General features: G+C 40.1%; 2 protein-coding genes across 3 annotated transcripts; one reads left to right on the top strand and one right to left on the bottom strand.

Moving 5' to 3' along the window:
* Positions 1-1188: 1188 nt before the first annotated feature.
* Positions 1189-8226, bottom strand: DLL1 (delta like canonical Notch ligand 1; the record flags this gene model as incomplete). Its single annotated transcript, XM_084284413.1, has 11 exons — positions 1189-1194; positions 1577-1694; positions 1807-2599; positions 3325-3541; positions 3675-3844; positions 3998-4128; positions 4615-4675; positions 7066-7323; positions 7488-7548; positions 7682-7993; positions 8167-8226. The coding sequence occupies 11 exons, from the start codon at positions 8224-8226 to the stop codon at positions 1189-1191; spliced, it is 2187 nt and encodes a 728-aa protein (XP_084140539.1).
* Positions 8227-15327: 7101 nt separating this feature from the next.
* FAM120B (family with sequence similarity 120 member B) lies at positions 15328-69743 on the top strand. Of its 2 annotated transcripts, XM_084284001.1 has the most exons (12): positions 15328-15354; positions 16425-16707; positions 18289-19334; positions 22569-22749; positions 28220-28315; positions 33983-34155; positions 38223-38315; positions 55307-55513; positions 59521-59629; positions 61344-61457; positions 64527-64584; positions 67977-69743. In XM_084284001.1, the coding sequence occupies exons 3-12, from the start codon at positions 18315-18317 to the stop codon at positions 67987-67989; spliced, it is 2064 nt and encodes a 687-aa protein (XP_084140127.1). In that variant the 5' UTR covers positions 15328-15354; positions 16425-16707; positions 18289-18314; the 3' UTR covers positions 67990-69743. The 2 variants fall into 2 exon arrangements, with proteins under 2 accessions (XP_084140127.1, XP_084140128.1); XM_084284002.1 differs by lacking the exon at positions 16425-16707 and having other exon boundaries at positions 15339-15354.
* The last annotated feature ends 2165 nt before the right edge of the window (positions 69744-71908 follow it).

Below are 71908 nucleotides of genomic sequence, written 5' to 3'. Positions count from 1 at the left end.
GCCCTAGGTTGGTGTGACTGGGGGAGCTCAAATCCCATGGGTGGGCACCAGGGGCCTCAATGGGCATGCCCTGGGTGTCCCAAACTCCCCTGGACTCCAGACAAGTGTTTGAGGTTGCACGAAATGAAGAACAGAGTCAGGACAAGCCCCATGCCTGTGCTGCAGAAGAGTGCATCTGCATGGCTCTTCCTTGGGAAGTGGGGCCATATGTGTTTATATATACACAACCCAACAGGACTGAGCAAACATTACCCAAGGTTTTGACAGACATTTGCCTTTGGGATAAGGGTGAGCATGACAATGGGGTCAACAATTCATTAAGTCAGGAGGGGAAAGAGGGGTTTACAAAGAGCAAGTTGTTCCCCAGGCTTTGTGATAGGTATCGATCCTGCCCTGTCTCCCCGTGAGTCCTCAGAAACCTGTCAGGTATCTGTCGCAAGGTTCAGTCCAGTTCATCATCAGTTATGAAATAAACATAGGACTTCAGTTATCATTAATAATATTTATTTTGGAAAAATATTTTAAAAATGAATTTCTTCATTAACAAAACAGTAAAAAAAAAACTCAAATAACATTTGCACAATATTCCATAAATACATTTATATACAAAAAAATATAGTCACATAGACCCGAAGTGCCTTTGTACATATTTACCAAAAAATTTAAATTATAAAAAAATGGACATCACAAAATACTCAAGCTTTACAATTATCATGAAAATATTTTTACAGATTCAAAAAAATAACACACTTTTTCTCACCTAGTAAAAACACATTTTAGTATCAAAAAAGACAATAAAGGCAGTGTTTGTGTCTCTAATTCAAGAAAAGACTGGCTCATAAGAATCCAAAATATACACTTCAGGCAGTGCATGCTTCTTATGTAGTAATTAAGTCCATTCATTTAAATATATATAGAAAAGCAACTGACCATAGTGCAATGATAAAATTCATAAAAGGCAGTGCAACAGTAATCCTTGAACACAGACCCTTGCCTGGTGTCCATCTTGTTTCTTTATTTTGCAGTCACTTTGCTAACTTCAGTAGAGAACCAGCTCAAGCCTGAATTTAGTTTCTCAGCAGCAGTCAGTGAAGGAATCTATCTCCCATTCCTCTTTCAGCAGCATTCATTGGGGCACGTCTCCTTTGAAATTGTTCTGAACAACATCTTTGCCATATCATGTCTGTTTTACACCTGTTGGGAGAAAACACAGAGACCAGAAGAGGTTAATAAACAGTAAGAAGAGGACAGTAAGGCTGAAGAGGTTCAGGACTTCACCTTCATTCCAAGCAAGAACAGGCTCTGCATGAAGGATACGAAGGGGTGAGTCAGTAGACCACAACCACACTGTAGCTGTCCCCTTGCCTGAAAAAGTCACCGTCCTCTAACACCCGCTGGGGCTTATCTTAATCCAGTGCAAGTTTTTGCAACATCTGCAGTACTATAAACTCAAGGCAGCCAGATTTCAACAGGTTCAAATCACAGTGGCCGCACAGAGAACAGTTTGGCTGCCCCAACATGCATTGGAAGGAGATCGCACACCAACTCTTGTCCAACTGCCAGGTGGGATACTAACCTCAGTTGCTATGATGCACTCATCTTTCTCTTCTGATATGACGTACACCGACTGGTACTTTGTGTCCTTTGAAGTGGAATATACTGAATCTGGCCGTTTTCTTTCAGAAGTGTCACTACTGAAGACAAAGACAGACAACATAGGTGAGATGGCTGTTGCTTAACGCTACCTCTAAGACACGCACACCCTTCAGAATAAAGCCACCCCCAGCACTCAAGTATGAATGATACCTTTTTAGCTGTACTGCACTTTTCTCCTCTGCCTCTGAATCATACGTTTCACACTTGGCTTCGCATTTGCCATGCTCCTCTTTAACAGAGTCCTCATTCTTGAGTTCATGCACCAAATTGTAATCCACGGATGGGTATCTAACTTTGTAGCCGTTTTTATCAGAGTTATCACTGTGAAAGTCTACTTTCTTATTTGTGTTTTTAATCTGAGTGGCACCAATGACACTTATGGAAATGTCCTTCTCACGCTGGCAGTTCGCCAGGTTGTTCATGGTCTCTGTTTCGCTCCTGCAGGCGTCTGGCTGGTGGTGCCTCTTCTGCACCTTAAGCCTGACGCAGACGACCACGGCGGAGCACCCCAGCAGCAGCATGAGGACCAGAATAATCCCGGCACACACCGCGATCCAGGGGAACTGGCCGTTCTGGCCCTCCGTGTACTTCTCAGTGAAGTCAACGATCACTGGTCCCTGAGGAGGCTCGGGGAGCAAGAACTGGCAGTTGAGCCCACCGTAGCCCCGAGCACACTCACACACGTAGCGGTTGCTTCTCTCGTGGCAGGTGGCCCCGTTGTGGCAGGGGTTGTGCTCGCATCTGCTCACTGGGGTGCTGCAGTTCTTCCCATTGTATCCGGGGGGGCAGGTGCAGGAATAGTCATTCACCCCGTCCTGGCAGGTCCCTCCGTTGACGCAGGGGAAGGAGGCGCAGTCGTCCACGTTGTCATCACAGTGTCTCCCAGTGAAGCCAGCCTGGCACTGGCATATGTACGAGTTCCCCAGATCAACGCACTGGGCTCCTGCAAGGCATTAAGGGCACGAAGGCTGAGAGGGCTGTAGTCACACCCTCCCTGAAGTGTGCCCTGAGTGCTGCTCTCAGGGTCATCGTGACAAACCACAGCTGAGGAAAACTTCCCTTTTGAGAGGTTAGCCCAATCTTTGCCAAGTATGAGCCACCATAAAAGTATGTGTTTTTTTTTAAAGGAAGGTATTTCTTAATCGGATCTATTTTTTATTCACCATTCTATTCCCTTTTTGACATTTCACTTAGCTGGGACAATGAAGCTAGTCCAGATCAGGTTCACACCACAATCTCACATTACAGAGGTAAAGTGGCACTGAATAAGAAGGACTGCATTTAAGGAAATCTTCACTACATTAGTCAAAGGAAGAAGATTACTATTGTTGGATTATAAGTAATAATAATACTTAGTATTAGTATGGCATTTCATATCCATAGATGCCAGAGAGTGCTATCCATCATTTAGAAGTATAATCCTCCACAGTTTAATGCATGAAGCTTCAGGCAAAGTTACCCCGCCACAGTGACCCCTTAAGAAAACATTATCTGTAGCAGTGACCCATGCCACACCATTACTTTTAAGCACACTTCCTCCACCAAGTCAACCATTGATATGACATAGCCCGTGGTTTATCACTGGGCCTTATTATTCACTCCAGACCAGTAGCCAAAGCAACTGGATGATCTCTTTTCAGAAGGTCACTGTATTATATTTGGCCTTACCATTAGCACAAGGGCTGGAACTGCAGTAATCAATTTTCTTTTCACAGTTGAACCCAGAATAACCCAGCGGGCAGCGGCAGCTGTATCCCCCGTCGGGGTTGTCAGTGCATCGCCCACCGTTGAAGCACGGTCCATCAGCACAGGTCATGGCACTCAGCTCGCAGTTTTTACCATAGAAGCCCGGTGGGCAGGTACAAGAATAGCTGTTCTCGAGATCCTGGGGAAAAGACACAAGAAACGTTCAAAATATTTACCTGAACTTGCTCTGAGATCCAGAAATGGATTCTGAAAATCAGAAGAACTGCCATTAACTCGCCCCTTGGGGTTTCATACAAGTGACTGAGACTTACAGTGCAGCTTCCACCGTTCTTGCAAGGGTTGGCATCACATTCATTGATTTCAATCTCGCAGTTGGAGCCTGTGTACCCAGGCCGGCAAGAACAAGTGTAGCTCCCCTGACCAGTGTTCGTGCACGTGGCACCATTCTTGCACGGCTTGTGGTGGGTGCAGTAGTTCAGGTCTGTAAAACATTGGGGAAAAAAAAAAAAAAAGAGAGAGAAATCTGTCAAGATACTTGCTCCTTTGCAAGGTTAGGCTAGCACAGATGAGCTGGAAATAGCAGCCTGCTTTCTGCATTTTAAGACAGGTCCTCAGGCAAGGACTGAGAACTTACCCTGGTTGCAGAAAAGGCCACCCCAGCCTTCCTGGCAGTTGCACTGCCACGGCTGCTGACAGGTACCATGAAGGCAGCCTGGGTATCGGATGCACTCATCACAATATCGCCCCTGCCAACCCACTCTGCATCTGAAAAAAAAAAAAAAAAAAAAAGTTGACAACAAAGTCTCATCAGATTTAGACTTCTCACATTTGGAAACCCTATATCAAACTCTGCAAACACACTGATGCCAAGGATCAAGTTTCCTAAAAGCCTTCAGTGATCCTTCATCTGAGAAAGTCACCGAGTCCAACCATAGCATCAGCTTTCATCAGTCCCAGCTATTTCTTCCACTTCCTTAGACAGAGCCCCAGTTGCAGGTAGTTAATTTGTTTACTCTAATAACAAACAGCTAAACCTTACACACAGCACTGTAAACTTGTTAGGTTAATATAAATGGCACTGATGTTTGACTTGTGGATTAATACTTTGATCTGGCATCACCTGGATTTCTCGAATTACCATCTAATATGAAGAAAGGCATTTAAACTGCCCCTCGAAGGACCGGTGGCTTGTTTAGCACCAGAGCATTGAAGTTAAAGACAAAGGGGGGGGGGGGGTAGTGGAAAACTTACTTGCATTCCCCAGGTTTGTCGCAAAAGCCATGCTGCTCGTCACATCCAGGCAAACAAATCGCTGTAAACAGACCAAGAAGGAAGAGGCATAAGCTCCAGGGCCGAACGCCTCCCTTTTCAAAGTCCCCTCCTGAGAGCACCTTGTGGGTGGGGAGCCAGCCCTTTTTGCTAGGTCCGGGCAGTTAATAGCAGCTGAGTTAATCTCTGGAGCCTGCAGGAGTATTGATCTCGCCTGGTAGCTGGGCACTTTACTTATCGCCAGGGATGAGCATTCTTCTTAATACAGTTGCACACAGACAAAAGAGGGCTCACAATTGCTGCCTTCCCCGCAGCCCCTCGCCCCCCTTCCCTTCCCAGCGAGGGTCAGAAGTCCTTTTTTCCAATTCTATGCACACAGCTCCACCTCTTAATATCCCCCGAAAGTGTGTGTGCAGATAAGAGTGGACAGCTGGTGTGCAGGGTGCCAGTGCAAGACAGCTGCTCTATTGTCTATTCTCTCCCAGCAGCTGCCCCACTGCAACAATACCCCCGGCCCCGGAGCCAATGGGGCCGGTGCCGGCGGCCGGGCAGCCTATCCCTGCCCACAGCTAATCTATGGCACGCGCGTGATTTCGCTGCAAAAACTTTTTTTCTTATTCAAATAAATAAGTCTAAAGTTCTTCCTCCCTCCTCCCCCCCTCCCCGCCCCGCTCGGAGCAGGGGCGGGTGGGTCCGGGCATGGTAAAGAGGTAAGCGGGCCAGCGGGAGGGAGGATGAGGGGAGGGGAAAAGGGACTTCTGCTCATTACTTCGCCTGGTTATGGAACTCATTAAGCAGGCACTGCAAAGTTTTAATTCAACAAAGCCAGCCGGAGACAATGGCATGCGAGGGGAAGGGGGGTGGAGGGGAGAAAGAATCAGTGCTGATAATCGGATCGCCTCAAAGTTGGAAAGAATGGAGCCGAGGGCAAGTAGACGGGAAGCAATCTGCCACTGGGAGCTCGGCTTGCTAACAGGAAAACATTCTTTTCGCATGCACACATAAACACAGCTCCAGCGCCTAGCGGGTTTGCGCTGCTGCTGTGCTGTGTTTTCTGAGACGGAAAGCAGAGCAGCACGCACAGCACAACGAGTCGAGAAAGATGGACAGCGTTCTGCTTTGCTGGGGGAAGAGCGGCAGTGCACAGGCATCCGAAAGTGCTGACAGCCCCGAAAGAGCTCATTATCAAAATGCTTCCTTTTTCCCCACCCCTTGACATAACCGGGATAGGCACTTTTGATCATGGGAAAGGTTGTAGATCCTATTTAAAATGCTATCAAAGGAAATGCAAGCCCCTTTGCCTGCTGTTTGTTGTGCAACATCGTGCCATGAACTGCTAAAAGCATCTCAGCAGCCACTGACGGTGTGAATAACCAATCTGAGATCATTCGATAGCAGCTCAGCTGAGACCACAGTGTAGGTGGGCTTTAAAAAAAAAAAAAAATACAGAAAACAGAGAGGCTGCTTTACAGACTATAGCTGCTTTCTCTCAGCCCACCTGGCCCTCTGATGGCTGCAGGGGAGCACTCAGTGCATCATCTGCCAGTGTACTTCAGACATATGTGTGCACACAAACAGAGAATGCCATCACACACCGCAGCAGGAGCTCTGTGTCTGTATGTTTGCCTGTATGCTGCTATGTGTCTACGAAGGGGGGTAACCTCATAAAAACCGGTGGTACCTGACATTTCTGGCTATCTGTCCTCTCTGTCATCTACTTACTAGCCCAGCTTTTCCTGCTGTATCAGTACACTGCATTCCTGAACAGTTTCAGGATCAGGCTCACTTTAAAACTCGTGTCCCTTGTCCTGTTCTGTCAGTAGCAATGAACATGGCAATGTCACAGGAGAGCCATGGGGAGGAAGCTGACCTGTGGCTCCAGGTGAAAAGCCTCTGTCAGTGGCAGTGTGTGAGTATCCCAAATGAGAAATCCTACAGGCCACAGGGCATATCTCGGCCCTCCCACTACTTTTTTCAATGCAAGGTGGCAAGACAGCAGACAGCAACAAGCCTACCATTAGGCCTGCCACACGGATGTTGCTGAGGCCTAGCTTCCTTTCCTGGAGCCCTGTACCCCATAATGATGGTATCAGTGTACCGAGGTTGAAGGGGTGGCTAGGTGTAAAAGGGACTCCTGATGCATTTAAACACATCCTCAAGCAACTGCTGAGCATTCTGCCTCCAGATTTGACAACTACAGTGAATGAGCAAGAGTGTGATGTTGGCACTGACATTTTATGAGCTCAAGGTGGAGCTGCCTGAGCTAACTTTCTGTGGTAAGCCTGAGGACCCCCTGTCCCCCACACCAGTAAAGCCTGCACACAGCACCGGCCCTCCATGCGCTCCAGCCCGGTTCCCCCTCTCCCACGGGGCCTGATGTCAGGGAAACACCTCCCAGAGAGCTCACGGGGAGACACGAAGGTGGACACTCACGCTCAGTGCAGTACTGGCCCTTCCAGCCCGGGTTGCAGACTTTCTCGCCACGCTCTCCGCAAGTGAAGTGACCGAAGGCATCGTCCCGGGGGCGGCAGAAGACGGAGCAGCCTTCCCCGTAGTAGTGCTCGTCGCAGACGAAGCGATACGAGTACTTGAGGTCGGTGCGGCCGCTGCTGTGCAGGTCCTGGGACCACTCCTCGCCCACCGCCAAGTGCCTCTGGGTGGCCAGGCGGCTGATGAGGCGCTCGGGGTTTTCTGCGGGGAGACGAGAAGCGTGATCAGGGTGCCCAGAGTGGGCAGGGGGATGCTCACAGGGGGGTGTCTGGTGGGATGGGGACTGCGGAGACAGGGCGAGGGGGGTTGCGTGCCTCCCTGGCGAGGGGGTGGCCCTGGGGAGGGGTCCGTGGGGGACAAGGTACCTGTGGTGAGGTCGTCGGGCGAGTCCGTGTGGAGAGCCTCGATGATGAGCGAGAAGGTGCCCTGCAGAGACAAGGGGCAGAGACAACCCGCCGCGACGGCGTGAGCACAGCCGGTGCCGTGGGTGGGCAGCACCGCCAGCCCCCACCCCGGGGTCGCCCTCCTTGCCACCCCCCCTTCGCCTCCCCTCACTTACGGGCCAGGTGAAGCCGAAGGGGAAGCGGATGGGGTTGCTGAAGGCGGGGTCGGCGCCGCCCGCCCCGTCGGGGACGCTGAAGGAGTTGGCGCCGAGCACGGGGGTGATGGCGCTGCCGTAGGTGCAGGGCGGCTCGGGGGACACGCTGGCCTGGTAGTGCTTGAGGCAGACGCGGAAGAAGGTCTTGCAGTCGCACTGCTGCAGCCCGGCGCCGCCGGGGCCGCCCCCCCGGCAGCAGTTGCGGTTGCTGAGGAGCCCCTTCTTGTTGACGAACTCCTGCAGCTTCAGCTCGAACACCCCGGAGCCGGACACCTGGCGGGGACGGGGACGGGGACGGGGACAGGGGCCGTCAGTCCCCGGAGCGGCCCCGTGCCCCGACGGCTGCCCCCTGCCCGCTGCCTCCCCCCCCCCCAGCCGCCGTGGGAACCCCCCGAGGGGGGCGTCCGGGTCCCCGTCCCCCCGTCCCCTCGTCCCCCCACACGTACCTGGCGGCGGCAGGGCAGCACCGAGAGGAGGGCGAGCGCCAGCAGGAACCGGCCTCCCATGGTGGAGGGGCAGCTCTGGTGCCCTCGCGTTCCTCCCCCTTGTCTTGTCTGCGGGGGGGGGAAAGGGGAAAGTGTCTCTCGGGGGAAATCAAAAAAATAATAATAAGCACGAAGCGGCCAAAGCCGCTCGCCCCAGCGGAGCTGGAAGAGTTACTGTCACGGTCTCCTTCTTTCAGGAGCGGCTCTGACTTTTTTTTTTTTCTCCCTCTGCTGACACCTCTGGGTGTAGCCTGTCGCCGACTGACAGCTCTTTCGGATGGCAAAAATAGAAAAAAAAATAAGAAGGAAAAAAAAAGTTTACGATTGATCTGCTAAACTCTCTTTCTTTCCCAATCCACGGTGCTCCTCCTTTTCGCCAGGAAAAAAAAAAATTAAAAAAAAAAAATGAAAAGCAACTTAATTCCCAACTGAGGCAGAGAAAAGGCTTGCCGAGGAAGATTTAAAAACAAACAAAAAAAAAAAAAAACAGACAAAAAAAAAAAAAAAAAGAGTCGGCGCTGTGGAAATCCCTGCCGAGGCGGCAGCGCGGTAGTTCCCGGTGCGGCGCGGTGCGGGAGCGGCTCTGGCTCTGCGCGGCTGCGCTCGCCCTGCGCACGTCGGGGCTGGGAGGCGGCGAGCGGCGGCTTGCGGGTCACGTCGGAGCCTTGATCCCCCCCCTTTCTTTTTTTTTTTTTTATTATTATTATTCTTTTTTTTTTTTTTTTTTGCGAAAGAAGCGAAGCTCTCGTTCGTCGTCGTGGGCTTCCTTTTGTGTTTTAGAGGAATCCCGGCCAACTACAACAAGCTCGTGTCTCGACGGAGGCGGCGGCAGCAGCAGCAGTGTCCGGGGGTGCTCCTGCGGGGGGGCAGGGGGTGCCTGCTCTGCGCCGCGGCTCGGCGGCTCTCTCCGAGGGTGAAGCGCTAAGGATCTGCCTCTCCTTGGGCGCCTGCCTCCCTTATATCCCGCCGGCCGCCTGCATGCCTAATGAGATGCAAATGAGCAGCCCCCCAATCTGGCTAGAGCTGTCACAAAGGAGCCACTTTTCCAAACCCTCCTCTCAATGGATCGCCAAATGGTCAGTGAGCTGTAAAATGTGCAACCCTCCTCCCCCTCTCCCCTCCGCGCTCACAAAACGTGCTCATTTACATTCCTGCAAATTTGGTAACCGCGAGAATCCCCCTCCTGCTCCGGGCAGAGGGCAGCACCCCCTCCGCACCGGGAGAACGAGCCCCCGGGGCCGCGGGCAGCGCCGCCGTGCCCCCCGAAAGTCGCCCGGCGACCGTGCTCCCTTCCGAGGGGCTTTAAAGGGAACGGGGGAGGCGGGCGGCAGCGAGGGAAATCCGATCCCTTTAAACTCACACCGCATTGCCCCCGGTATAAGCGGGATAATTGGGAGCGGAGGGGGGGGGGGATGCGAGCGAACCCAGCCCCGGCTCGCCCTGCCCCGGGCTCCGCTCGCAGCACCCGTCCCGCCCGCACGGGCACGGGGGGCTCGGAGGGTCCGGGGGGCTTCAGGGGTCCGGGGGGCTCGGAGGAGCCGGGGGGCTCGGGGGAGCCGAGGGGCTCGGGGGAACCGGCTGCCCGCCGCCCCCGGGGGGGTCCCGGGAGCGGGGCGCTGCGGGTCCCGTCCCCACGACCACCGCTGGCGGAAAGAGCTCCCCGCTCCTGCCGGGTCCTACACCCCTGTATGATTATTATCATCATCACCAGCAACCTCTCTCCCTCTCTCTCTCTCTCTCTCTTTTTTTTTTTTTTTTTTTTTCCTGCTTCAGCTTAGTAAAAAGTGAGTTTGGTGTGTGTCGTTCGCGTGGCTGTCATTAAGGCCGTTTGTTATTGTGTGAGGGCTGAATCAGTTAGCTCTTTGTGCTCTCAGCTGTATGGTAATGTAGACAGCACCTGCTCCCTGCACAATGCGAGGGAGAGAAAGAGCTCCCCTCGGCGCACGCTACTGCCTCTACAACAATGTCCGCACATTTTTTAAAGAAATCCCTTCCAGCACTTCCCCCCTCCGTAAAAAAAAAAAAAAAAAAAAAAAAAAAAAAGACTTTACACACCAACCGTCACCTTATTATTTTTTTACATATCCATCAGACACTAGAACTTTTGTTTTGACCTTAAAAACATCGAAAAGGAGTTTACTGGGGCGGTGAAAGAGGAGCAGGGATGATTACCCTTTGAGCAGCTTCTTAATGACGGATGGGAGCGGGGGATAAAAGTTTGAGGGCGACTCTGGCATGTCACTCGAAGCGGGGTTTTCCACTTTGTTGGGGCCCTCTGTTAAACACCTTCGGTAGGCGCAGGCGGATTCATTAGGATGCAAGGTGTAACTGTCTCTGTAAATGTCATTTTAATTGTAACAGATCATTTCAGCACAGATTAAGCTTGTGTGCGAAAGGAGAGGATTTGGCTACAATAACCTCACTGTAGGTATGCCGTGCTAAAAGCCTTATTATGGCGACTTTATTGGGTTGAAACGTGCATTTGCATGGCAAAATGTGACTTTCATTGAAGCAGATGTCTTGATCACAAATTATCTTACAATGCGCTAGGAAAAAAAAAAAAAATCTTAAAGACTTCTTAAAGTAAAAGCACTGGGTAATACCAATTAAAAGAAAATCACTAATGAGTTCATTCAGCCCAGCTCTTCTCGACTGCTCCAGGACTGCGGCTGCCCACATTCATCTGCGGGGTGTTTGCGGCACCCACCCCAAACCTAGGCAGGTACTTTATCAAGCAGCCAGCCCCTCTACCTCCCTTAAACCCAGTCGGGGCCCACGAAGCGCTCTGTACACAGGTAGAGGAGGAGAAGGCTCTTCGCCCCCCTCCCTGCCCCCGACCCTCCAGAGAAAGCTGAAATGTGCAGGAATGTTTGCTTTTCCCCCGCACCCGCGGCCGGGCAGCGCCGTGCCGAGGCTCTGGGCAGGCAGAAGCGAGGATGTTCTCGCCCGGGGACGGGGGGCGAAACGGGGAAAGCGACCCCCGAAGCGGGCAGGGGGCAGCGGGCAGCGGGCGGGCGCCGCGCACCCGGCAGCCCCGGCGGCACGAACCGTAAATTACTTTTGCCACCTAGCGACAACATCTTTTCGAGTGGCTTCGCCGCTGCTTCGCGAACTTGGCTGCAGGGTTATCCCCAGGAAAGGGAGAGAGTGGGGAGGGAAAAAAAGAAAAAAAAGAAAAAAAAAGGATCGCCCCACTAAGCAAGTGGATTGGGGGGTGGGGGAATATCTCTTGAAATTTGGAGGTGACACGTCGGTGAGACGCGGTGTATCACCAGGGATCTTTTAATCAACGAGAGGTAGAAAGTTGGTCCAGTAGCATCCCCTTGCTTAAAAAAGTGGAAATAAAAAGTTACACGCGCGAGGGCTTTAACCTAGCGAAAAAAAAAAAAAAAAGCCCCGAAAAAAAAAAAAAAACTTGCCCCCAAATCCTTAACAACCCCCCTTCGGTACCGGGTATTTGTTAAATTGACGTGGCACAGATTTCTCGATTACCGCTGCTGAGCGTGACTGAAAGGCGCCGTGAGAGCCGGCAGGATCCTGCCCACGGCGCTCATTCTTCTCCGGCTTAATTTATGCCACGCGATTCTGTATTGGGGAAATCAAGCAGAAAGCTCCTTTTTCTGCTTTTTTCCCCCCTCTCCCTCTCTCTTTCAGATGCTGGGCTAACGGGGAGACTGTTTAACTTAAGTGTTTCTATAGGAGGCTGTTGTAGTTTAACTCCTGCCCACCAGTAGCTGAGGCGAACAAAGGAGGGACTCGAGGTCTAACTATTCATCCATTCTCTGCACTTTAATTTTCATTGATTTTGAAGACAAGGGGAGCCCTTAGGGATTCTCGCTGAAGGGGGATGACACGCCTTTAGACGCGATCAGCCCCCTAGCCAGCCATCTGCTCCTAACCAAATGGCGCTTTTTCGCTCCCAACCGCGTGTCTCCGCACCGCGCTCCCCCCGCGATGCTGCCCGCCTCCACCGGCCCGGCTCGGTTTGGCCCGGCCCGGCTCGGTTTGGCCCGGCTCGGTTTGGCCCAGCTCGGTTTGGCCTGGCTCTGCCCTCGGGGAGCGGCTCCCACGCCGGGGGTCCCGCTCGATGCCCCCGCTCCCCGGCGAGGCTTTGCAAGCCGAGAGCATCCCATCGGCCGCTATTTCCAAACAAGCCAGATTATGGGAAAAGTCACTTCCAAAAGGGGGGGGGGGGGGGTGGCGGGGGGGCTGCTAATGAGGGCGAGGCGCTGAATTCACCGCCCTGCGAGCCTCCCTCGCCCGGGCCGGGGGGCTGCGGGCATATGGCGAACGGTGCGCCGCCGTTCCGTGTGGAGCTATGTGTAGCCGAGTGTGCATAATATTTTAATTAGCCCCCTAGCCCCTCCGGAGGCATGCGGGAGCCCCTCCGCCGCAGCCCCCCGTCAGGTGTCCCCGGGGCCGGCGGGGGAACCGGGAGCCGCGTCCCCGGCGGCCGGGGCTCGGCGCGGTGCCCGCCGTGCTGCCCGTGTCCCCCCTACCCCCCCTCACCCCCTCCCCGGGGGCGCCGAGCCCCCCGCCCCCGGTCCCCGACCCCCGCCCGCGGTCCCCCGGGGGCGCCGGGCCGCGCTTGCCGTGTGCGGGGAGGGGGATTACCAAGTTGCGCATGTAGGTTAGCCCAAAGTTGCAAAGGCATGTGCTGATTAGAATAAGAAAGGGCAGTCGCGTGGCTCAGCTGGCACACAGAGAGGCCAGATGATAGATAAGCAGCTCCGGGCCTTCCCTCCCTTCCCCCCCCCCCCCAGCCCCCTTTTTTCAAATCGCAAATCATCTGCTCCAGCCCTATCCTAGCCCCTCATTTTCATGACAATGGCTGTGTGTTTACCTGTGATCCTAGGACCGGCGGGGCATTCCTTTGTCTCCCGATGAGATTACCGCAGCCAGCTGCTCTCCAACCCTTCCCCGGGCAAATCCCAAAGTGGCCCCTATATGTGTTTTTCTGATGGCACACGAGGAGAAAGCGAGCCCCCCCCCCCCCCGCCGCCCCCGCTCCCCTGCGCTACTTGTTTGTTTGGGTTTTCTCCCTGGCTCGTTTCCGACGCGATTTTGCTTGTGGGAAACTGCGAGGGATAAAATTGGCCACTCGTGTGTGTGCGAGCACACTCCCAAAAGGGGAAGGGTTGCGGTGGGCTGCACATCCCTGCTGCAGGCTGGCCGTGAGAGAGGCTCCCCCACTCCTTGCCCCCTGCCATCCTCCAGGCCCTTGGGCTCACCCCAACCAGGGAAGGCGCCTTCCCCTGGCTGTCCCTAGGCTGGATGAAGGCCCGCTCACTCCCTTGACCTCCAATCTGTTGAAACTGCCCAAACCTTCCACCCTGTTTCTTTACCTCAGCAGCAGAAGAGGTGTGGTACTTAAGTTACCGCACCTTCCGTGCCCTGTTTGGGTGCAGCTCAGCCCTACAGCTACAGAAGTTTGCCCCTTTTAACCCCAGGCTTGCGACCTTAAGCATCCTAGAAACCACAGTTCCTGTGCTGACCACCAACCAACCCAAATCACTCTGCGATCCCAAGCACACCACCTGCCCCATCAGGCAAGGCCAGTGTAGGCCCCTGCGGAGCCGTGGCATGGCATGCATCAGTGTCAGTGTCCTGGAGCAGGGGGGACAGGCCATGAGCTGGCTCAAATCATGCACACAGGGGAAAAAAAAAAAAAAATGTTATAGCACTTCTCAGAAAAATGTGTTGCACTTTGGCAATGAGATTTCATGGGATGGCTGGAAATATTCCCCTCTGCTACCAACCTCAGTAGCAATATTCACCGCGTTCACCATTTCTCATGGGGAACCCCCCTCTTCTTTTTCCCCTGGCTTTATTTATCATCGTCTTAAGCCAGAACTCCAAAGAGTATCTGCAAACTGCTACTCCAAGGAGCTCCTTGCCTGTGACAGTCAGCACAGCGTGCCGCTGTACTGTACCGCGTTTCATGCATGAAGGGGTTTTCTGCTCCCCTGTGGCCCGCAACCCCCCTTGCACGGTGCGCACATCTTGTGTATTGTGTGCTGGCTGCAGCGCAAAACCTGCTGCTAATAAACTTTGGGGGGTGGCAGCAGTCTGGTCGTATGTTTTCAGGGCTTTCCGAGCCACTTCCAATTTGCGTTATTTCCATTTCTTTCCGCATCTCTCTGCGGCTTCGTATGCGCGGGGAGGGGGGCAGAAACTGCTCCGCAGAAGGTGATTACGAGGCAGAGGATGGGTATGGATGGGGCGGGCCCGTGCTTTTGGAAATGCTCTCCCCTTTTCTGAGAGCATCTGCCCGGAGACGAACAGATGTGGGCACCTGCGGTGACAGGCCACATATGCTCCGTCCTATTCACAGGCATTCAGACACGGCCACAATGGCGAGGCTTTGTGCGCGCGGAGTCACCAAATATATTAATCTGTGCTCCCCAGAGCACCGCTCTGTTTAATTTTTCACCGGCAGCAACATCTGATCTCAGCCCTCCATCGGCTCCCCGGCCCCCTCCTTCCCCCCTGAAAACATGTGGAGTTATCCAGGCCCCCACCTGTTGCCTGCAGGGCGGAGGTGGGCCTGCCGCAGGGCTCCCTGCTCACCACAAAGCCCAGGAGACCCAATCTGGCCCCCCAATTTTGCCCTCGACCCCCCCAGATTTTGTCCTCGAGGTCCCAGGGGCCGCTTTGTTGACCAAATCCCACTGTTTTTCCCCCAATGTGTCAGTCAATAGGTTGCGCGGCCAAAAGGTGACATAAACCTTGGATGGGTGGCTTGGGGTTCTGTGTTTTTTGTTGTAGTTTTGTTCGTGTTTTTTTGTTTTTTTAAACTGCTTCAGGGGGTGTTTTGTTGGCATTTTTAAATTTTCAAACCGCCTCAGTGGGTGTTTTGTTGAATTTTTTTTTATTATTATTATTTTTTACACTGATTCACTGCGCGTGCCTCTTCCACATCCCCCTCCCTGGTTCTGCCCGGGTTCGTTCCGGGCCACACCGAGCCCCTCAGCCCCACGGTACCCGCACGATGCCGGGGGGCACCGAGCCGCGGGCGGCCCCGTTCTCCCACACCACCCCCACCGGCCGCCATGGCGCTGCCCGCGGCCCCTCAGCGCGGCCCGGCCCGGCCCGTCCGCTGCGCGCATGCGCAGCCCCGCCCGCGGGGAAGCGGAAGCGCAGGCTCGGGTCAGTGCCGGGGGTGCCGTTTAACGGCCGAGGCGGGTGGGCGGGGGGGTGTGAGGGGAGCCCCGCTCGCAGCATGGCCCCGGGGGGGGCTCGGCCCCTTGAGGCCGGGAAGGGAGCGGGGGGACCTTGCCCCTTGTCCCTCCTCGGCCCCAGGGTGTTCTGCGAGGGCGGCTGGGGGTGCCGGCAGCAGCGCTGCGCCTCGCGGGGGGACGATAAAATCGCTGGGGGGACGATAAAATCCCTGTGGTGGTGTGGGGGGGGTGCTGGCGACATAAAGTCAGCGGTGTGCGGCCTGCCGAAAGTTCCTGGGGTGTCCCCTGGATCCTGGTGCTTGTGTAAACATCGGAAGGAAGGAAGACACCCCTGATTGCTGGGGTGGTGGAGGATTTTCTTTCCTTTTTATTTTATTTATTTTTTTCTTTTTCCTGCAGATTGTATTTTCTGAGAATAAAGAACGTTTTTTAGCCTTGCAGCTGAGATCCCGTGTAAACCTGAGGTCTCAGTTTCACAAAAAAAATAAGTATCCGGCTTTAAACAGTTCATCTGTTGCACAAAGCTCACAGGTTTGCCACTCTTATGAAACAATGTTCCAACATCCAGCACTTCAGTCCTTTTTCTACCATTATTGACCTTCTTCTCAAGGCAGTAGATCTTGTTACGTTTTCTGATACCGTGGTGAAACCCACCACAGTATCAGAATATATACGAAGAGGGTTTCCCATTACATTGAGGCTCCTGGATGAAAAAAAAAGAAAAACAGGATGGGTGAAAGAATGTACAATCTTTTTATTAATATTATGTTTTCTGCAGATGTTTGTGATAATGTTAAAATGGTAACACCACCGACGAGTCTTGCCTACGTGCTTGGCTGTTAACTTTCTGTTGATTAGGCCAAGCTGGTACTGGTCATGGAGATTTTTCTGATAACGTCAGTGTCACAGACTTGCATAAACTGTTATGCAAGAGGAATGCTTCAGATATAAGAGTCTGAAGGTGAAGGGAAAAGACACTTTGAACTTAATATAACATGGTACAGCTAGTAAGTTGTTCTACCTCACTTTTTGCTCTAGGTGTGCAGCCACTAAGGCCAGAATCTGTACTGAATTATAAGTAACGCTTGGGCACAGCACGTTTCTGCAGCAGTAAGACCTGCAATGACACACTGCATCCGTGTAGTGAACTCCTATCATTTAGTCTGAGAGCACACGTTAGAGCCTGAAAGGTGAAGATCTTCACACTCACTGCTAGATCTCCATGGAAAGTGATAGGTAACCTGCCAGCGCTCAAACTGTTTGCAATCAGAGGTGGAGCTGTCCTGGAAAAGCAAATGGCTGGAGTGTTAAAGGCACCCAGGTATCACTGGAAGTAATGCTTTTGAGAACACAATGCCCTACCTTGCGTACCTGTGCCTTACATTCGTGTATTTCATATTGTATTAAAGAGGATGGTATTCAGAAACTGTATCTGAAGGGTATTAAATATTTAAAACTCCAAGGAAGAAGAACTGAAATACCTTTAAAAGTTGTCAATTCGCAGTATTTGTTTGAATTCAACTTTTTTTTTGTATATATCAGAAGCATGTTTATTGTAACACCCCTGGGACAGTCTGTAACTGAAATGTCAGAAACCAGCAGTGTGAGAAACAACAACAAAAAAATGTACCTGATTAATTAAAACATGAGTGTCTTCACTGTGTAACTGAGAAAGGATTTGACTTTCAAATAAAGTAAAAATAAAAGCAAAACAGATTTTCTGAGAATAAAGATCAAAAGAAAGTGATGAGAAAGTCAGCGTTGTCACTTCCAGTTTTCATTGGAAGGTCCCTTGAAATGGTGGTGTGGTAATGGAAATTGGTGTTGTCATAGAGGAAAGAGCACACATCTAATGTCAAAGCTTTGCCAAACTAATTTGCATTGAGATTTCTAGAAACAAAAACAGAGGTCATCTAAGGTTTTAATTTTATCCCATGACTCTCTTTTTGTGGAACACATATATTGGTTCATTCAGGATGCCAAATAAAGTTCTGCCACAGAATTTGGAGGCTATGCTTCAATTTTTTGGTGTTCGTAAACAAAAAAACAGACATTTGATTTTTAATTTTTTATTTTCTAGCTAAGGTTGGCATGTATGTCTTTTAAAATAGATTTGTTCAAAATTGCTGTGCATGTTAGAAATCCCACCTAATAAAGTAACTTCACTATTAATGATAGTCAAATTTGTAGATTTATCAAGTATAGGTAAGCCTGTAATCCTTTAAACATGTCTTGAAACGTAACTATGTCTTCAAATGCCAGCATGGTAAAGTGGATTCAGTTTCTGATTCAGAGCAAACTGACAGTGCCAATAATGTTGGGGAAGTCGGTCTTGCATGTGAGTGGTACCACACTGATGGAGTGCTGCCTGTAAACTGTGGCGGCAGCTGAGCGATTTGAACACTCAAGGTACAAGACCAGTTTCCAAAGTTACTCAGAACAGTATTTTTTTCATCTAAATACAAGATGTTCATACACCTCTAGTGTGAAAAGCAAGCCATTAATTCCTGTGTTGCACATTGTCAGCTGAGATGATATAAAGCTTTTAATTACACCTGTATTTGTTTTTCTAGCAATGTATACTTTTTAATACTTTGTCGGAAATGTTTCAAGTCAGACAGATGAAAATGTTTTGATTATTACAGTTTTCACTGATACAAAAAACAGAGATGGAAAGCAAAGCAAATGGGCTTTATGTCCAGTTTGATGATGGGATGAAAACTGGGTCAGACAGCGTAAAGGCCAAGATTAATAATAAAATAAAAGCAATTAGCAAAAGCAGAGAAATACCAGTTCAGTTTCTAAATGTTCTTTTGTTTATTTTTCTGTTTAACAAACTAGCAATTTATTATATTTCTTAGTACTGCATTTTGGAATTCTGTTTTTATGTTTCTTCTTTCAGGCTGCTGTGAGTTTCAGAGGTCAACCATGGGCATTAAAGGCTTGCAGGGGTTTGTGACAAGAGTTTGCCCTGACGCCTGCAGAACGGTAGATCTGAAAGAGGTGGCGGAAAAGCATCGCATCGATCACCCAGATATCCCACCTGTTATCGTAGTAGATGCCATGAGTTGCGTTAGGCACTGGTACACGCCGGAATCCTGGGTGTGCGGTGGCCAGTGGCGGGAGTACCTGGCCAATTTAGAGGCTTTCATTAAAGCTTTTACAGCAGCCGGTATCACGCTGGTGTTTTACTTCGATGGAGTGGTAGAAGAGAAGAAGAGAGATGAGTGGATCAAACGGAGGTGGCAGAATTACAAGGAAATAGCTGCGCTGTTTCAGTTTGTCAAGACTCACAGGAAGCAACCAGGGAGAGGAATGTTTGTTCTTCCCTCAGCGTTGCCTACTTTTACACGGTACGCCCTGAAGTCACTCGGTCAAAAAACAGTGTGCACGTTGAAGGAGGCAGACTTTGAGGTGGCTGCGTACGGTTTGCAGCATAAGTGCATAGGAATTCTTGGGCAAGACAGTGACTACCTCATCTATAATACATCTCCCTATTTTTCCATTGAGAAGCTCTGCTTGGACAAGCTTGTCACTGTTACGTACTGCAGAGAAGCTCTTTGCCGTGCATTGGGTCTTAGTTTGACACACCTCCCTCTCTTTGCTTGCTTGCTTGGCAATGATGTTGTTCCAGAAAGCTTGTTGGAAGGCTTTTGGAGTAAATGTTTAGCCACCTGTCCACCCAGGAACAAGAGCTACAACAGAAGAACAAATGTACTTCTGGCTGTAGCAAACTACATCTCGAGAGTTCCGTGCTCGTACAGCAGCCTGAAACACTTGGAAGAGATGTTGCCTTTGGGATCAGACAAGACATTACTTCTCAGAGGAATGGAGTCCTATCTTTTGCCTGGGCAGCAGTCTCCATGGATTCCTCCCACTGCAGAACATCTCAAAACGTTCTCAGGTGTAGAAGAAACAGCCATGTGTCAAGATAAGGAAATCTTTCAGGTACCTTGTCTTCTAAAGCTCAGTGGTCTCTTTATTGTCATGACTACGTAGTGAAAGTTGGTAATGAGTACACTGCACCTATTTATTTAAATTTGCTTGAACAAAATCTTTTGCTTGCTAAGAGCAGTTGTGATTAGGGGTATTATATGCATCATGCTAAGGGCAGATACAGCACATTTTAGTTAACTTCTTCATGAAGTGTCAGGTCAAATAACAGGGAGCAGCACGTGTCCGGGCTGGTAGCTGGGCACAGAGATTGCTTTCCTTGTATTGCACCATGGAATAACTTGCTTTTTGCTTTGAGAGCCCACAAGTCGGATGCAGCTGGTTAGTGGTCTGCTGGGCTGTGCTGGCACGTGTAGTCAAGGTACCAAAGGGGAGCTGTGCTAAGAACACAGGAGTTAAAATTGCTGTTGTGGAGGAGACAGGAAAGCTTCCAATAAATCTACATTTCAAGCTTTTAGGACTTACCATTCAGACGCACTGTCCTTGAATGAACAGTGCAGTGGCCTGTTAATCCTTAAAGGGCAGGGCTGCACTAAGGTTTCACATGTGGCTTCCCACGGGGGCAGAGATTCACTGCCAATGGGGTGAGAAGCTGCACAGTCAGACTGGCTCGCTCTAGCAGATTGAATGTGTTAGCTCAGGTAGCCTGCCTGGCTAATAGAAAACTCTGCTGCCAAGACATGGACTGACCTTTATACCAACTGAGCTGCCTTGCATTGGAGTTCATACAACAGCAGTAAGCCTAGAGCTGAACTCTGTAAATTCATGGCAATTCAGAGAATATATTGAGCTTTAATTGGAAAAAAAAAAAAAAAAAAAAAAAAAAAAGGCTACAGGAGGTAGTGGCTTTTGTACCCTGTATTAGTCATCTACTACTCCCTATTTTGTCTGTCTCTTACTTATCCTGCATCTTTGCTTTAAGACTATTTTTGTTTCCTCATTATATTGCTCTGATTATATAATTTACATTTTCCTTTTCAAAAAGACTGAAACATTTAAAATTAAAATTAAATTAAAACCTATGCAATGCTCATTTCAGCTAAACTGCAGACGTCTTTGGGTTTGATGTTAACCACATGTAGATACAATACATGTAATTTTTGACTGTACGAGCTAAATAAAGGACATCATTAGAAAAACAACAACACTACATCCTAATGAAGTGTTGAAAAATACTGTTTATGCTTGAAGTGCAAGGAAAAATTAGGCAGAATGTAATTATCTAGGTTGGATTACAGCCAGGACAATAGTATTAATATCCTTACTCTTTAAGAGAATGTACCATGTGGTCTTTATGACAAGTGGTCATTATTTCTTGGTTTAATCTTTCATTTATAGTGTTGCAGTTCTCCAGCATCATGCTGAGCTACTGCTGTACAGAAATAATAACGTTTAGAAGCTCCATTCAAGAAAGCCTCACTCTCACTGCATAAATCCCACGTTAAGCTCATACCTGAGCCAAGGAAATTACAGTCAAAGTTGAAAACATGTTGTCTTCTGCTTTTCTGTTATGGGTGTTTAAATATTTATATATGGTATGTGTGTGCTTTGTTTCATATTTTGAAATCCACAATGTAATTCTACTTGCCTTGCACATTATCTAAAATGCACATAAGTGGCATACACAGCTCAGTTCCAACCTCAGGGACGTAGCCTCATGTTCCTGATTCCTTCAGGAAAGAACATACCTTTATAGCTGTCTGCATGTGTAAATTAGAAATATTTTTCAAGATACAGCATTGAAAACAACTTTACTATTAAAATCATCGTGGGTTTTTTTTGCTTTTTTTTCTAGTACATTAGGATGTGTATGCTATTTGCAAATGACAAGAAACTAGCATTTTCAAATGATCTCATATTTGTGAAAGTTTGTCTGAAATAGTTCTGTGATGCTTCATTCAAATCATGCTCAGAAAACCCTTTGGTTTTGTTTTATACAAAAGTGGATTTGGGAGATTCTTTCAGTACATGAAGTATTTCTTCCCAGGCAACCAGTAATTTATTGCTATAAGAAAATGCTCCGTTGATTGGCAATCTATACAGAAGCCTATCATTCACTGTATGCTCATGTGAGCAGTTATTTGGAAAGTATGATCTTTCTGTAGAATTAGTTTTGATCAGTAATGGCCAGTGTTTGATTGCAGCTTTGAACTCCTGAGTCCCTAGGCTTGTAGGTACCAAGATCCTGCAGAGATGATGAGTTTCTTTGGCCAGTGGTCTGGTAATTCCCTGCAAAAAGGACTGGGGTAGCTGTGTAGATGGCACAATCCAAATAATATGGATAGCGTGACACATGCAGGGAATGCTAAGCAGAGAAACTTCTCTGCGTATGTGCCATAAAGCATGGGTCCAGGAAAATTACACCCCTGTAGTTTGGGTTTTAAGTTTTTAAGTAGAAATTATGGCTGGCTCTGGACTTGGCCAGTCCTGGTTAGTTAGTGTGCGGTGCCTGAGAGCAGCTTTGTTTGTAAGATGGTCCAGACCAGCTGTCCCCGTAGGTACCCAGGCTGCCTGTAGGCATTTGATGTTCCTGAATCTGGTGGTGGCCAACCTGCAGCCTGATGCTGCGATTCTGCTTTTCAGCAAGGCTGGAGACCTTGTTTCCTCACTGGAGTAGACTGTATTTCTTTCCTTGGGGGAAAAAAACTATCACAAAGTAAAAGTGTGATGAAGTTTCAGTATTCTAATTTCATCACTATGTAAACTACACAAATTCAGCTACTCTCAGGAAAGAAAAGGGGATGTCTTGTATAGCTTGTCTTACAATAAAATGAAAGGTTTGGGTTTTGTCATGCCTTCACTCAAGTGTTGTACTTTTTGTGTTTTTTTTTGATGTGTATATACACTTTTTAGAAAGGGAAGAACTCTTTAAGAAGAGTGGCTAATGGAGGACAGCTCATTTTTTCATGTCTGAATTCGGAACTCATTCTAAAAATGATTACTCTCTAAAAAGGTGTTGTGAAAAAAAAACCTTCAAGATTTAAGAATTCAAGGAGCAATTAAGAGAAGGGCAATGATGGGAAGTTTCCTGGGAATTCCTGTCTATAAAAAGATAGGTGTCTGAAAACATAGTATACTCCTGTTTTGTTTTTTTTTTTTTGAAAAAGTGCTTGTTCCTTTCCTGACCGCTCTGTCCACTTGTACCGATTCCTCTAACAATGGATAGGTTTTGTTACTTTTTCATCATTCTTAATTTTGGAGATAACACCTTCTTCTTTCTTTGAACAGTTAGCTAAGGAACAGCACATCCAATCTGAAAATTATGTAGTCTTCAATATCCTGTGTAATGGAGTGATTGAGTGCAGCAACTCTTTGGAAGATGATCGTGATACAGAGATTCCTGGACAAGCACTCATCTTTCGCCCTGTTCGTCAGCATGTTTATTCTGTCTTGTTGGAATCTGGAAAAGGTAAGGGTGAGGCTACTTACACCATTATTCAAGTGTACTTTAAATTCTGAAATGGGAAATCTTGAATTTGTTGTTTCAGTGGCTACTTCTACATGGCATTTAGGATAAAAACTGTGGGCAACTGAAATGTATTTTGTAAGGAATCAAAAGAAAGCTTGACAATTAAATTGTAGTTTTGAAAGCTGTTAATCATCAAAAGATTGAGCAAAACTAAGACATTTAGAATATTTTAAGAGTTTGAGAGGATATAAAGCCTTGTTTTGTTTTACTAAGTATCTCCCGATGAATTAATGTCAGCTATAATACACTTCTACAAAACAGTTACCATTTTACCCTCTGTTGATTTTAAGTCTATGATTTTAAGAACATCTGATAGGCAAATACAGTTATTGCAGTAATACACAAGCAGTCATGCCAGTGATTATTAATTCTTTCATCAAGGTGGAAGAAGGTAAAATTTCTTTATCCAGTTGTATAAACAGATACTGCAGTAGGTATGTGTCTGTGCTTCTATTCTACTTTAAGACACAAAATTTATGTGCATCCTTGTACAAATTTTGCACTCTTAAAAGTTTACTTAAATGTTATTTTTAGCTATGGTGGCTTTTATTTCATGCTCCCAGTGGCTTTTAGGCAGTGACTTGAAAAAATGCACCTTTATTCTTTTTAATATGCTGTTTTCTCTTTGTCAATCACTTTACATTTGTATTGCTGAAAGTGCCCCACCATCAACTTAGTATTCAAACTATGTGCTTAGAAAGGCCATATAAATGAAGTACCTGACTTCCTTCACCAACTAGAGATCGAAGTCATACCATAATAGGAAAAAAAAGGAGGAAAAAATGAATCAGAGTTTACATAGTCCTTTAGAGAGAATTACAAAAAGCTCAGCAGTAGTCATGCACATCTGTCATCTTTCATTTTTCAGCCTATTGCCTCTAAATTTTGTAGACAATTATAACTTCATTGGGTTTTGTTTGTTCCTCTACACAGCAGGATATTCACTGATGTTTTCAGAAACACCCGGTACCAAAACTTCTAATTAACAATTGTTAATGGATGGCAGGGTAGTAGGCAGATTTGCGATTGTGTTAGTGTTTGTATTGGTCAGATGAAGAAGATTAGAATTGAAATACAGAAACAATAATTTAGAATTGTAATAAAAACGAAATTTGGACTTGAAAGAGATCTTCTTTTAAGAAAGTCATTTTATAATAAAACCATGGATAACATGTTTTACTTGCTCTCAGTTCATGGTTCAAATCCAGAAACAGTTTTTTAAAGTAAATCTTGTTGAACACCCCCAATCTTTAACCTTTCCAAAAAGGTAGGTAGAGCTTGTCTGCGTGGCTACTGTAATAAATCTGCATTTTTATTGCTTGTATCTACCTCTATCTGCTTTAACTGTGTCACTTCCTAGTCGTTCATGGGTTGGTTGGTTGGTATTTACTCCAGTGTATAGTTGCTTTCAGGTCAAGAGTGTAGACCATTAACAAGATTCTGCATGGAAATTTGTAAGTGAATGTCAGCATTATTTTTTAATGAATTTCCTTGTAGAGCTACAAGGCAATAGTGTTCTCTTCAAAGTAAGTAGAATCCTTTACCAGTTTCATTTGGATAAAGTCTGACTTTTTTGTAGTTCAGTGAGGGGTAGTAAGGAGAGATGTAAACAACACTGTATGTAGATTGTCATATAATGTAGAATTACTTTGGATTAGCATTAAAAAGAAGAGCTTACTGGAAGGAGGCAACCAATTAAATTAGTCTGGAGCCTGCTGCCGTGGAGAAACAATTGCCAGTGTAGCTCTTGTAAAATCAAGTTGGCTAACTACACAATGTTCCAGTTTGCAGTGGAGACGTATGTATACCCGCTTTTATTCCTTAAGATCCCTCAATTATAAGATTCCTGGTTTGGATACTAACCTCTTTGCAGTTTGCAAATCTTCTCATTTACTGTTAAATAAGGATAACAAAACAGCCAACATTTTGTAAAAGCAGTGATTGCAGTTTTAGTTAAGAACATGTTAAAAATAACATAAACAGCTCCATCAACCCTGAAACAAGAACCTCTTGGGCTTTGTTTATTTAGGTTAAGATTTTCAGATGCCAAAGATACTCAAGAATCAATAGGAGCTGGATGTCATCATATCCTTTGAAATCACCTGCATAGACCAAGCCACTTCACCAGCATTTATTTTGCTGCCACTGCCGGTACAATTTTCTTGCACAGCCATTCCTTTCAGTCCCTGTGCAACCTCTCAGTTGTGCTGGTGCAGCTGTTTGAGCAGCTTCACGGTGACCTATATTGAGAAATTGAAAATAGCCCCTTTCTCTTTTCCCTGACTTTCTTGCAGTCAGGTAACTAACCTGGTTCTGTTTCCCCATCTGACTCTTTGTAGTCACAAACAGTTGTGGTGAAACAACCTGAGGGAACAGCAGGGAGTGGGAGTGAGCAAATCAATGGTCATGAAGCTGTCTCTTTGGCTGTAATTTGATGTATGGTAAGCACGTGCATACCTTTACTTACCAAAGTATTACTAGAATCAGAGACTTATTTTCACCCCACCAAAAAAAAAAAGGGGGGGGGGGAGGCAGATGATCTTGATCATACAGCACTTGTTGCTTGTGTTTTTAAAAAATATAATTCTTATTACCAGAGGTTCTTCTGAGCAGTACTAGTTGGAATATTGCTTTATAGTGATACATAAGTTGTCAACTTTTAGCATTGTTCCTAGAACAACTGTACTGTTAGAAAAAAATTGAGGAGGAGGGAAAAATAACAGTAAATAGTGCAGGCTGAGATGCCAGCCAAGCTCTTTCTTTTGTACACAAAGAGTTCAGAACAAAGCCGACAGGTTTTGGCACTAACTCAGGCCATGGAAATACCTGCACCAGTTGCAAGGTTATGTAATGTGGCCTAAACACGTGGCCAGCTCCTGGAAGTCCTGGCATCACTCCCAGTTCTAAGATTAGCAGCCCAGGCTGACCATGCTTTTGACACTGTCAAAAACAGGCCATTAGTAGAATTTTTGCCAGTTATCACCAGTGACCGACCACTCAGTAGGGTTGGCGTTGGTGCAGGTGCAGAGGAGCACACCGTTTCCAGCAGTCTCTTAGTTCAGTGTTTTGCACATAGCTGAAATTTTCCTTCAGCTGCTAGGCAATGCTCTCACAGGTTGTACAGGGTCTATTTTAGCAAAGGAACTGGTGTTTTTGAATTTCACTGTTGATATTCTTTACGTGTATTGGGGGGAAAAAATGTTTCAAAAATTAGGCTACCTTTTTTCCCCAGAGATAATTCCCTGCCAGGGGACTTGGCTTTTAGTAATCACCTTTCAATTCAGCTCTTGCTAGGTTAATGTGCTGTGAATTTGCAGGACCTTCTGCAATATATTGTGTTCTCAAGTATGTCCCCTCTTGTTTGTTGCTCTACCCAAATCCCATGTATTTTTTTTATTTTTTATTTTTTACTCAACTCTGTGTCTTCCATAGCTATTGGTTTATTGCTTGGCCATCCAGTGCATTCAGATAGAGCAGGTAACTTGACTTTCCTGCCTTTCTTTCAGTTGGTGCCCTAATAGGATCTGTCAGCTGAGTCACCAGTTTCGTGCAATGTTTTGCTGTTTCATACAGCTGAAATCTTTTGTGCTCTTTCAGATTTAGTTGAAAAAGAGCAGTGGGTCCAACAATTAGTTAAAAGACAGACATCCTAATTATATAAGCCTTGCTTCCTTAAGAAGCCAGGCTAAAATTTAGGAGGTTGAATGGATTGAATAAAGCAGTCATTTACGTAATGGCTTCAAACAGTGCTAAAACATGAAAATGCTTTCTGAAAGTGACTTTGGGTTATTAAATTAGAAGGTTTTCTTAATGGAAAAACATTATCATTGGCAATGATTTATAATGAAGAATTGAGACTCTTCAGCTACTGGAATGTGCAGTTGAATGTGTTTTTTTGTTTGTTTTTCCTCAGCCTAGGCATTTTTCATTTTATTCTTCACATCAACAGCTTTCAAAGAACAAAGCATGGCAAGCACAGGTGTAGTGCTATTCCTTGCAGTCCAGTTACTGACTCTTCAGTCCCTCGCCTGTATTTGGGAGTTTGTGCTGCGGGTCCATGCTTAAAGAAGGTAGAAGAAGCAGGACAGTAAAACAGATTTTGTCGTGTTCTTTTCCCCTTCTCTTATCGCTGAACTAGCAGCCCATCTGAGGTGTTTCTTCCCCTGCACCATGGCATGCTATTGCTCATTCAAGCCAGCAGCCATTTTCTGCACTGAACTATGGACAAGGACAGGAAACTAATGACCAAACTAATGACCAAAGTTCTTGAGATGGCGGAGACAAGAGGAGGAGAGTGTTGGAGAGTTGGTTGTTGTTTGTGTGTCTTTGATGTTTTATGCAAGGTAAAGATTTTTTGGGGGCTCAGATTGCAGCATTAGAAATCTATGTGCATTAAAATGCACAGTGATGGGAATTAATGACAAAAGGCAGGCATTTGTTGTTAGTACCACTGAAACCCCTGTGACTCAAAAACAGTGAGTGAGAGATGAATGGATTTAGAGATGCAATTCTGTGAATGTGGTAACTGACCTTGGTTAGGTCAGCTTTGTACAACAGAAATCAAAACTGGTAGGTGACTGTTCTGTCCTCCTCACCCCAGCACTCCTACGGCAGATATGTTCTGAGTGATGCAGAGAAGTAAGGTACCAGCTTCCCTTGGATTTTAATGTGAGCTCAGCTTTAAAGCCAGTATGGAGTGGGAAGTGTGTGGCTCAAGTAGTGAAACTTTTAAGTTAAGAGACGCCTTAATCTGTACATGGAGCAGGGGTGCAGTTGGGGTTTGGAGGGCTAGGAAGCCACTTGAGCTATTAGGCATAAACAATCCCTTTATACCGGATAAAAGATCTGGAACAATGGTCTCTAAAAGCTCTGCATCTGACTGGGGTGACTCCATTGCTGTCAGCTTTCAATAGATAGCCATCAAGGCCTCCTGTAACGATTTTGTTGTAAGCCCTGATACAGGAATTGTCAGGGCAAGCTGGCAGGAGGACCATATTAAGGACTGTCTGCGTTTGTGGCCCCAGGAGGCTGAGGTAGTTCATGCAGGTCCCTAAACTACACCAGATGCCTCAACCCTGCCTGAACTGCCTTGGAATGGGAGGGCCTAAAATTGGCTGAAAGATGCTTTCGAATGCTGTCCACAGACTTTTGTACTTATATTTTTGGCTGCAATTCCCAACTCTAAACTCATGTTTATGGTACATAATTCAAACTCTCTTCACTTTTTCTGATGATTTGTCATAAAGATCCTAAAACTAATCTTCTGTGCTTTTATTTCAAAGAAGTTGAGCAAACAAGTTGTTATGAAGTACTTCCTATTACTTAGAACCCTGACCACCACTGCTTCCAACTTTTATGCAAGCGTCAATGCTTGTACTCAACTTACTCACCCAGTTCTGTCTTTGTTTAGGTGGAGCCTGTCCTTCTGTGAAAGAGTGGTTTGTCTATTTTGGAAATCCTCTGCAGCAGCCAGAGGTGATACAACCTGTCCAGCCTCCTCTTCCAGGTAGAATAAAAATGTGTTTAAATCTCAAATAATGACATCACTAAAATCAGGTTGGAAAATATATCATCAGACATTTGATATGGTATCCAAAATGATTGTGGAGAACAAGGAGCTAAATTAGAAATGCTGCATGCCTGTAATTGCTTTTAATTGCCCTATGTAATTATACTAGGATTCCGCTTTGAGCTACATTTTATTACTGTGTCTTGTTAAACCCGGTGCTAATTCAAACATCCATTCTAAAATGCAAACAATTCCTTAAAGGTTCTAAATGCTGCTCTGAGGCCAGTATAAGTGGTGTGTAGGGCCCTATGAAAATACTTCTATTGAGCTGTTTGAGAGAATGTGTTAATGAGGTTGGTGGAGAATATAAAAAAGGGTCATTTTAGATCACTTGAGACAACCCAGAAGAGAGAATCCAGTTTCAAATTTAAAAAAAAAAAAAAAAGTAGTTATTTGTTATCAACTGTTTCTGTGTAGTGTCTTTTACTGTCTTAAACATCAAGTGTTTTGTGTGTTCATATTTTTTTTCCTTTTTTTTCCTTTGATTATGTACAGATTCTTGAACACTCTGTGAAATCAGTATTATTAGGAATGTATTTATGAGGAAGTACACAGCAGTTAAAAGATTGGGCTTGGTGTATGTCACTTACCTTGTTATCACTAAATGGTATGATGCTGTACAAGTTCAGCATAGGAAATAAACAGTAGTGTATTATTTTTGTTATTTTAGAAGGAAAATTGTTCTAATTGTTAATTTGATAATGCTGTTGTACTTGTAACCCCTCTACCTTTATTCTCACAGCTGTCTCTCTCTATTCAACCACTAGCATGTGGATCAGAAGCTGGGAGATTTTTAGTTTTTATATGAAATATATTAGTTCCACTGATATATCACTGATACCTTGTTGAGGAAAATGCCTTCACTTCTTTGTAGTGAACATAAACATCAAGCTGGAGCATTCTCTTTTTTTTTTTTTTCTTTTGGGGGGGGGGGAGCTTTAGAAACTACCGGTTTTTAATTTTCTGCAGTTACAGTAAACTGTCTCAAAGTATCCTAAGATGGTATGTTTATCTTCATGATTAAAAGTTGTAATATTTAATACGAGTCTTCAAATTCAAGGATGAAGGAAAACCAGCTGATCTTAGATAGCAGCCTTATCAAAATCCTTTTGAAAAAAAATGTTTGGAAAGAATTGAGTTATATAGACAAAGTACAAACAAACCTTCATTTGATATACAGTAGTTTCACTGTCCAGTAGCACTGATATGCTATTAGAAGAGTGATTATCTAATTGACTTGATGATAGCATGAAATTGCTGTGAAATTTTCCAAATGGATATGAATATGCACAGTAAAAGTTGATTTGTCTGTCCTGTAGAACTGTTTTATTTCAGCATGTAATGGTGTGGGAGCATGCATTTTTAAAAACAAACAAAAACTCAACAAAGTATAAATGATACCTATGTCGTTACATTTCTGTTTGCATGGCAGATATACTGTATTCATTGTTGTGAAATTTTCTTTCCCAGATAGTATAGTGCCTTCCTCCTTTCTTGGAGAGGAAAGTGCTCTGTTTCGACTGCCCTGCAACATACTACACGCAGAATCCACTTTCATGTTGACAGTAAATAGGATTTCAAATTACTGTGTTTGTGTGCAACAACTGCATATCAGGAGTTTGTAAAAACAGCATCTTCGGAGACATAATCTTTACTAAATCAGCAATGAAAGACTGTTCTAGCAAACTATTAAAAAAGGGGAGGAGGACTTCTGGTGTTTATTTTTAGTGCTCTGTTGTCATTCCTTCAGCGAACAAATATTTTTCTAAAATTTTTGCAGTCCATATTTGTATGCCTTACATTCGCTCATGCATCTTTTATTTTCCACAGCATGACTTTCTAATTCACCAAATAAGGTTCTCAACAGCGCATCACATTTTTCAGACAGGGACCGTATTTAGAGCGCACTTAAAGAAGTTAAAAGAAGTTGGAGTTCAAAGCTGTCAATCAAGATCAGGTTACTCAAAAAAAAAAAAAAAAAAAAAAGGAAAGAAACCTTAATAGAAACTATTCGAAAAATTACAGGTGCAGTCAAAGTGGGAAAGTTCCTTGTTTCATCTTTTTGAGAAAAAACAATAGCCTCATCATCACAAGTACTTCAGTAGTTCATTGTTTAATAATATGCTGAGAATATATGTGAAATCTTGACTCTGTCGTGTTTGATTTAGATTAAAAAGTCTGAACAAGTATTATTTGATATTAATTTTGAACTATAATGTATATCACTAAGTATAAATTTCATATTGGTCTTAAAGAAATTCCCACGATAAATATGTTTTTTTTTGTTTATAAAACAGCAGAACTGTTAACTGAACATCTAAAAAGCTTGCAGGTAATGTATCACATGTAAGAATGTAAGGTTTTTTAATGAAACATTGAATCCTAAAGGCTGTAAGCTGGCAGTTTAAAATATGTTTAAAGTACAGTGTTTATTATGTGTATGTATTTCTCTAGAGAGATAATCCTCTGAATTATCATCTGCGCTTGTTCATATCCTCTGTCTATCTCCCTTCTGGAATGTTTCCTTTCATTTGAGTAAATGTGGTTGTGATGTTTCCCACACATTGACAAAACACTACTTAAATTGATAAAACAAAAACAAAATTTGTCTCTGAGAAATGAATTTTATTAGAAGGTCAGAGATCTAAGACATTACTGTTTAACATCCATATCTTGTGAATGTAGCTGATCTATTCGATGTGTGTTCAGTTTGTTATGGAACAGGAGATTTAAAAATCTTTGCTGGGAAAGTATGAATTCTGCATTCCATTTTATTTTTGAAAACGTAGGATATTTTAGCTGGTTGTGCATGTAGACTACTTTATACTTCAGGAGTCTGGATATACTTTCAGTCTTCTAATCATTACATCTTAAAGGAGTATGTCATGAGTATGCTCAAGTTCCAATTACTGTCTTCTGAATGTTTTAATATTCTGAATGTTTCAATAATTTCAATAGTTATTACTTCAAACAGACTTGAACAGTAAATAATATACATTTATATCCATATACAGAATGATGACATAAGTTGGTATGAATGTGAGGAGTCACCTCTGTATAAGCCCGAAGTCCAATGATACCATATTGTTAATGCCTTCCACAACTTTCACGTGCACATAGCACCTTATGGTTCCTATGACCCAAATAGGATAGATAATTTTCTCCTGACTAATCTTTACTGTAAAGATGTATCTGTTATACTTTTAAGCATGGTTTGTTCTGCTTCACTCCCTTTTGATTTTCAGGTTTGTTGTTATTGTCATTTTTTAAGTTAATTTAGTAAATATTTAGATGTGTTCAGTAAGCAAAATATTTCTCATTCCTTTACAAGTAAATTTATCTCTTTCAGAAATGTTTTCTAATTGCTGTAAAGTATGTAGTGAGGTTGTAACTAGAGCAGAAGACTGTTTTGGAGGGTCTGCTGTGTATGAATTTAGGTCTGTTGTTGGCTGTACATTTGGTCATGGGAAAGTCATTAAACTTCAAAATATTTGTTCATTTTTACTGATCTTTCATCTAACGGTTAATAAATGTCTCTCTCTTTCTCTTGGTTATGACATGGATTTAATTATTTCTTGAATGCATTGAGACCCCTTCATAAAAATAATGTTTTTGGCAGGTATGTTCCAAAAGGAGGTAGTGTCAAGTTTTCTTCCCCAGAGTAAATAACTCATAATTCATCAGTACCTCTTTTTCCCAGGCGCAAGTTGATGTCACTTCTGAAAGTATAACGAACTGTTTATGGAAAAGATGTCTTGAATTTTTTGTTGAGCTCTCTCAATATAGATATGTAGCCTTGATTATTGATGTAGTTCATGGTTTTACTCTGAAGGAAGAAAAATTTCTATTATTAGGTATACCCTTGGATGCAATTCATTTTTTAAAAGTACAGATGGAAAGAGTACTTTACTTTAACTGATTCTTAGAGTCTTTCTCCATATGTGGCTGAATGTGAACCTTTGGGAAAGCAGAAGCCATCGAAACTCTTTGAGTTTACCTACCTAAAAATTATCTCGCTCCTTACAGTTGGTTAGCCTTGATTGGGAAAGTTGGCTTTGTTTTAGTTTTATGCATGTTATCATTGCACATCTACTTCTTCTTGAAGCCACTGTGCTGTTCTTTATTATGATTATTGTTGTTGTTGTTGTTATTATTATTATTTTATCTTTTCTTTCTCAATGCAACAATTATCACTATCAAAAACAGCAGTCTGAGTCTCTGATGGTGCTGTCTATACTGGTCCTGTCGCTGACAGTGTTTGTGATACTGCATTTCTAACCCAAATCAAGCTGTTGGTATTTTTTATGTAATACATATGTTTACAAGTAAAGTTAGAAACTTATGGATTGTGCAATGATAGCTCTTTACATAAGTTAAAACTTTTGAACAGAAAGTTGGTCTTAAAAATAGTACGACAAACATACACCGGGGAGATGAAGAAAGAAAATACCGAGAACTTTCTAGTTTCACCCTCTCTGAAGAATTAATGCCATTTGGTTAATGAGTTTTCTTGGCTAAATAAACAGCATCTATGTAAGATTCAGCACCTTGTCACTTTAACCATTTATTATCACCAAGTGTTCCTAACTGGACTACAGCTGCTGCATGTCCCCCCAAAAAAAAAAAAAAAAAGGTGTTACCAAATGCAGCTTAATTGGTCCACATTTAAAATTCACACCTTTTTATTTAACTACAGAAGCAGCAACAGTGTTTTATGGTAGGGCTCTGTCTTTAATTGGGATTCTTAGGCATAACCAGTTAGCTGGTCTGTTATTTCACATGCGTTGGTGTTTATTTTGATAATGGACTAAATGTAATTTAAATGGGGAGCAAATTTTACATTAGTTCACACGTCACAAGTTGGGAGATGGCAACATGGAATAAATATTAAGCATTTAGACACTGTAGTGAATGGTACTATAGAAAAGCCTGAAAACATATACATAAATGATGACTGCTCTTTTGCATGTGTTTGTTGTCATGTTTCATACAGTAGACTAGAGAGCATAAGGTGCCAGATAGCCTTGATTTTTTTTTCTTCCCCAAACTTTCTAGTGAACCTAGTGCAGAAGAATCGTGCCACCAGCGTTATGTGGAGAGTGCATGCCAGCAAATGGTGTAGGTGGCCAGTTTGTTCCTTAAAGCAGGTGGCTGTGAGAAAAGCAATTCTAGCACCCTGAGGGGATCTGATGCACTGTTGCTAGGAGAGAGAAGAAAGATGTGGTTGTATCCTATGAATCATTTCATTGTGAAACTTACCTCATTTAAAGCTCTGGGTCACCAAGGAAAAGCACACCCTTCCAGGGAAACATTGTTCTTGCAAACGCTAAATGTCTGTTGTCTGGAGGTTGTATGTGTTGTTGTAACAGTTGAATTCAGCCCACTCTGCTTACATGTTGCTGTATTTGATACAATTTGTTTAAATTAGAGGCCTTAATATTTTGTGTTTCTTTCAAATGCCAAGTTGTGTCAAATTCATTTTACTGTCGCTCTGTGGTCCTTGCAAGTGCCAAGAGCAGATCAGTTGTTTCCTTTCAAATTTTACTTAGGAAGGCATGTTTTATCTTGATGCTGCCAAGATAAAATAATGGATTTCTTTTGTAGGTGGAACACCTAATTTGAAAACACTGTGGTTTGCCAAGGGACCTGAAGTGGAAAAGCAACGGTACAGTACATTTCTGGCATGCTTTCATCTTCAGGATTTGATGGAAGAGCTCCAAGCTCTAGAAGCACCTGTTGCAGGATTCTGCTGCTTGCTGGCCTATCTAATGCTGCAGGTAACTGGGACAGTTACTCTTTCTTCAGCTGTCATCCCTTATAGGTGTGATTGACTGGTAAACTCTTTTTTGTTGGCCTGCAGTCAATTTTTCTCATAATCTTTACTGTAGGCATAGTTGGTCAAATATAATAGTACTGCATTACAGTATTTTAATTACTTCATTTAACATGCATCATCCTGTTTAAGAAACACTTTTTTTTTTTAGTAGTTCATAATAACTCTCACATGCCCATGACAAAACCCCTTGGGCAGTTTAACAGACAGAGTGTAAACTGAGGGATTTCCCACCCTTTCGGGGACCCGTTTGCAAATTAGAGCTTTTCTTAGTGTTTGCTTAGTGTCATCAAAAGGAGACATCCCCTCAGGTGACTATGCAGGCTGGGCAAACAGGCAGTATAAATATTCAGTCAGCTCTCACTATTTTTTCACACTACTTTGTCAATCTATTCCATTTCAAACCAGAATTGAGGACATGGTTCTTCTCATTAAAGTCTGAGTAATAGGGGGTCATTAGGTAGTAGTTTTGCTATAATTCCAAATGCTTGGCAGCCTGCAGACTACCTTAATTGTAATGAAAAGGAATGCAAGATTAAATGCAATAACACTTTATTATTTATATTTCTCCTAGGTATTTAATATGTTGCCTGTACTTGCCACCCTTCAAATGGTGATCTCACAAGTAGATTTTCCTCTCTGAGGATGAGAAAATTAGAATGTCTTTATCTAATCTGATAAGCTTTGTTGCACTTTTACTTACACTGAACTGTGTTTCGTCTCTTGTTTTGCTTTTTCATACTTCACTTGCCTCAATGACAATTATAGTGTTGTATGATGCATGAAAACAGAATCTCCATGGCTTTTCTGTTCTTTTTCCTTCATATATGTTTGCTTAAACTTAGATGACGCATTGAGGCAGTATGTATGGGAATTATACAAATGATCCATATAGCTCCTTTTTTCTTTAATCTTTGCGTAGCAAAATATTAATGGAAAGTTTTTTGAAGATCAAAGTCAAGAAACAACATTTCATGCCTTACAGTTTCAATTCAACAAGATAAGAATTGTATACTTAGCTTTAAAAACATACTTTACGTGTTTTTTTTGTATTTGGATATGTTTTCACTGTTGCATTCATTTATCATGCTACTCTATGTACCCCTTTGTAGCATGATTACCAAATTATTTGAGAAAGGTTTCTTTAGTGGCATTAAGAAGTTGAGTAACATGATGTTACTCAACATCCTACAGATGTATGGATTAATCACAGCATATTAATAAAATGGAAAAAAAAAAAAAACTGTTTAGGAATATGATCTTCAGAATTTATTATCCAGTGGCTAACATTGAAAACAAAGAGGAAAAGCAGCTTTGCAGCTTGTAATTTCAGCAAGAAGACTAGCTGAGAGATCATGTTAAAAGGGCTTAGCTTGATGGAAGGTTTTTCATGGCAGTACCAGTTTCTCAACACCTGTTCCATTTTCCTGATTCTCTTCTGCCCTCAGAGAAGCATAAATACAATCTACCCTGTGAACCAGACTAGCAAATTGATTTGGATCAAAATGTTTTTCATTGCTTAGTTGTTTTTAACTCTTTTTTTTGTTGTTGTTGTTATTGTTCTCTGATGTTGTCCATTTGTTTTCATGGTGTGTTTGAAAGGAAGAGCAAGAGTAAGTGTCAGAAGCCATGCTTTGAGCTGACAATGCTGCCTCCATTTGTTTTTGTAGCTGAGAAAACAATGCTTGTCTAGCTGTGGCCTAATTCTTGTCTTTACACTTCATTCTTGAATTTTTATTAAAGAGTTAAAGGAGATTGTTAACTCCAAGGGATTTAAGTTAATATTAGGCTTCCATTTGAGGTACGCTACCATCATTTCTGTTAAGTCATATGAGGGAGAAATTTCCCAACTTTTTGTCTCAAGGGAGAAACTTCTCAACGATTTTGTTAGATATCATTTAAACCAACCTGAAACTTTTTTTTTTTTTTTTTTTTTTTGAGGAACCAGCATACTGACCAACCAGGCTTCCTCAAAGTGTGTGCCATAACAGCATATAAAGCATGATTTAAAGTGTAATTTTTTCAACGAGGGTACTTTTCAAATATACTCTAATTGAAAAGAAAAATAGTGAAAAAATGACAATAAAAAAGACATTTAAATGTCTTTAAAAATGGCGAAAGGAGTGAATCACTTCAGAGATAAAACTGTAGAGCCACCAAAGAAAGGGGAGATAGAAACAACATTTTAAGCTCCTACATTTTTTGAAGAAATCTGACAATGCAAGCATGATAACTGACTGAGTTGGGATACTGAATGAAGTATTTCTCTAAAGAAATGCTTTGACATTGGTAAACATTTTTATTGGCCTACTCTCCTGGGGACATTTTTTTTTCCTGTTGTATTTGCAAAAAGACTTTGACTTACTTTTCTTAAGACAAAATTGTGCAAGTATTGAGAATTGCTCTGTAAATATAAATCACTTTTTCTGTTGCTGCAATGGATAAAATTTGCAGATGTGTTGCCATCTACACAAAGATGACAACTGACTTGAAATACAGGGTGAAGTAGGGCCATTATCAGATCTCAGCAGCCAGGTGGAGTTAATGAATACCAAGGAGCAATTGGAAACTAAAAATTTCTAAGACAATTCCTTACACTATGCAAGTTTTAATAACTTCATAGAGAGGAAAGTATTTTACTATGGGATAAGCAACAAGGCCTGATGAGAAAAGCAAAATACAACAACTCTCAATAGTGGCTGAGTAATTTATATCTTGAAGACTACTCTTAAGCAAATAAATGAATGAAGTAATCATAGATGGCTTCTTAGTATTGTTTTGTGTTTGTTTGTTGTTTGTTTTTTTCCTGTTCATTTACATCAATATTTGTATTTTCTCTCCTTCATTCTTTTTTTTTTTTCCTTACTTCATAATTAATGATAGCCTTAATAGAAGCTCATAAGAGATTGAAGTAGGATATGCACAACATTCCCTGAAAATCAAGCTGTTAAAAGACAGACAAAGCAGAGTTGTAGGCAGCCTTTTAGCTGTACTGTAATTACACATTACACACTTCGTCACTTTTGCAAGAGATACCTTCCCTCAAGTTCCAGTTGATACTGAACTTCAATGCCTTGTGGATCTCACTTAGTCCTCTTTGTAGTCTCAACACTTGTATTTTGTCTTGTTGCACAAGTATAATTTACCGTTCTTACAGAGGAAGCAGATGATCAGAATTAGACAGCCAGCTGCTCTAGAGGCACTGTCTTTCCTCTGAGGTTGACCATGTGCATCTACAAAATCCCAGAATACTTCACATCAGTAAATGTACCATATTCTCCCTTTTCTGGTAGAATTTGAGTGAACTGTTACAATAATTTAGAATTTTCCTTCATGTTTTCTCACTTAAGCATTTTAGATGCATTTTTCTTAGAGTTTTGAGTTTTTCTCACATCACTATGTAACCTAGTGAAAGAATCCAGGTATGTTTTTTAAAAAACTTGAAATTTAACTTAAAAAGGTAATTAAAATAATTTAGATTTTTTTTTTTTTAAGTTTTCAACAGGTAACTATGTAAGCATTTAAAATAAATCCTAATGGTCATCAGATCTGTGGCTTATTGAGGTGGTTTTTATTTTGAGACTTGGTTATAGAGTAATTTTTGTTGCTATTATTGTTTTGTTTATTTGTTTTTGTTTGATTGTTTTTTACTATGTTCAGCATTATGGCTATGAAGAAAATTCCTGTTATTAAGGAACTTCAGGGGAATAGGAGAAGGGAACATGTAAAGGGTGTGCATTTTGTTTGATGTGTGGAAATCATGTATATACGCTATACATGGGTATGGTTAGCTATGCATTTCATTCAAATTGTGAAAGTTTTTTGTTCTATGTGAATGTCTTTTCCTAGACAGTACATTCAGGATTGTCATAACTCCATGAAGTCATTGATTTAAATCAATGTCTTGATGTGCTTGAGAAATGTTTGACATGTTTGAGAAAAAGAGGGGCCAATTTTAGCAGTTTCTCTTCAGAGCCTTCAAATAACATGTTACTTTCATCTCTGTTTTAGGTCCATAGCCTATCTCTGGAAGACTTAAATGCATTTGTGGCACTCGTTCTCTGCCTCAGAGGAAAGTCAGCATCTCAGCTGGAACGTTTGCAGGTATTGATTGGAATAACTGAGTAACATGAAATGTTCATTGTAACTCAGGAATAAATACTGGGGGAGAATTCTGCTTTATTTTATTTTTTTTTTAATCCGGGAATTGAGCATTGCAGAAAATAGTAGGCTTTTAATGTCGTACAGCTAATTTGAATATTTATATTTGTTAATCATGTAGAAAAAACGATAGAAGGGACATTCTCTAGTGGTTGGGATGCTAGGGTGAGTGAATTAGTCTCAGTTTTCTTCCTGACTTGGTTTCTGGATTTCTAGCTGATGGAAATTTTTTAATGGTCAATCCCATCTTGATACATTGCTTCATTCCTTTTTCCTGAGGAGGACAGTGTTTCAGGACATCTGTTGTTTGAAAATCACTACATTTAATAAAGCTTGGCACTACTTTGTGTGGCTGAACATAAATACAGCTAGAAAAAATGCCTTCTTACCTAATGTGGCCCACTATAGTGAAGACCTATTGAATCACTCTGTAGAATATTGGATTGCAGAGAGAGCTATTCTGTGTTTTGCTTGCTTGTTTGTTTGTTTGTTTGTTTCCCATGTTGGTGTGGTCTAGTCTAATCACTTGGATCTTCTGATTTGTGGATCAAACTTTTCCAGTGCAGTCTTACAGTAGGATAATGTATTTATTTATTACTTCTTTTTTATTAATGTGTAGCAGGGAATTGAAAGTTAAGACCGCAGAAACCATATGAATTATGTAATCATGGTTGCTTATGAAATCAGCTAGAGAGGTAGAGACTTTATACATGTATATGAGCGGTCAATTAAGTAAAGATCTTCTTGTGATACGTTAGTAATAGTGCTGTATTGATAAAGGCAGAAAGAGAAGATTACCTAATATTTACAAGGGCTTCTAGAATCTGCTTTTAGATCTGGGACCAAGCTGTAGTAAGTTTTGAAAATAAGTTTGAAGATACTGACAGTGGTTAAGGAAATCTACTTTGTACCAGTGTTTTTCTGTACAGTGATTGTAGAGGATCAGCGTGTTCTCTTCCATGAGCTGTGTAGTCATGAGACTTGAGGGATGCAGGTAGGAAATCTCAGTTAAGATCTAAATTTCATGACTGTCAATTATTCAAGAGTTCTTTTAAAAAAATTATACACTTTGCAAATTTGTTTTCTCCCTTTCCTATTTTCATAAATTCACATGTGGAAAAGCAGGTTCTTAGATAGTTATTGAAATGGAGTCATCTAACTAGTTTTTCTTGTATACCTGATTATGCAAGAGGATTTTCAAAGTCATAACTTCAGATTGCATGTGAATTATTAGCAGTGTACAAAACAGACTGCATGTGTCAATGGATATTTGAGTTGTGGGCTTACTTAAAAAAAAAAAAAAAGGAAGAGTTAAAAATGGTTGGAAGGTCTATCTTCTCTCTGAAAATCTTGTTTATATTTCCAGGGAATTCTCTGTTTCTTTGAACAGGCCATGTTAGAGTTTTAAAAGTCCTTTTCGTTAATGCTAAGGTAACCAAACACTCCTGTTACTGTCTCTTGGTTTCTAGTGCATGGGGACCAAAAATAAACCCAAAAAATTGAGTGATTCCAGTTTCATTATTTGACTCAGTCTGACATACTTTTTTTTCCCTCCAAATTTATCACACATTTGTTCTCTAGACAATCAGTGTTAGATCTGTGTAACAAAAAGGAAGCAATGAAATGAAGGCAATACAGAAAACAGCAAAAATGTAGGATTTATTTCTGTCTTGAAGACGTTATTACACATAATGTTGCACTTAATGTTGAGCATATCATTATTTTATCAAGTCTGACATGGCAGTCATTCAGTAAAAGCATAAAGGCAGCCAAGCGTAATTAGGAAGTATTGAAACAATTGGTTATAGATGCGCCTACAGGTGCTATTACATAAATTTATGTAAATCTAAATTATGTAAAGTGCTTGGAAGTTTATTCACTTTGATTTGGAAGTCTTTGTTCATTCATTCATGTTGTAGTTCTATGGAATTATAAATCTGAGTTTGAGATGCTTAGTATTGCATCCAACCATGTACTTATCAGCAGTCATTCTGCTAATTGAACCTTGTTCACAAAATTTTGTAACTTACAAAGCTTGTGGAAGATCAAGTATTGTCTGTTCATCCACTGCTGGCATAAAAGTACATGAAACATGAAGTTGGTGTTATGCTGTATCATGCACTCTACCAAAGCAGACAGTATAATGTTGGGATTGAGTTATGGTTGATATTGGCAGGTTTAACTTTCAAAAGTTAAATCACTCTGCTGTTTATATCAGCACTTCATGCACTAATGCATTCTGCTGTGCTAAAAAACAACAAAAGATTCACGCAATGCAGCTGAAATATTTGTATCAGGCTATTTCTTGTCATTCATAAAGCACTTCCTAGTGCTTTCTGTTGAAATTCATAGTGGTGCCTTTGGTAAATGTTCAAGCCAGAATAAATCCCTATAAAGAGAATAATGAGGAAAGATTTTGGCCTGTGTCTATCCTGAGGATGTGAATAGGTGAATAACAGTTTGAAAACTTTCCCTTGTTACAGTTGAATTAATCTACCTTCCTGTGTTTTGATGACTTGGATCTCCAAGTGGAAAATAGTTGCTCTTTGGCAGTTTGATGCGTATCTCCTGAATTTTCAAGTTATATCATGAGAGAATGTCATGTTGAGTGTATTGCCATAAAAAAAGCTTCTCTCTTTCATATCTAAACCACCTGTAATTTTGTGGTAGGATTGACTTTAATATCTATATGAGGTGAATCTCACTTGACTGGAAATGTAAAAAATGGTCTGTTTCTCATTTCTGTGTTTCTGAAAAGTGGTGTGTAGATGAACTCCGTTATATCCTCTGAAGTTTCTCTTGGAAGGGCAGGAGACAAATCTAATAGAATATTTTATACAAATATTTTGATGATAAATACAGATCAATAAAGCAAGCATTCTGAGAATTGCAATTTAAGCAAGTCTTTTTCAGAATCCACTTCAGAATAGTTAAAATGTTTTTACACATTTCTATGTTTATTTTGTAGATCTGCAAAACTGAATTATGATGATAACTTTATTTTAATAAGTATGAAACATATTATCGATAGATGTTTAATAGTTTAAATTTCTATGTTTAAAATCAGTAGAGGACCCAAATATAATAATTACACTATAACAAGTACACTAGTACACAGTTAATAAATACACGAGCCTCATAGTAGAAAAACAGAAGAACAGAGTACTTGTCATACTTTTTCTTCTCCTCTGAAAAGTTAAACAAGATATCTAGGAATAACTTAATAAAGTTTCAAAGAAGTTAACATTAAACTTAGTCAGCATCTACAAATATTTATGAAAATGTTTGCTTATTTGCAATCTTGGACTTGTTTCTACATTTTAAGTAATAATTCTGTATTAATATTTACTCCGTATAAACAATTCTGTGAAGAACACTGATTTGGTCAAAGTAGTTTTGCTCTGTTTCTGCACAAGAGTCCATTAGCAAATATGTTTGAGTAGAAGAAAACAACTTCTACTGTTAACATGAGAGAAAATGTAAATAGAGCCTGTTCTCATGCGGTGATCTTTTCAGCCTTCAATTCCAAATCTGCTTTCTGATATACGATCCATATTTCATAGTTAATGAGATCCATAAGCCCACAAATTCATTAACAAATGTCTGTGGTTTGAATAAAATGGGTTAAAGCCATAAAAATATAGTTTATCTCATGCTGAAAGAAAGTGGCCTGTGGACATATAACTGAAATACACGATGCCAGTTGCAGAAAGTAACTGCTTAATATTTGTATGAGAAGATTTGGTTATTTTTCAAGATCAATGGTTTCAAAATACTGAAATGTGCACGTGACAGACAAGGGCTTTTGTAAATTCTTTTTCTCTTTTTATTTTTTATCTAGTTTCCTTGTACACCCCTTTTATGGTATATTAACATTCTGCTTTGCCCAAGCCTCCCATAGAGCTTATACATAAGGTCAGAATTAAGTTTTGGACCCCAGGTTGCCTATTTCCCTTCTTTCTATTTTAATCTGGTGTGCTGTTTTGGCAGAAAGCCCAGAGAGCCATCAGTCTAACTCTGCAGCCATTGTAGAGAGAAAGAGGCACCAGCAGTCGTGCTTGCAGTGTTGTTCCTTACATTGTGCTACCCATGGTTGTTTACAAGTGCAATTATAGATCATCTTTCACCTGTAATGCATATAGAACACTGTCCAAATGGGAGAGGCCACAGTGAGTTACGAACAGAAGTAATACGTTTCTTCTAGGATTTCTTCAAATATGTAAACACTGGTATTAGAGGTGGAAAGTTGTGAATCACATATTTCTGAAAGTCACAGCCAAAGATCAGTTTGGAAAATTTGGTTAAAGACCATGCCTGGAAATTGGTAGATGAAACTTAGGTTCTGTAAATGCTTTTAAAAATGAAATGTATGTCATAATACATGAAGAAAAAGTTAGTAGCAGATGCATAATGGATATACGCGTCACTTACTGCTGGTATTTATGGCATTTGCAAGCTCTTTATAGCTTCGCCATAACATACCCAGTTATGCCATAATATCTACTTTGGACTAGTTACATCTTTTTGTGCTACTCATAAAAGAATCTCTTTTGCTGTGTATGAAATATAAAAAAGTCAAGCCTGAAATGTATATCTTCAATTTTTCAAGTGCATTCAGTTAATTGAAAAATATTACTGATATGAAATGCGGACAATCATTTTATGTCTTAAATGATAAGTTCTAGAGAGTCTATGCAATTTGATTGCAAACAGACTTACACACACACACACAAAAAAAAAAAAAAAACACACACTAACAAGCATTACTTCATTAGATGTTGGAATAATGTGAGGAAAATAAAATCTCAGCAAACTAGTTTGACAGGCAGAAATAGCTTTAGCAATAATTGCAGTTGTGTAGAAGGTTGTAATATTTTCTGTTGTATGGTGCAATAGAAGGAGAATTACCTTGGTAATGGTTTGATATAAATATTACACAAGTTAATTTTTTTCTCAAGTGTTTTCCTAGGGATACTTAGCCACATTCATGCAAATAAATTAGTATGTTTTAGAGTAACATGCAAGTATCTTAGTTAGGATAACTCATACTTCAGAAGAATATTGCTAAATCTATTCTGTATTTTTAACTCAGTATTTTTGTTCTCCTCTGCCATCCAAACAGAAAAGCATAAATAATACCCTGACTCTGAATATTCCAGAATTTGTCTTTGACCTATTTGGCAAACCAGGCTACATTTGTCAACACCATTAGATGTGATACTGTTCAGACAGACTCCAAACAGCTTTTGTAAGCAATCTACATTTTTCAAAACACAATTGTTTAAAAATAAAATAAAAATTTCTCCAGGAGAAATAAATCCATTTCTGTGTATGTTTACTGTACCTGTGTGACTGTTTCCTATAATAAATATTTACTTGCAGTCTAATTGAATTAAGGAAAACATAAAATACGAGTAAGAATATTGTAAAGGTCTCCTAGCTAAAACTCTCTTAGGATCTGCTTTCATGATATATTTTTGGTATTAACTAAAGAGGAATTTTAATGCATTCCCAAATTCTTTACTGAATCAGGGCTTCATATTCCCACAGAACTTGCATCCGACAATACTGTTTTTAAGATGATTGGTGAGATTGTAACTGGTCAGGTGGGAGCAAGGGTGGGCTGAGGTGTTTTACTATCATTGCTTCAGAGCCCATTCTCTCATATTCTGCAGCCCTTAGGTTTTCTCAGTGTTCTGGGCTAATCTGGAACAGAAGCACAGTAGTATAGGATGTGATTTCAAGCTGAGAGTGGTTAAGTCCCTGTTCAACTGCAGAAATAAAACTTTTTCTCATTGCCTCAACAAAATCTTAAGTAAATCAGTCCAAATAACAGGAGTTCAAGTCTTCAAGTAGTTAAATTAGTTTGTTTTTTAAACATGTACATGGTTAATCAAAAGCAAGTTGCATCAAATGAAGACAGCAAGAGAGTACCTGATTTGATTGTGCTGAAATTGTTGAAAACCTTTCACATTCCACTAAACAAGTTCAGAGAGTGACCAGTTTCACACTGGGAATCCTGCTTATATTAAATCTATGTATTAAGTCTGAATGTATTCAGGCTTGCATACTCTATTTTTTTTCCTGTTAACTGTATTTGGTCTCTTGGGCCTGCATGCCTGCTTCAGCGTGCTGCCTTTGCACTGCAGGACCTTTTTATTTTCTCTAGTAAATGTGAAGTGGTGGGTATGGCTCTAATACTTAACACTCAGTAAGAGAATCGTGAACTTGCACAGGTTAAACATCTGTGCAAACAGAATTATATCTCAGGAGCTCAATTTACTCACTGTTTGTAGTATTTTTTGCAAGTCCAATATGTAGATCTGTTGGTATTTTCAGAATCATCCCTTGAAGTTCTGAAGAAATCCAAGTTCTCTTGGTCCTGTTGTACAGACAGCTATCTCTACCTTTCTTTGCTGGTGTTGATTCATAAACATACAAGAAAAAAACTTTAGGTTGCCATATTCAACTTCCAGACAAGATTGCTGTTTTCTCCTGCTCCCCAACCATTTTCTTCTTTACCAAGTTGGATATAGTCATTAGTATTTGTAGAGTGCAAGTTGGATATAGTCATTAGTATTTGTAGAGTGTGCTTCCTTGAACATTTTTTACGTTTGACATAATCTCGAGTATCAAAATTCACATAACTGTGTGAATTCAGTTATGTGTCAGTGGCACGGATACAAACCCCAGCATGACCAGATCAGCTCTTCTACCTTCTGAAAATAAATAAATAAATAAATAAAATTAGTTGGATGCCCTTTTCTTATGGAGAAAATCATTGAGCAAGTGCCTTAAACCAGAGGATTTATATTTCTTTTTGTGGAAGAGATCTTGCATTTTTTTCCATAATCGCATGGGCTTGCTATGCCTTTTTTTTTTTTTTTTTTTTTTTTTTCCCCTTAACTGTCATGTAGCTTATTAGCAAGGTTTCAACAGTAAGGAAATAGAAGCAGAGTTTTGGCTGTAAACTCCTTTCAAGCTTTATATAGCATAAAGGTTACCTTAAGGTAAAAGGTAATCTGGCATTTCAGCTGAAATTACTGTTACTTTTTAATCCATGCTCAGTAATACTGCAGAAGATGAAGTGTAATTTTTGCTTGTGGGAATAATAAGATCTCACAAATATTGATTAAGCAAACTGTCAGCTTTCAAAAAAAGAAAGAAGTTACTACAGAGCAGGAAATATTAATTTCTGGTATCAACTGATTCTTTCCTGCTAGGTTTGTCTTGGTCTACTCATAAGACAAATAGTTTAAACTTCCTTGCATGCTGTGTTAGAAGGAAGAAGTGGTACCTGAGGGCTGGAGCTGGTGTTTGCATGGCAGAGGTGGGGTTGCTCTCCGTTGCATCTAAGGGCTGACCTGACTCCCCGTAGGGCAGGTGACGGGCAGGGGCTGAAGCTGGGGAGGGAAGGGAGCATGCCATCAGGAAGCGGTGGCACCCGTGCACCTGCCTGTCATCTGCTTCGGGCTGCCTGCACCTGCCTGCGTGTCCCTGTCACGCCTGGGCAGGAATGCAGGCTGCGCATCTGCCTGGCCTTGCCCTGGAGAAGCAGATGGCTAAGTGTAACTTGGGAGAAGCAAAAAACGATTTTCTGAAATGATCTAATGAGCCACATATAGGTGGATGGGGAGAGAAGATGAAACAAGCCTTTTGGCATGTGGTTACAGGGCTTCATAGGATGTACTGGAATTTTTCAAATGGCTGTGGTAGAGATGTTCACCTTGAAGAAATCAGAAACAGCAAGGCTAACCAAGAACCGATTTGTTCTCTTTCTTTTCAAGTCTATTCTTGATTGACATCATCATTGTCCAGGGGTTAAAAGTCAAGACACAGTCTTATTCCTATCTCTTGCTTCCTGTATGACTTTGGTCAAATTGTTATTTTTTTTTTCCTTTTCTAGTTTTTACTTGTAATACTCAAGCAACCAATAATTTCAATAACAGTAGTTGAAAAACCAGAAGTGCTCTACAAAGGTGCTTTGTTTTTTTTTTACTATGTTCTTAACAGTAATATTGGAGTGATGTTGCACATATATTCTCCTCCCATTTACCTTAATTTGACATTTCTTTCATGACAATTTCACTTGACACTAACTGAACAATAGTTGAGATGTGGTTGAAGGAACGTTTTATAAAAAAGTGGAGCTATTTTAAGAGAAAGATTGAAGTATACATTATAACATTCCTTACCAGTGTTGTATCTTAGCACCTCATGATATCACCACTTGCTAAGACAGCTTTATTCTGTTATTTTAAGTGAGAAAACAAAACCCAGAGAAAATAATGCCAGATCTATAAACGTGGTTTTGGTACCTCCAAATAAAATTTGTAGGTATGAGCAAGCTAAATACAATTTATGGGGAGATTTATTTAATTGCTCAGAAATCTAACCAGAATGTCTAGAGTAACACCAGCACTAGTAGAAAGCATATGCATATTAACTAAAAAGGTATATTACATTCAATTATGCCACTATATATTCATCTGATGCATTCAAAACAAGCAACATTCAGTTCCCTGCACAATAAGAAATAATATATGTATTGGTTTTGGCAAGGGCAGTTAATGCATGCCTAAGGATCTTTTCCTATGTAGCAATAGCTTTCTGCTTACTTATTGCATATAGGATACAGGTCCTTTCACAGGTCATCTGAGATACTGTTGTATTGATCCATGGTTTGATTTGTCTTGGACCTGAAGGTAGTCCTGAAATAGAGTAGACCTGCTCTTTTCTTCCTCAACCTATGGACTCAACACCTGGAAAATCCGTTAGCCAGAACTGTTTACCTTGGACCCTATCACTTCCAAAGGTGAACTTTAGTATCAACTAATCCTGTGCTACAGCTGCTTTACAATACAAAGAAATTAGAGGGGGGGCAGAGGGGGAAATAGAAAAACACTTTATTGTGCTGGCAAACAGTGTTTGTTCTCCTGGAATTCCCTGTACAAACCATCTTGGTTCACTGGCAGTTTCATTTATACCAGATGTGACGTTAGTAACAGCTGTCATAAGCTTTCTTGGAAGGTGCAGAGCCTCAGATATACCAAGTAATTAATGCCTGATCTAAATTGTGCTGAAGTTCACCAGTCTTTCTGTTGATCAGAAACAGATCAGGCTCCTAAAAAGTATATACTCAAAAATTAGAGGGGGATTGGTCATACATTGAGACAAATAGGTCTTGAACATCTGCTTTGACTCCAGGGAGAAAATAAGTTCTAGCTTGGCTAATAAGCCTTAAGCAGTTTTAGCAGTAAACTCCCACCTATCAAAATTTCTTTGTACATGTAGTTGCAACGATGTCTAAATCCACAGCAATAGTTTCACAGTACACTAAGAAAAAAGCCCACAGGAGAGGACACCAGACTGTGGCACATGGAAGAGTTGTATACCAAACCAGTTAGCATTTGCCAATGTAGTCTGCAGCTGTGGCAAAGGTAGCCAAGTATGTTCTGCTGGGCAGCTGTGTTCGTGGCAGATTTTTTACTTCTAAACTTTTTTTGATTGACCAGTCCTATGATTAAACAAAGGGGAAGGGCCTGGGGTAAGAAATGGATGAGGTTTTTAGATTGCGAGTATGGTTAAGAGGCAGGTGATGGTAAATGAAGGCCCTAATTTAAAAGGTTTTGTTAAAGGAGCTAGTCAGCACAGAGTAGAATACAGAAATATAGAGTGAGGGTCAGAAAGTAAGGGAGTGGAAAACTTTTGGGCTTTGGAGGCTTACGTTGGGAAGTTGCTGGAACTAAGAAAGGAAGGCGTCCTTTTGTACAGTTCTTTAAGTTTGTTGTCTCTAGTAATGGTCTCCTAATAACTTTTGAATATGTTGGCTATTTTCAGGAGTGTTTGATAGGGATGGAGGAGTCTCTGAGAGAAGCACATCACTGCAGATTTTCTGAGGTTCAGAGAGACCATTGGTTTCTGGTGCAGGTGTACCAGGATCCCGTCAGCAGCTTGCCTCCCATGGGGGCAAACTTCATTTGTTGTAAGGCATGTGGAACAAGTGATCCTTCTCACAATTCCACAATTTTTAACTAGCGTATGAAGAAGAAGAAAAAAAATAAATGAACATGGGAGTTTTCAAAGTCCCAAACAAATAAATACATTTTGCTACTTAATAAATCCCATGTTATCTGTATGAGAGAAAGGTGAAGAAGTTCAAAGATAAGTCACTAAAAACACAAATGCATATTTAAAGTTAAAATCCCAGTGAATCCATTTCTGTGGAAAGGATGTGGCTGCTGGCAGGGTCGCAGTTAATCAGTTGGTTAGCCTGATGGCTGTAACTCAGAGTTTATCTGAATGCTCTGTGAATGTCACACGTATTACAGACTGCTATTAGCTGTGTAATCATTAGATCAGAGTCTAGCAATTGTATAGTTGTAGTTAAATTAAGGAAAGTGTTGCTATTTTAATTATTTTCTACAAGTACTAGTGCACTGTCCATGACATATCTGTATGAATAACTTGAAAGGGCTCAGCTTCTTAGCTACTGTACTATTCCTCATTATAGAAATCTGAGTTAAAGTAGGCCATGCTGCAGATAGGACTTCAGAGCTCTGATAAAGACAGGTATTTTTGAAAATGAAACAGGTAATTAAAAAGCAGCCTTTCTGCAACCAAGGGAGATTTTTATCTGGTTGTAGACTGGTTAGCAGTAGTATTTTTGCTATTATTACATCTGATGCTTAAAGGTAAAGGCCATTTTGCAGCTTTGTTTAGGTTGACTTCATTGAAGTTTTTGGCCTCCTGTAAACAACAGTGTATCACTTTACATCAAACTACTGATAAAACTCGGTAAATAAACCTCCTTCAAGGTATAAACACCAAATAATTGGGTTGTTTACTGCTCAATATTTACTGTGAAGACTTAGAAGTGTTTAAGAACTGGTTTTGCTAGTTTCTCTTGCAGCAGAGGCCCTCACAGGATCTGCTCCTCTTTCCAGCCTCCCTTTTCCTTTGCACCCACCTTGTTTAAGCAGGAAGAGCTTAACTTAAGCCATAATCTTTTATCAGAATAAACCTTAATCTTGTTTTCAAAATACCGGCACTTCCCTCTTCCCTCAGTTTGACAGGTGAAGGAAGCAGGTGAAGTGCTACACTTCCAGCCACCTATTGCACAAAGCTGACTGATGCAAAGTAAACACAGTTTCGCCAGCCTCTCTGTCTAGGGTAACACTCCTTAAAATCACCACTGTTGCACCAATTTAGCTTATTTTTGCTCAAGAGCAGAGCATATCGTTCCCATGCATGGGATTTATACTATCTTTGGACAACTTGCACTGGGAATTTATGCCAAGGGCCGAAGGCAAAATCTGGAATTCAAGCAAGGACCCTTGTCTTTAGGCTGAAAAAATTTCCTCGGCGATTCTTCCATTGTAGCAAATCCAGCTCCAGTGAGGTGGTCATCAGTTGACAGTTCATCAGTTCATGTTTGAACCACAGCATGCCTTGCCTCTCCCAGGCAAAGCTAGGCCTTTCTGGTTTAATGACAGGTTCCTGAGATAGGATCTACCTGCTGCCTTTATTGCTCAAACATAAACTGCCTATGGTTAAATATTTGATCTTTTAAGACACAGGTGGGTTTGAGAGCAATAATAAATGAAATAATATACTGATAATATACTGACTGAGTTCAAGTGGGCTTAAAAAGAAGTGGTTAAACTAGGAAAGTACTTATATTTTGATCACCATCATTTGAATTCTAGTGGTTTATTGCTTGGATCAAGTTACATTGATTTTTAATTATAATTCTTCAATTGATTAATTTTAAGCAGAAATTAGTGAGTACTAACCTGTCCTTGAGTGCTGTGTTTTCCTTTTTATAACAGAAACAAATATTCTTTTGAGGAAAACTAAAAGAAAAAGAAGTATGCCATTTTAAGTCATATTTTAAAATCTACATTTTAAAATGTTAATCATATTCGTATCTTCTATATTCAAATAACCACTGAAAGAAGGCAACAGGTTAGGGAAAAATGTGCAAGAAAAACTTTAACCCAAGATTCAATATTTTATATATATATATATATATATATATATAATGAATGTATGTCCCCAGAATGTTATTAAAAATCTTACTAAAGGAACCAGTTCTTAAATGAAATGTAGTATGTGGAGCATTGAGGTACAGATGAAGTGTAAAGTAAATAAATGTGAAGTTATTACCATCTCTATATTGTTCCTGTTTTCTAGAAATGAAGATAATGAGATAGCTTTGCCACTGGTTATGCTTCTGGCCTTCATTTGTTTCTTCTGACCTTAGGCATATTCAGAGACTTACCCTTACCTTTTAAGTGTGGTAGAGCCTATTAATTCTTTTAACAGAATGTGAACCCTCAAAAATCTTCAGTTTTACCATTCCAGAGGAAAGAACTGCAAGGTTGGTTGGTTGATTGTTTTTGCCATACTCCTACCATACAAAAGTGCAGCTTTTGAAGCACATACAAGTTCATACCTCTCTCAAAGAAGTAATTTGTGAATCCACAAAGAAGACTCAGGGGGCTAAAAATTCTTCCTTAAAGCACAAAGGTATTTTTACATCCTGAAAATGTGTTTTGGTCTAGATTTGCAAACTGTTCCTGTGAGCAAATGGTTCCTGCATGCAGAGCCTCTCTCTGTGGTCAGTGGGGATGCACGCAAGCACAGAGATAGCCCAAGCTTGTGGTCCATAAGCTGAAGCACTGTGCAGAGCAGAAAAAAGCATGGTGTGAGATCAGTCCCTGACAACGGCTCTTCTAGCAAAGATGTTTCTCAAATTGTTGTAACAAATGTTGACATTAGTGATGTGGTTACCACATTTCTCTGTCTCTTTTCAAATTGGGTTACCGGTTCATCTCAGGCCTTGTAAAGCATGGTATCAGTAACCTCTGATGCACTGTTATGAGAGGACTGTGACCTTGGAGTGATCTCCTCAGTCTTCACGTGGGCAAATTGGAAGAGCAATCTTTGTCTCCCCAGCCCTGAGTGGTAGGAGCAGCAGCAGGAGCACAGCAGAGGCAGCTGGTGCAGGAGGAGCAGTTCTCACGCACCCCCGGGCTCCCTCGTGCAAGTGTCATCAGCTGGTGGTAGAAGCAGCAGCAGCAGCAGGATCACAGGGGTGTATCTCACATGATTCACTGGGGTCCTGAGTTTATAAAAATAGGAAAAAGAGCAGACACAGTTTCCAATAAGAACTAATCTCTAGGGTGTAATGCCCTGGAAGGCAAGGCTTCTTTTCTTTTGGAATTTTCCACTTATCCTCATCGTGACGTCTTTGCATTGCAGACACCAAGCAGTTGTGAGCATTCCCATGGCAAAGCAAGTCTGTGGTTTGCCATGTGCACGAGCTCATTGTTATAGACTCGCTGTGCTTTCATTTTCTTTGTTTTTCGTTGCCAGACATAGAAAATAGAAACTACCCTTTAGTGAATGTATTTCCTGTCTCATTAAAATAAAGAAATCACTGTTGATAGCTTTTGACACGGTCTTGCCAATATTGATTTCTATGAAAAAAAAATCAAGCCTTCCCTTCGTCCCTGTCCTTCCATTACATTAGTGTTTAAGAAAAGTTCTGGATTGATGTCCTTGGACAGTGAAACACTACCTGTAAAAGCTGTCACCAGCAACTTTCTTTTATCTTTTTAACCTGTGTGCCTCAGCTGTAGTTGGAGAGTACAACTGGGGTTGTGTTGGTAGCTCAGGCTACATACTCACTTAGGCAGAAGGAACAACTGGTAGCAATGGCAGTACTACACTGATCTCCAGCTTGAGATGGCAATCAAACTGGGACTTCAAAGTCCCTTTCTGTATTTGATGATTTTGTGCGTCACCATCAAAAGCAATTTTTTTTTCAGGTTCCTGTTTAGACACTTGTTCTGCAAGTATCTATGCATTTGTTTTGCATTAATTTGAATAACATAACTGAAGAAAGTTGGGTTAATCACATACTTGTGTTGGGTGTATGCTTACAGCTTCCAGAACACAATAAAATAAAGATTTGAAATCTTTATCTTAAAGATTTGTGGTCCAGATGGCATCCAGCATCTATGTATAGTACTGGTAATCTGTCCTAACAGCTGTTTTACATCCTCGGTACCAGTGGGATTAAAATGGACAGTAAGAGCAGATCTTCATTAATAAATGTTAAAAGGTATGAATTAATAGGCATCCAGTACACAGATGTTAAATTAGAAGATGAGAAATTTCTTGCTGCATTTGCTATTTTCTTTTCAGCAGCTTATATACCTGCTTTTGCTAGTCTTGGAAAGTGTGTTTTCAGCAATTATTTTTTTTGATGTTATCAGTACTTAATGATAATCCAATGACAGAAGATACTGATTTGTGTGCCAGGGAATAAAAAATAAATATCTATAGTATCTATATTAAAGCGAATATTGGTGGTATGAGTCATACCAACACAAATTTGGCCAAATTTGATTCAGCTGATTAGCGTGCAACTGTTGTTCTTGGACTCTGCTGCTAATTTTAGCCTGATACATCCATTTTCCATATAGCTTAAACAGAAAAAAAATTAACCTTTATTTTGTACTTATTTAGTATTTGTCAAAGCATTTTATTGAAGTTATTTGAAGTTCAATTTATTGCTGCATTGCAAAGGAGACCAGGGTCCATACATCCTGAAGGAACTCCCTGCCTGGATTAGTTTATAAAAAAGGGAGTTGTGAAGATTCCCAGCAGCTCTCCCTCACTGGATTTGCACTCATAAAGTCTCACTTCAGTCACAAACCAAACAGCTTCTATCTGAAAGCATGGACTGACATGAACTAGTTTCTGAAGGTCTTGAGATTTGGCCAGGTGATCAGAAATGACTGAGTCGGTGTGATTTAAGCATCTCTCAGCTGCAACCTAATAACTGTCTGCGTGCACTTTTACAGTGTACTTTAGTACAAATAATACTGGTTCACTTAACCGCATTCCTTTTTTTTAAGTACCTTTCAGCATTGCAGATTTCTGCAAAGTACTTTGCAGAAACCTGCTTTACTTGCCAGAGCAAGAGAGTTTTAAGTGTGCATGTAGTTACTGGTCTCAGCTGGGAAGATGATTACTAACAGCTGGAGGCAGTAACTTCCTGAAATTCACAGCCTGAAAATGAGTTTCAGCCTCCCATCCTGAAAATGCTTTTATTTTAAAGTGAGTAATGGGGGAGGAGAAGAAGGTCTTCCTTACTGAAGTATGAAGTATCACAGTAGGTGAAGGATGGGCCTTTCATTTTCTAAATGACTGCTCAAATTAGCTCCTGTTTTCTGCCTTTGTCTGATTGTCCGTGATTGTCTGCAGTTTTCTCGGGTGAATTGCAGGTACTGGGTGTCACCGTGGACCAGTGTCCTGCTGGTCAGCTTGATGTCTCTGCAGAAATCACTGGAGGCAGCTGTTCTTCCAAGAGGGTTCTGGATAAGCAGGGCTCAGAACACCCTGCCTGGTATCTTTTGTCTGTATGGACCTCTGAGTCCTCTTTTGCTTCTTCACTGTAGGAAAAAAATATAAACAAACCAGCTAATAAAGGTGCATCTCTCTTCAAGGTGGCTTAACAGAACTGTACTGCCCCTTGTCTGTGTTTTAACTGACTTCAGCTTATTGAATAATATAGAAAGCTTCTGTCTTTGACCAGGTTCTAGCTATATTCTTCCAAACTATTTACTGTTTGGCTCTTTCATAACATTTTTTGTGGCTTTGTGTTGTTAGCAAAGGTTTTCTGGTTTTGTTACGTGGACTTTGGGTGCCAGGGATGTGGTTCTGATCTATTTTAGTACCATATTTTGTGTTGTATGCTATGATCTTTTTGTTTATATGTGTATGTAGGGCAGTGATAGTGTGTGTGCATACCTGTAAGTCTCTTGGGAACCTTTTCAGTTTTAAGATGATATTTTGGTTGGTAATGGTGAGCCAACCCAATGCGTTTCAGACAAACCTCTCACAGCTCCTCAGGAACCACGGGTGAGACAAATTTGAGCCACCTCTTTGTGCTTTCTGTTCTGGGCTGTTATGGATGCTGTTCTGTTCCTGGTAGAACTTGCACTGAAGGAAAACTGTGCTCTAGGGGTACAACAGCTGCTGTGGATTACTGTATCGATGGCCACATTGTTGTGAATCCCTCCTGTCCTGACAGACTGCCATGGTACAGACTGTAGAAAAGGCATTCCCCACTGAGGAGCCTGTACAGCCTATAAAATACATAAAAATCCCAGTTTTCCACTTACTACATTCAAGACTTTTACAGTTTGCTATACTCTGTCCCAACAGGATTTCAAATTCACCCATCAAGTTTATTTTGGCCAAAAGTTTTAATTGTCTCTTTGAGTTTCTCATTTTGTGTTTTTCTGTATGCTGTCATACCATTCCTGTATTTCTTCTAGAGACATCCATGTTGAGGAGAAATAACTTGGCTTTCAGTCTGCACTCAGAGGAAATTTTAAAGCATTTAAAGTATTTCTGAAGCCTGAGCACAATAAACTTCATCCTGTCAAATTTTATAATTTAAATGATCTCTAAGTGCTGTGACATATACCAGTTGATCAAGCTGGAGAAGGGCAACAGATCACTGTTCAAATCACTTTTTTATACTCCCAGCACATGCCTTTGCATTCCATTAACAGAATTCCTTCTGGGAAACTGCTAATGTTTGAGAAATGCTATAGAGAATAATTATTTCTTTTGTCTTTCGGTTTTCATTTTCAATGTATCTGTCTTTAATTAAAAAAGAAATAAATAAAGTATGATGCTGTATTTGTTATCTCAAACTTCTTTCACTTTATTTAATAAAACTAGATACAGTATCCTTTGAATTCTACTGTGCAATAGGAAAGCACCGTTGTCACAGTTTGGGGGCTATTTATCATTTGCTCTCCTGTTTGCATGGTTATGTCATGTTAAAATTGCTTATATTCCCTGATTTTTTTAAGTCTATTTCTTTGCTCTTCTTCTAATGCTAACAGCTTATGGAAGTGGACTCCAGAGCTGTACATCTTGGTGCTGTCTTTATTCGTGGCCTTACAACGTTGCTTATGGCCAATAGTGCCTGTGGCTTTCCATTCAGAATGGATGACTTGATGCCTTGGAAAGTGTTTGATGGAAAACTTTTTCAAGAAAAATACCAGCGGTCACACCGAAGTTGCTCTGTAGAGGAGCTTTTGGAAGGCAATGTGAGTAACTACATTCTCTTAGATAGATCTGTATTTTTTTTTTTTTTTTTTGAAAAAAGGTATTTGTCCATATTTATATACATAAATCTTAATGTTGTTACTTTCTTTGTATCCTTCCTTTGTATCTTTCCTCTCTTAATTTTTCCTGTTTCATCCTTCTCACCAAACAACATAAAAAGATAGAAATATTGGTACTACGCTGGAAGCTATAAATTTGCCTTTATTTTTGTTTCCAAATCTCAGAAAACATTACAAGGGAGTATCAAAATAGTTGTCAATCTCAAAAAATGAAAATTACTGTAACAGTTTTCTAATACCGAGATACTAATGAGATTTTTTATTTATTTATTTATAAGAGTTTATGCAAAATCATATGAATGTATTTTAAAGAAGCATACTACTTGTAGGTATGATTTAAGAGTAATAGCTTCAAAGGTACTTAAGGGAACTTAAAATATGAGGTGAAGATTTGATGAACTCCATGAGGAACTGGAGATCAGAGGAAGGTATATGTATATATCTAGATATTTTTAATAGAATCCCACCAAGTAATTTCCTGTGCCTTTAAGTACTTAACACTCAATTCCGTTTTTCAGAAGCTGGGGTTTTGGACAATTTGCATTTGCATGCTATGTTACCTAAAACTGGTAGGATTTAAAACAGGCCTGCACTGGTAAAAGCAGACAGGTAGCAGCAGTCTTGCAGGGTACGGGCCATGTGTGATGCATTAAGGTGGCCATGATCAGACATGGGATCCACCTGACCAGGTGCCGTGCTGCATTAGTGTACCAGTGAAGCCTTAGATGAGAACTGGCTCATGTCCCACTAGTACAGAGTATGTGGAGGGGAGCTTGGGAAGGTCTTTATTAGCATGTGTAGATAGCTCTTAAGACCTTAAATTTGTATCTCTGTTTTCATTGCGGAACTGGAAAATCCATATCATTTAATAATTCCTGAAAGATTTACCTTTAAAGTGTTTTTACCTGTCTTTACACACTGTCTTTTAAGCCTCACTTGAGGCTCAAAAAAAAATTATTACAGAGAAAAGATTTTGTTTTTCAGTAATATTAACCTCGTACATTTAATATCAGTTGTGGTATAATTAGTTTGCTTTTCCAATTTTGTATCTAATTAGATTACATCCTGAACTGGAGTGATGAGTGGAACACATGGGTGGGTGGAATATATTTCTTTTTCAGCAGGAGGATGATAATCCTTTCCATACGGAGTCAATTGTATGATTAGGACTGTAGCCTCTATCCAAACGTTGCGGTTCCCACTGATCAGTCGTTGATTTCACTAGTTTTTAGATTGTTCCAGTGGTTCATCCAGTTTTTCATGTAGAACTTTTGCAGAACAGTAGAGGGTCTGAAGAATAAATGGAAATCTAGAAAACTACATAAACCTGTATGAAACTGTTACTTCTTTCCATTTGAGAAGAATTCAGATTATTTAGTTTTAAAATACGTAAATCTGAATAAAATTGATATTGGCTGAGACATTCTTAGCTAAAGCGTGCTAGCTAACATATCTAACATTTGAAAATCCTAATGTTGAAGTTATATTTTAGCATGTTTTTGAAGGGAGATAAAGAAATATGCTTAGATCCCTAGAACAGAGCTGGAGGTTGACTTAATCAACTAGAATATCTAAGTTAGGTTTTTAAAAGGCATGATGCTCTAGTTTAAACAAACCCTAGATAAACTGTTCCATGGTGGAGAAAAAATAGTCTAGCCCCATTAAATTTTAGAGTAGTTTAAATAACTTTTATTTTTTAGGTACAGTTTTATGGTACATATATGGCAGAGAGTGTTCCCAGACTAATAATATAGCTTTGCAGCTTATCAGTTTGAGAGGCAAGAATCTGGTTTGGGGAGAATTGCCAAGAGATGCCAGTTTAGTTAGGGACACTGGCAAGGCAACAAGTGCATATGATTGGTTGTTCCTATTATTATAAATTAAACTTAATAAATAAAATTGGTCCATAGTTCCTGGCAGAGCTAAACATACTGCTGGAAGCCAAGATCTTTCAGCACTTGTTTGTTAGCAATCTATCCTTGAGCACCATAAATCTAACCTGATGATAGCTACAGCATTGTATGCAGAGGAGGGGAAAAAAAAAAAAAAAAAAAAAAGGAAAAAAACTTATTCAATGCGGGTGTTTTGTTATTGGAAAGATAAGTAAGAGGAAAAACTTACCTCTTTTGTTGTTCTCTGGTTGTTTACTAACTCCTAGGGTTTTTCTACGTACATTAGATCTGGACAGTTAGATTACTTCAGGGAGTTCAGGAGATCTCAGAATTGGTGTTGTTTTGATTATGATGGTTTAAATATAATTAATAACTTTTAATCAAGACTGTATTTCTACTGTAGTTTTCAGAAATACTTACATGTGTACAAACAATGTTGAGCATTGTAGCATTTGCTTAATAGAGATTCTTGTACCAAAAAAAAAAAAAAAATTAAATGCAGTTAATATATTTGTGACATTTTTTGTGTAATTCTATCTAGCCTTAGAAATTGTTAAAAATAAAAAAAAAAAAAATAGAAAGCTTCTGATAATAATGAATAGCCATCCTGTTTTTTTAAATATACCAAGTTCTTATTATGCTAGTTCTCTGTTTTTCATAACAGTAATCATATTAGTTTGTTTATTCACACAGAAAATTGGATATAATAGCCTCATAAAGCATTGAGACAATGATATTATCACTTCATTAGTCTTTTTATTGTGCTTCTCACTAATGGAGTATGGTTGTGATTGCTTTTCTTTTTTTTTTTTTTTAATTAAAAACAAATTACCTAACAGGGTCGTCTTAAGTGATATATTTTGTCCTTTTTTGATCATGTCTTTCATCCAACCTTCATAAACACATTCTGGATTTATTCTCCCAAGAATACAGTGAAAGGATTTTCCCATTAGTGGGAGTTCTTTGCAGACTGTGTGGGGGGAAAAAACATCTCTGGGCTGTGTTTGAGGCTCCATCTCTAAAGAGCACAAAAAATATGCTAGGAAAATTCACAAGGGGGTCCAGGGATTCAGACTCTTACCTCTGCTTAAGAAACCTCTTTAGTTGCTCCAGTCTTGACACCTATTGGCTTTTTACCTTATCCTGTAATCCCTCTCCCATTCTTGCTGCTCCCCAGCCACCATGTTTGTTGCAAAAAGGGATTATCATCCTCATAAAAATCAGCTCAGCTTTATGAAAATAAATTATGATACTGAATAATCTGCCTTTTTGTAATTCTTTTCAATCTGCACAACTTTTCTTTGCTTATTGATTTGTATTGGGCACATGAAAGATTCTAAGATTTAACGCTTCTAAGACACTTCTTTAATGCTCCCTGAAACCAGTAAAAGTTAAAGATCTCTTGCATCTCTTAGTATTGGGTCTTCAAATAGTTTCAGCATGTCCTTTGGACAGCATAACTTTTCATCTCACAAGGTAAACACTTATTTAATTCCTTCATATCTCTTTAGACTAGATTATATTTTATGTGGAAACAACTGTCTGGAGTTAGGGCTGATGTGTTACTGTTGTGTTAGGTTTTGTTTGTAATGCATGAAATGCTTTGATTTCTTTACTGGTGATTTTTTTCCACCAGTTCCTCAGTCTTCATGTGGAGCCTTTAATTATCTCTGCCTGAGGTATTGTGTTGATAGACCTAACCAAGTCTAGTTAGGTATATTTGCAGATGCAAGGTAATAAAATAGGGAAGAAAGTAATCTACGGATGTGAGCAGAGGAGAAAACAAACTTCACCAAGAGAGGAAAAAGCATTCTTTCTGTAGCCTTACTCACCTCTCCAAGAGTCCGCTTTTTTAATATGAAATGTTTTAATTTTCTTTCCTGAAAAATGTGAATTAGAAGACCTGGTACATGACCTTGTGCATGTATGAGTGTGGACTTAGAAAATTATTCTGGTTGTTAGATCTGTGATTGATTTGTGCTGTACCTGATGAGAGAAAAGCAGAACAGTCATTAATGTTAACCCTGTTGTCTGCAGGAGTCTTTGTATACACCCTTCCAGAACCTGAAGTCACTCATTTGCAAGGCTTGCATGGCGAAGAAAAGGACAATACAGAGCAGACCAAGAGGGAGGGGATTTGTTGCAGGTTGGCATTGTTAATTTTCTCAATATACTATTGATAAGCTCAATCATTCTTTAACTGCAGCAGTGTTTACTTAGGAAGCATGTCCAACTAAATAAATCGTAAGGTCTTTCTTCAAGAAACTGAAGAAGGGATTTAAGAAAATATCTCCTGCTTTTTGGAATTCATATGAATTTGATTACCCAAGTTTGGATAAAATATTTTCATCTAGCTACATAGCTAGTGAGATATATGCAGTAAATAAAATATTATTCAGTAACAGAAACCACTGCTATTTACTCAGTGACTAAAGTTATTTTTATAGGAATAATTGAATGACTCAGTCTTTTCTTCCTTTCCCCCAGGGGAGCTATTTTAGCTATGATAGTCTTAGGTCTGAGTGAGGCATTGAAGATTGACTGATACAGTTCAAAACAAAGGCAAGCTCTTGGGCAACATGGAGAAGGGTTTTTGCCTAAGACCTTGCTTATTTATTTCCAGCCATATGGCTTGGTTTACTAAGGACATTAGTTTTCCCAACTGATCTGCCTGACTCTCAGTGAAAAACATCTAAAGTGTTTTCAGCATCATTCACAGATCAACTTGATTGTTGAGGCTTTTGAGACTTCGATCACACTGAATTAATCATTCTGTAATTACTAGATCTTAAAATGCCATTATTACTATTTAAAATGTTGTTACTAAATAGAATGTGTATATTATTGAAATGCAGATAAGACTGTGGGCATAATCTGTTAGTCTTTTCTATTAAGCAAAAGTATGTCCTCAGCTTTTGATAATATTTGTACAGAACACTAAGAACCTCTAGTATCCCTTTGTATGTCAACTTCACTTTATAAACTTGAGTGCTTTTTTTTGTTTTGTTTTGTTTTTTAGAGAAGGGAAGGGGTTTTTTGATAGTTTTTTAATTGTATAAGTGATAGATAAACTAGATAAACTGTGGACCTTCTTATTTGTATATGTTGTTGCTCTACAGTTTCAGTGTCTACTGGTGGAGGTGTGGTTCTGCTTTCAATAGTAATCAATCTATGCATGACAGAATCACCTAACACTACAAATTTGATCTGGTTCAGCCATGAGCAGATGATTGCATTATGGTTGAATTAGCTGAACATCATGTGATGGAGTGTTTATGCTGGAATTATGTTTATTGCCTGCTAAATACCTGATCAAGTATGATGTCAGTGAGAATAAAAATTACCCCTTCAAAATTAATTGAGCAAATTGCAACAGACAGAATGATTTTCTTCTAGTTCAGTACTCTGCATCTTGCAACAACACTTCTGTCCATTTCTGATCTGATACTACACCATACTGGTGCTGGACATTCATATCTGTTGGTGATTTATGATACCAAATCTTGTTAGTCTCTGCTAATGCTTGAGAGCAGTACTTAACCATTTTAATTATGATTTGTGATTCCAATTTGGACAGATTTCTGTTTCATTTTAATGACTGCTGTCTCAAAATCTGTGTCATAAAATTTTGATCTGGTTTCTAAATACACTTGTTAACAGCTTGTAATCATGATGTGCATAGATGGAAATGAGGACAAGAACCATACTTATTAGGCTGACTGCAGTTTGGAAAAATAATAATTGAGCATAAGTATTTTGGCATAAATCTAAGAAATGTTGTTTCCCAAAAAAGAATATGCTCTCCTTTATTCTTCATTTAATCTTATATACAAAGTTGGCTAGTAAATACTGTTTTTCAGGAGCACAGCAAAGAGAATTTAATCCCAGGTTCCAACAAGCACACAGAAGTTCTTTTGTTCCTCCATATCATAATCAGATGAGGGGGTTCCTCTGGAGAAGTCCTCAACCACAAGGTAAAAACTTTGTTTGTATTTGGAATTACCTCTATCAGCAATGTAACAGCTGTCTCTTTATGCAGTTTGTGTTTGTATGCATGTAGTTACCCTGTGCTGGCAGCATTCAGTTACAAACCTTTTATCAGTTAGAGTTGTGTAGTACCATCAGCAGAAACTAACTGTATAAGGTGGAGAGTAGCACTATTATCTGAAGTTCTTATTTACTCACAATGTTCTGAAGAAATCTTTGCGGTATTTCAACTTTCCATGCTTGGTCTCAGCTGAATGATGTTTAAAGCTGTAACAGGTCTAAAACAAATCAGCACAGCTGCACTGAAATGTCTGTTTAAAGTCTTTGGTTGCAAATCTTAGTTCGTACTTCAATAAAACACTTAAGCATGGGAATAAATTTAAACACATTTTAAGTGATTTTCTATATCAGGGTCTCAGCTTCAAGGTTATTGCTTAGATAATAGAAATGAAGTCCTGTTTTGTCTTGACAAAAATTAATCTTGAGTCATTCACCGTTCTCACTTCTTGAACAGAACAGATGCTTCAATGAAGCATCACTGTGAATAACACCACTGAGCTCATATTAATGCAGTTTTACTTCCTCATTATTACAAATTAAAGCATATACACATAGATTAGAGAAAATAACCCAAAGGAAGAGAAGTGTCTAAGAAAGACACGTTGTTTTGTGAAGTCTTCAGAGCCTAAATTTCTTCTGTGTTGCTAAATGAAGTTTTCAAAGGAGATTGATTCAATTAGTGTGGAGTGTTAATAAATAAATACAGTAAAGTCTTGAATGTGTTTCAGCTGCTTTTGTTGTATGCTTGAGAGTGAGATACTGTCATTTGATTCACAGATAAAATTGTTTGATGTAGGTTGTCAATACTAAAATACAGTGTTCATGTTCACTGTAAGCAAAAAACAGAACTTATCACTGTTATTGTGACCATCCCAAAAATCCAGGAATCACTTTTGTAGGCACTCTGATCACCTCCAGAGATCTCACCACTAGATGAATTCCATGAAATATGTTCCACAGTAACTGCACTGAACTGTGTTATAAACATGGTTCAATTCCATTATTAAAATATTGCATACTCTACACAGGCAAAATTAAGCCTTATTTACTACCCTCAGGACACTCTTAAAACGTGATGCCATAAATGCAGTTAAATATCTCTGCTGTAAATAAAATAGATCTATTAGAAAAATATATTTGTCATTACAAAAGAATCCTGCAGTGTTTTTAGAGCTCCTTTTAAACTGACTTGCCAAGATTTTTGACATTTTGAGAGAATTCCCTTTTTCATAAGTTTGCTAGTATTAAAACAGGTATTTGGTTTGCTTCATTATGTAGCTGTTGTCTCTAGTATGTGTACCTCTTACCACAGAGAGGAGGGAAAAAAAGAAAAGGGACCAAAAAAGTAGACAGTGTGTTCCATGATAGCTTGTGATAAAACTTCCTAGTAATATTACTGATACCTATCAATTCTATCCCTTATCTTCCCATGCTATACTGCTATAGTTGCTGCTGTTGCATATAATATAAAAATCACTGGATAAAATGCCTTAAAAATTAATGGAACAGTAACCATGGGACCCATACCTTCTGTCAGAAAAGTACCCAGTGATTAGGCATTCCTTGCTTACTCTTACCAGTTAACGTTTAAGAACTCTGTGGCAATGGCTCAGCTTCAACAGTGGAGGAAAGTATGCCTCCAACCAGAAAGTATAAACCGAAGAAGCAGCAGTATTTCTTTGAAATGATGATTTCAATACCTTCAAGCAGAAAAAGAATCACATTTAGCTATCTCATTTTGTGCTGAATGCTAACCTCTAATCTGTTGTAATTAGCATTTAATTCTCTACCTTTTTTGTTTTTGAGAGAAAGGAATTCAGCTTGTATTTTTTGTTTGTTTTGCCCTTTTTTTTAAACAATCATTCTCTTAATAAATTTATTGGCCATGTGTCACAAACTGAGAGATTGCATCCAAGTAACAGAGCAGGACACCAAAGCCTTTCAGAGAGGTAGAAGTTTTATCCACAGTGTTTCTTGTCTGTTAATTTAGAAGACTTCCCAATGAGTGTGCTGAGTTTTGTATATCCTGTTGAGTGCCTGAATATTATGATGCTTGTTAAACAGGTTCTAGGTATCTAACTTAAAGCTAAGGTTAGGCTTCTGTTATTAAGCAGTAAAATGTCTAAAATTTTGGCTTTGCAGATCTTGCTAGTCTCTGTGCTTTGCATTTAAAAGTATTCCCTGAGGTACCAGAGATGTTTGTAACAAAGAATGACTGTCTAAATTCTAGGTTCATGGCTAAAACAGCCCATCATGTGCTAGCTGTTGCTAGATAAAACTTTATTAATTAGCAGTTAAGACCACTCATATTGTTTTGAATCCCACTGTCACCTCATTCTGTAAATAGCTGAAAATAAACTGAGCACTAAGAACTATGGAAATCATTATTGCCATGTATCTCTGTCGCTCTCTTCAGCAGTCCAACTGATAAACGTTTATTTCTCTTATAATACAAATTACTACCTAGGTCTAAATCAATATACAGAAGATAGACAAAAGAAAGTCTAAGCTTATCTGTGTATTGTCATATACTTCTATAACTTTATTTAAACATATCAGTAATCTGAGCAATGATTGTCATACTTGTATTTGAAAACCTGTCTGGAAAAGCACAAAAGTGAGCTGAAGACAGGAGAAAGACATAGTAAAGATAGTGTCTGTAGGACCACTTGAAATAGCTATATGAATGGTTAAAATTGACAATACTCTAATACATTAGAAATAGACAAGGGACTTGGCTAGACTATAGCTTTTCTGATCTGCCTGTGGTAAGGTAAACACCAGAACTCTGTCTGATGGAACCATGTAAAAAGAAGAGCAATTCCATCATGTGCTTTAGCCTTCAACATCTCAAAATACTGTCCATGATTACATACCAACTGGAGAGGAACATGCTTTTTTTTCAAAACATAAATACATTTTTGTTCTTGCAGACTGTCCAAATAAGTTCTTGTTTTCCTGTTTTAATGTTAAAAAGCTTCTCCTGCTTCCTCCAGGTAGAGAACATAGAATGGGACATCCAGACCGGAGGCGAAGATTCCACCTTCCTCCTCGGTAAAGAATAAATGTGATGACCTAGCAAACTGAGATGGTGGGATAGTTATTGTTGGGATCATTATGTCTATGAAAATTTCTTCTTACAAACTTTAGAGAGTAACTGAACCATATGACTGCAAAGGAAATGACTCAAAGCTGAGGCTATTTAGGGTGTTAATTAATTCCTTGTCATGTTGAGTCTAAGCTTACAATGAGACCAAAATCACTAAAATTTAAGTTAAAGGTACCAACTGAAGCAGAGTAGCATCTAAGTATACCTACGTTATTTTGTGCTATTGACACTGGATGTTCTGAAGTATATTTACCACATCATTATATATTCCTGACTATAAGTTTTAAGACTTAAACTACAAGTTTTGCACACTTTTGTTATACTTTTCTATGTTATAAGACTTTGCACACCATGAATCATGTGGAATGTCTATGCTGAATTGTGGTTTGTGTCTTGTGTAGATTATATCTTAATTTTAAGGGTTGTACCATTGTTACTGAAACCTGTTGAAAAGTTTGAAACATGACATCACTGATTGTAAATATCACCTGCCAATGAAACAAGATGACCTTCCTGTAAAATGCAGTGCTTTTCTGCTAGAGCCAAAAGCTGCTGTTGCTTTTGGCTCTTTTAGTTAAGCAGTTCTGTCTCAGTTGAATGTGCGGGATGAACCACATCATTGCTGAGGAGAGAAAGAATCTGAGTCTTGTCATGCTTTACTTCTGCAATAAATAATACTTAGGAGAACTAGTCTTCTTTTCACTTTCCCGAAATTCTAATTCAAAGACTTATCTTTATAATTCTTTGTTAAAAAATAGGTAGGCTTCACTTTGATTCAATTTCAGTAATAAACTTAATTATAAAATTAATTAATTTGAAATAAAGTTAATATAATACTAAAGGAACATAGAACAGAGCATATGCAGTTTTTAACAGCATTGTCAGATCATATATTGATAAATTGGTACAACAAAAACCCCTCTTCATGCATTACAGCATGAAAAACACACTACTTATGTTTTTTAAGAAACTGTTTTGTTTTGTTTTGTTTTTTACGAGTTCACAATATCCTTCTCATGTCTTTCATTTGCATATCCATTCAGTTAAAACAATCAGAGGTACTTTGCTTAATCGCTGTCATTAAGAAAAAAAAAATAGGCAGTTATGTACAAATCCTATTTTAAATCATGAAGTGTAAAAATTGTATCAGGAAAAAAAAATGTCAACACTTAAGTCACATAGAAAGTGGGTGACACTTAAAACTGTAGTTAGCTCGTTACTGATCTGCATCTCAACAGCCTAATTGAAAATTGTATCCATCTATGTAATCTTCAACAATTTCATTCTTTTCTTGGGTTTGTAGTGATTTTTTAATTGGCCTGGCTCAAGTGGATGTTTATGGAACTGATGGGATTTCCTCTGTTTATGTGCTTTGGAATCACCCTATCTTCAGTTTTGTACTTCAGCATTTTCGATAGATTAAGTTATGTAAAAAAACTCTCTTCTCTTTTGTATAGGAAGTATATGATGAAAGGAAAATGAAAGCCTGATGTCCTGTTCCCACTCGCAAAAAAGATTGAGCAGCAGAAAAAAAAAGGCATCAAAATGTTAAGAGCATGTTTTTAAATCTGATACAGTTTGCAGCTTTTCATAAGAGTCAGCTTTTAGAAGTTTTCCACTTCCCTAGTTTTCAATCTCTGTAAGAATCAGCAAACTCTTTAGTGTACCCAGTGCATATGACGTTTTGACCTGATCCTTGCATAAGTTGAGTCAAAAATTACAGATTTTCTAATTGCCTTGTTCTTTGATATAGCATTCAGAAAATAAGTATATTTCACAATTTAATACCACTACAACCCAAACCATTTGAAATTGCATTAAAATACCTTATGTGGAATTGTGACAGATTTTTGTTTTTGACATGTAAGCTTTTCTCAGTAAGAACACTTCCTTAAGTTTCTTTACATTCCAGACCTGGAAATTATTTTACTTGAAGGACTTTCACCAATGTCAATGGTGTTGAACGAGAACAAAACTTTGTAGGTACTCAGAACCATGATGTTAATGTTTATCATGTCTCAGCTAATTTTTCTTTTTTTGTTTTGAATAACATTGAGTATCTTGTTAATAGTTCTCAAGATCATCATTCTAGATTTTACTGATATAAAAACTATATTTCAGTGTCATACTTCTGTTTTACTGCCATGTTTATTATTTTTATAAACATTTTGAAAATTAGATCTATATCTGAAAACTATCTCATGACCCTTACTGACAGAGAGTAGCAGATGCAATAATGCTTGCATTAAGATTTGCATAACAGAAGGTTCAGAGCACAAATGCTGACCAGGATAGTTAGTATATAAATCACTGAACCTGGAATGCATCATTATGATACTTTAATCACCTACATAATAAAGACCACAAAATCTTACCCTGCATCAGACCCTAACTTCTTTTTAAGGTAGATTACACCAGAAATGTGTATCTTATCAAAATAACAATACTTTACATACTGCAGAATGTGTAGTATTTCTAGCCTTTCTAGATTTCTATCTACTATTTCTTTTTTGGGTGGTTTCGGAGAAGTTTACAATAGTTACCTGAGTTTATTTCCTCAAGCCAAATGATTGGTAGACTAGAACAAACGCCTTTTAAGTAAAATGTTCGTAAAATGGACTAAATAATTTGTTTTCCTGACTTGTTAATCTGTGGGTTTGGTAGACAGCCAGTCTTCAGATACTGGATTTCTATAGTAGATATCTATTTCTATCTACTAGATCCAGATACTAGATTTCTAGATGAATCTAATTTCTAGATTACTGTTGTGTTACTGTAAAAGAAATATTCTGTGCCTTCTTTCTGGATTGAAATTGTCTAATGCCTGTTTTTGTCTCTAAATTCCATTGAACTATCTAAGGAAATTCACAACTAAGAGAAGAAATACAAACAGAAAAACAGAGGAAATTAATTTTTCTGAAAGAGGAACAAGGGGCTCCAAACTTTATAAAATTGTGGTAGATGCCTGTCTGCATCTTCAGTCATATAAATAAAGATCCACAATAAATGTGGTCCACAGTCTTGCTCAGATAGTAAAACATACGCTCAGAAACGTCTAACAATTAGGACAGGTTTTTCAGAGACACCTATAAATCTGAAGATATACTTTTGGAAACACTCTGAAAACAAGACTGAAAATGTTACCAAGACTGAAAAATGTAATGAAAAGTATTTCTTGCCTTTCAGGCACGTTTCATTAATTCGTGTCTTTCATGAGCAGTTTGAGTACTGTAGCTTTTCAATGTTTTTTGTTTGTTTGTTTGTTTTTTGTTATTAGACTTTTTTCAGTGCTGTTGTTGGTGTCTTATTTGGCTCCTCACAACTGTTTGTCTTTTAGGTCGCCCAGATGACCCTACTTATTACTGGAAGTGAATGAAAATGGATAAGAGAACAAGATGCGTTTTTATGAAAGGCTGTATGCTGAAGATCCCAAAAACTTTAAGTAGTGGTGGTGGGAAGGCTCTAATCAGAATTTTATCATGCATCATTTTCAGTTAGGTTTTACTTTGTATACATTGTTTTTCTAGACTATTGCTTACTGAAGTAAATTACAAAATGTAGCAAAACAATTCTTATGTATTTTAGGCTTCATACAGTATTGTTTGGAGCACTTCATAAAAATGTTTTTGACAGAGTTATACAATGATTTAAAAAATTTGTAATAAAAAAATCATGCCTAAAAACAGAAGCCAATCCTAGGTGTTAAAAGGCTGCACAAATTTAATTAATTCACCTAGTTCTATTGGCAAAACTGTTATGCCTCTTCTGTGAAACCTTTATGCTATATGAGGATGAAATTGCCCGGTCTTGGGGGGGAAAAAAAAGTCATACTGGCTTACTTTCATAGGTCCTCAGTCTCAGAAAAAGAGAAAAGGGCAAAAGCACTGCTGAAACACTCTAGATTAGTTTTAAAATCAGTTTATACGTATAAAACTGCTGCAGCTGTCCTGTTCTTTTGGGGCTTTTCAGAGCTGAGTCAAATACATAGTCCTCTTTTAGAATACCTAGAATTCTCCTCCGTATGCAATGAGTAATTTTTGAAACATTTAAGGCTTATGTTAGTCCTTAAACCTATCTTTAGATAGCCTCAAAATAAAAGTGGAAGTGTGAGCCTCTGGCCAGTGTAATTTTGGCAGAAATTCTAAATTAAGAGAAAGCTAACAGACAAGTTGAATGCACTCATGTTTTTATAAGTGACAGCTACTTGAAGCACATGTGTAATTTTTTCTCTGTTGACAACTTTGATACCTTTTTTACAGATGTTTGTGGAGACATGATTTCACTCTATACTAGATAGTCCTGAGAGATACAAGTAAATGGACAGACAGAGTACAGGTAGGGCAATCAGGTATCTCCTGTTAATTTTCACTAGTCTTACACATCACACAGGCTTTCTTAATACTTCTGAGATGTGTGATTTTAGAATAGTACATAATTATGCTCAAATGTCTTCAGAAGTGTTTAGCATGTGGAAAACATGCTATTTTTATATTCCAAAGAGAAAACTTAGCTCTCATTTTGAAATCTATTTTCATAAGCAGTACTATAGCTATTTCACAACTTAGTAATCACTATACCATAAAGATAAATCTAATGTAAACTCTGCTGGTTTTAGTCCATTATTGCTCAGTTGATGTATTTCTTAGGCCTTGTGCAGGTAATTCCTTTGAGCCAACTGTCAGTGGAATTTAGTTGCAATTTAGTATACGTGTTGTGTTAAAGTGAATAGTATTGTCAGATGTATATAACTTGATACTATTATTTCCTTGTATTATTTCCTTTCTCTGTTTGTAATGCAGTAAATATATTCTTTCATACCCTGCATGTAGCAACAGTCTATCTAAACAAATAAATTGGCAGCAACACAGAATTTCTAACTCAATGAAAAATGTGAGCAGACGCTATTTTTACACGATGCAGTGTCTGATATACATTGTAGGGATCTGGTTGTGATAGGGATATTCCCACTTCCTTTTTCTCTTGATTTGTAACTGACTGTAATTGTACTGCCTTTTTTTCCCATTTTTTTCCTTTTTTTTTTTTCTTTCCACAAAACCTTTTGAATGATGCGGTCTGAATTTTATAGAAGTTCTTTACTTTCAGGAATCTCATTTTGTATAATGGTGTATTTAAAAAGAATGTGACCATGTGCCAGAATTTGCTAGTAATTCCTCCTTCAGGTTCTGATATGGGGAAAGATTTCTGTTGGCCTCAATAAACAAAATTAAATACAGCTAGAGTAGGAGTTTTGCTGTGCTTGTTGTGGTATATTGTGAATTGCTGGTAATAATTATCCTGGCCACTGAAGAACTGTTAGTTTCTCTGTGAGTTTGTTGGTTGTTTTTTTTTTTTTTCCTCTTAAGGTTAGACCATAAGTAGAAGCTATTATTATTTTTTTTTTCCAAGCCAAAAGATTTTTTCCCATCAGGAATCAAAGTAGAAGCAGGAAGCTGAAACACAGAGGTGCTAATTTTCCTCACTGAACTTTAGATTGGTTAGAGTACTGTAAAGCTTATAGACTGTAGAAGGCTGTCATATACAAGGAAATATCCTTAAAGCTTCCAATCTAATAGTGTCTCCTTAATACATGGACTGCAGGGATACTTTGAATTAGTTTTTTTGTTTTGTTTTGTTTTGTTTTAAAAAAAAGGGGGGGGGGGGGGAACTGGTATGGATTTGAAGTGAACAAATCTATTTTTTGTGAAGGAAAGAAAATGCAAGGAAAGCAATTCTTATTTCTTGTTTGGCTATATTGCTTACTGTCTTCTTCAGCCCATGTGAAGTGTAGCTGACCCTCATCAAATGTTCACTTGAATTGTGTGTTTATTAGCTGCTCTTCTGAAAGAAGATTCAGGGAATACTGATTAACATGGGTAATTTGATTAACACCAGTCAGCTGTGACTCAACAGTAGTGACCAACAGGCAGACGTTTTACTTCCTGGTTTCCCCAAGACATCAACGTGCCTCATCACTGTGGTCTTGTACAGTGATTATGGACAAGAACATGTGATTACATGTGTGAATGTGGTTACCATCATCAGACTTGCCCTGCTCTTGTTCAGGTACTGTGGGACTGCATCCTCACCAGTGATGCCACTGCCCTGCCGGCACTGGCACTGGCAGCTGCTGTTTTGCCTTCCCTTGTGGAGCAGCCCACATGTGCTGCTCCGTGACAGTGGGATTCAAGACCCAGACAGAACAAGTGGTCAGAAAGCTTGGCTGTAGGTACTGTAGTAACTGGACAGTGTAAAAAAAAAAAAAAAAAAAAAAATGGCCCCAAAAAGACTAATGGTTTGATGTTGGTTTTCTTTTTTGTTGTTTTTCACTTGTGCCAACTGTGAAAATAAATATTTTGTGTGTGTGTGTGTGTATATAGAGAGAGAGAGAAAGAGAGGAAAAAAAAATCTGGTGGTTCAGGTTAGGAATCGAAGCCAAGTACTGGCCCTGATCTTGCAATGAGTAGGAGTTATGGTAGTGCACAACTGAAAATTCTCTAATACATTTGAAATAAGATCTGTCTCCCACGTCTCAATTTACTACAAGTAGGAGTGGAGACTGGGGACAAAGAACTGCTGACTGCAGAATTCTAGTCACATGGTGTTGCATTCTGCACTAGGTGTTCATATTTGATATCAAAATTGTTTCGTTAATAAGCATCCTCAACAGACTCTCTGCACTGATTACATTTTGAAGTACTTCTCACTAGTCCCACAGAGGTAAAGGATTTGATTTGTTAATCTGCTACATTCACAAACCTGAAAAACACACCATCTAGGGAAACAAAGAAGAGAGTAAGATGGAAACATACAACTTTTTATATTTTTAGGCTTTTATCTTTGTGCTGGTACTTCTTATTCTGCTGTGGTTGGTAATTAAATCACTTACTGAATGCCCTATTATTACTACTGGTTACAAGATAAAAGACAACGTATTCAAAGGCAATATGCTTACTCTAGGCATGAACTTTAGTCTGAAATACATTGGTATTTCAAGTGTATTAATATCCTTCATGACGGAACACACGCAAAATACTAGATGTGTAAACCAATCCTAGAGATAATGCATCTGACAATGCTTGATAACTGGAGGCTTTTAAACAGAGTATGATGCACTCAGTCTTAAACATTCAGTACCCAACTATGCAGTTGACCTTTGGACTTTTAATAAAGACCAAAGCTGTACTATAAGAACTGCTCTGACCTCAGATGTGATTTTTAAATATGCCATAGAAAGCTCAAAATGTCATTGTTCAGTGAAAACAATCATAA

This window comes from Netta rufina (assembly GCF_964035555.1).
Source record: "Netta rufina genome assembly, chromosome: 3".
Lineage (NCBI taxonomy): Eukaryota > Metazoa > Chordata > Aves > Anseriformes > Anatidae > Netta > Netta rufina.
Note: the sequence above shows the minus strand (reverse complement) of the source record. Positions and strands in the feature narration are given on the sequence as shown.

Coding starts and splice junctions, on each gene's coding strand:
- FAM120B (XM_084284001.1), top strand. CDS start 18,315: ATGGGCATTAAAGGCTTGCAGGGGTTTGTGACAAGAGTTTGCCCTGAC. Junction 22,750..28,219: donor CTTGTTGGAATCTGGAAAAG/GTAAGGGTGAGG, acceptor GTCTTTGTTTAG/GTGGAGCCTGTCCTTCTGTG. Junction 28,316..33,982: donor TGTCCAGCCTCCTCTTCCAG/GTAGAATAAAAA, acceptor TTTCTTTTGTAG/GTGGAACACCTAATTTGAAA.